The 67,455-nt window shown below is 46.3% G+C and overlaps 3 protein-coding genes across 3 annotated transcripts; 1 reads left to right on the plus strand and 2 right to left on the minus strand.

Moving 5' to 3' along the window:
- Positions 1-2,566: 2,566 nt before the first annotated feature.
- On the minus strand, positions 2,567-3,811 carry adrb3b (adrenoceptor beta 3b). The gene has a single exon (XM_030768110.1). The coding sequence runs from the start codon at positions 3,809-3,811 to the stop codon at positions 2,567-2,569; it is 1,245 nt and encodes a 414-aa protein (XP_030623970.1).
- Positions 3,812-8,647: 4,836 nt separating this feature from the next.
- anxa4 (annexin A4) lies at positions 8,648-19,106 on the minus strand. Its single transcript, XM_030770175.1, has 13 exons — positions 18,980-19,106; positions 16,931-16,981; positions 16,634-16,721; positions 15,689-15,783; positions 14,502-14,615; positions 13,707-13,797; positions 13,211-13,290; positions 12,977-13,033; positions 11,300-11,393; positions 10,752-10,847; positions 10,431-10,489; positions 10,134-10,256; positions 8,648-8,914 (listed from the first exon to the last, which is right to left on the minus strand). Exons 2-13 carry the CDS (start codon positions 16,937-16,939, stop codon positions 8,855-8,857), a joined length of 966 nt encoding a protein of 321 aa, XP_030626035.1. The 5' UTR covers positions 16,940-16,981; positions 18,980-19,106; the 3' UTR covers positions 8,648-8,854.
- Positions 19,107-23,131: 4,025 nt separating this feature from the next.
- Positions 23,132-59,239, plus strand: aak1b (AP2 associated kinase 1b). Its single transcript, XM_030770165.1, has 21 exons — positions 23,132-23,687; positions 30,606-30,724; positions 31,608-31,716; positions 34,211-34,353; positions 35,792-35,913; positions 36,485-36,566; positions 37,261-37,393; positions 37,778-37,881; positions 38,109-38,194; positions 38,390-38,556; positions 39,506-39,634; positions 40,257-40,501; positions 41,334-41,509; positions 41,659-41,888; positions 42,073-42,162; positions 43,007-43,084; positions 44,853-44,957; positions 46,188-46,289; positions 46,618-46,728; positions 47,285-47,389; positions 58,459-59,239. The coding sequence occupies exons 1-21, from the start codon at positions 23,525-23,527 to the stop codon at positions 59,178-59,180; spliced, it is 3,321 nt and encodes a 1,106-aa protein (XP_030626025.1). The 5' UTR covers positions 23,132-23,524; the 3' UTR covers positions 59,181-59,239.
- Positions 59,240-67,455: the final 8,216 nt, after the last annotated feature.

Genomic DNA, 67,455 nt, shown 5'->3' on the forward strand with positions numbered 1-67,455 from the left:
ATACCGGGGCACTGTGATCCCTTATCAAGCTTCTCTCGTCTTTTTACTCAGTAATAGCACTATTAGAGCACCGCTCGGGAGAGAAAGACACATTCCTGTTTACACATTAATTAAGCTCTGCATGAGGAAAGATTTGAGATCAGAGAGCTTACTGTGTAGGGGTTTTTTCCCCTTATGACACTGGCTGAAATAATACACCAATGCAATCCACAACATTTTATTTCATTTTCATGGTAACATTTTGATGTTATTACATGTCAATGCAGTACAGATTGTTCAGAAAAAAGGGGAAAAAAAAGCAGAAGCGGTTAAAAGAAACGTACATTCAGGTTCTGTTACAAAGATCACCTCCAAGAAAACACAGCAAAACGCGCCAGTTAACATCTGCTTTGATCAGTTTTCTCAGACAAAGCAGAGCTAAAAAAATACTTTGGTATTCTTTTCTCCAACTACAGCTCAATTAAAACAAAACAAAACAAAACAAAAACGCAAACCAGCGGACTCTGAGCATAACCCTGGTGCATGCGTCTGATTGGTCAAACCTTGCATGTTACCTGTGCGTGAGCACTGTGTCATTGCTTCATTGGGCTATGCCTGATTTACTTCTGGACCTTGTGGCTTCAGGTCTGTCTCCTGTATCCGCTCTTCCCATCAGTCAGAGAGTGTCACTGACTCCGTGTCCTCAGAGGCATGAGTGATGTCCCCTTCTGTGCGCCCGCTGCATCAGGCCTTCCCCTCCGACACCCTCAGAGGATTAAGGGCGCGGATGTCGTCCTCGGCCGGGTACGCCCATGGTCTGGACACGGGTACGCCGACATGTAATGTAATGCTTTTCATAAACATTCATATTGCTTCATTTGTGTACATGACTGTCTCCTTTTTTCCTGTTTAAAGCTTTGTGCTTTGCAAATAGGGTTAGTAAAAAAAAAAAACCCAGCCTGAATCAGGTTTGGTAGAGTTTAGGTCAGGATCAGTAGAGTTTAAGTGTGTGATGTGAAAATGTGCGTGTACGCTTCGATCCAAAGCTCTGCCGTGTTCCTGCAGGGCTGCACAGCTCTTTGCCAACTTAGATTTTTGTTGTCATTGAACACAAACCTTCAGTACAAACGATTTTAATGCAGATGTGTCTTACTCAAAGAATTTTTGAAAAATCATTTTTGACACACTCAGTATAACGTTACATAACAAGGGCAAAGAGCTTTCCTTCTCCCCATGAAGTTACGCTGGTGCTTGTGTTGCAAACAGTCTGACTTTGACCTGTTTTACACGATTAAGAGAGAGATACCCTGTTTTTCCTCTGGCGAGCTTCAGCAAACTAAACGCGTGTGGTTAGTGTGAGCCGTATCGCTTGAACGTCTGCCGAGCTACATCACGCTCGCTATCAAGTCATCGCTGCACCTGTTGCCACGGTCTCCAATTATTACTTCCTCTGAATCAGCTGTGTGAGTCTGGAGGAGCCTGGCAGGTCTGCAATCCGGCAGGTCGCCATCTGGTCCTCCCCACAAAACCAAAAACATGAAACATCTCTGTGTCAATTCAGCCTCTTCAGAATTTAGTGGGTGACTTTGTCTGCGGTTTGGCCATGATTACATAGAGACTTGTGGCGACAGCGTAAAGCAGAGCGTTTTTAGGGTCTGGAGTAAACAAAAACAAAATGCAAACAAACAAACACAACACATATTAATGCAATTAAAAAAAAATCTAAAAACAAACAGACTAACAGTAACGGAGAAAGGAGAGGAGGAATGATCCGAGAGATACTGAGCGTTTTCCGTCTGTTCTCTGCTGAAACAGAAAAAGATTTCAGTGATGCACCCACACAAACGGAATTAATTTCAGCTGTTCTTCTCTTATCACTCTATCTGTGGCTTCTTTTGATGTCCCACAGAGAAAGGATGTACAGAGGTCTTCTGTAGAATGTGGCAGACAGATATGAACAAACCTTTTGAACTCTGACCTTTCCACCCTTTTGAAGAGATAGTGCCTCTGCAATCCACTCATACATATGACGAAACACACACAGCCGTCGCCTTCTCATTCTTAAGAGTCAAGAACAAATCCACAAAACCAGCAAAGCAGAACTGATCAGCTGGATTTACTGTTTTAAACGGGGATGCTCTGTAACCCAGTGGATATCTAATACATGACAAGACGACAGCTTCCAGTTCCTCTTCCGCTACGTCAGGTCAAATGTTCTAGAGGAAACCTTGGTCTTTCAGTACATCGTGAACCGAAACTGCTCTGTTATCACCACGACGACCACATGCTCCACCCACATACAGATACCCTGCCGTGAGAATTGGCAGAGTGCGGTTTTCTCAGCTTGGCACCGCAGCATCAGCGGACCCACTCCCGTGATCGATTTATCGTGTCATCGATGAAAAAAAGGGACTTCATTCAGTTACAGCCTTGCCACGGTTATCTCAAAAAAAAAAAAAAACCCAACAAAACAATCAGTCAAGCTTGAAATCAGTTTTATCCTTCAGATAAGAAAATCCCCACCATGTGCTTGTCATGTTCTGAACGTAGGCAGTTCCTGCAGCAGGGTGAGCTTGCGTGCTGGCTTTTAATCCCTCTCTCCGGTATAACTGTGCGTCAGCTCCGAGCTGGAGAAGGTCTGTGGGGTTTGCTGGGGTAACTCTATCTCTGTGCAGCTGCTCCGAGGACAGACCTGCTCTCTCTCCACATCCTGCGCCGTCTTAGAGCCTTTGTGTTTTCCACTGACTGTGGCCCGGCCCAGAAAGCACGGGCATTGCGTGCGGAGATGTTTGTAAAGAGAGTTCAAACTCAGCGTCCGCGTTTGTGAGCAGGTCAGCAGGTTCTTGAAGGCTGTGCGGTACTCCGAGCTGTGGCAGTAGATGATGGGGTTGAGTCCGGAGTTCAGGTACCCCAGCCAGTTGAGCAGAAGGGAAACCTTCACCTGGACGTCACCTGAGAACTGCACGATGTTGATCACAAAGAAAGGCAGCCAGCACAGGGTGAAGGTCCCCATGATGATGCCCAGGGTCTTGAGAGCCCGGTGCTCTCTGATCATGTGCCCGACAGACCTGCGGCTCTGCACCCTCCTGGCTTCTCCCCCGCCGGGGCTTTCAAAGTCCTGTCTGTCCTGCTGCTGCGCGGTGTTGTTCGTCGCGCTGTCGCCATGGAAACGCAGCCGGTCTTTTCCGATGAGTTTCATCTGTCGCCTAGCTATGACGAACACTTTTCCGTACACGAAGATCATGATCAGCAGCGGCACGTAGAAAGACACCACGGAGGAGGTGATGGCGTAGACCTCGTTGGTGATGAAGTAACAGCACGTGTCGTTTTCGTAGCACTGGTCGGAATCGTTGTTGTTCCTCTGGCGTGAGATTTTGGTCATGATGGGCACAAAGGAGATGAGCCCAGATACAAACCAAACCATGAAGACAATGACCCAAGCCCTGCGTTTGCTGAGTAGAGCCTCATGCCTGAGGGGCCGCGTCACGGCTATGTAGCGATCCACGGCGATGGTGCACAGCGTCTCGATGCTGGCCGTGACACACATGACATCCACGGAGGTCCAGAGGTCACAGAGCTTGTTGCCAAAGACCCACTGCCCTGACAGCACCAAAGGGGAACCCATAGGCAGAACCACAAAGCCCACAAGAAGGTCAGCACAGGCCAGAGAGGTGATGAAGATGTTGGTGGTGGTCTGGAGGTGAGGCGTGCGGCTGATGGCAATGATGACCAGAAGGTTGCCGGTCACGGTGATGAAGATGACCAGCGCCAGGGGGAAGATAAGCCACGGCGAACCTCTATAGGAAAACAGTTCGTTTCCGTCCACGCTCATCCTTTGCGTCGGAAATCTCTACGAGAAACAAGAGAGGGAGATCTAAACCACTCTGTATCACACAACAACCCAAAAGAGAGGCCCTACCACCCATTTGCTCCGTCACTTACACGGCTCAGTCAAAACTGCAGGAAAGGAAAGCTCCAGGGGTGACTTTAAAAAGAGTCACTCGTGTTGTCTTCTCCTCACACAGGTCATCTGTGTGTGGTGAAACTCCAAAGCAGAGCTGAATTCCTTAACATTTCATCTACCTCAGTTAAAGTGACGCGTCAACAGCCTTGCCGATTTCATGGTTGCATGCTAACAAACAGCAAAAAAAAAAAAAAGAAAGAAAGAAAGAAAGAAAGAAAGAAAGAAAAAAACCCTGGCCTCATGGCCAAGCGCTCCGTGACTCAAAAGCATTTTTAAAAAAAGAAAAAAAAGATTTGTTTGAAACTTCAAATCCTCTGAAGTGAGAACAGAACCCGGTTTAGGCAGTTTGTGTGCGTATTCCTCTCTCTTTCTTTCTCTCTTTCTTTCGCTCTCTTTCTCTCTCAGTTCTCTCTTCTCAAAGGGGCTGACAGGTCTAGAAGAGGCTGGACTGCCTTTTGTAGCCCTGGGTTGGAGGAGGGGACTAGGAATGCAGGAGTCTACTCACCACAGTTCTCTAAGGTGAAGCAGACTCACTTGTACATCTAAACGAACTTTGCGCAAAAAAAACCCCCCAAAAAAAAGTTTCATGAAAATGGTTTATCCCATTTGAGGAAGCCAAAGCGAGAACTGACTTTTGATTTTAAAAAAAACAACAACAAAAAAAGCTGCTCCATGATAATAAATCAATCGATCAATATATAGACAGATAAATAAATCAATAAAAAGAGTCAACTATTAATGATTTACAACAATGGAACAAATGTATTAATTTTGGCAAATGCTCTGATAGACATCCTGTTTCATTTTGGATGTCATTAAAACTGGATGGTAACACAAACAACATGCTTCAGTAGTGCTTGAAATATAACAGGAATGACGCATACAGAGTTTAAACATTACGATGTTCACGGTAAAGTAAGACTAATGTTATTTAGACTAATGCTACAGCACAGCAAACTCACCACAAGAAGCTTCTTATTGTCGCTCTCATGCTTCAGCCAATTGTTGCTGCTGTTGTTGTCTTTAAAAAATGCACAAAAGTATAGTGTTGAGATGTCGTAATGGACAAAGAAGCATAACTCATCAGAACACTGCATGCGTGTGTGTGTGTGTGTGTGTGTGTTTCTGTGAGTGTGAAGCTGTTTATTTGAGAAAGCCCCAGCGCGACAACACTTTTCACAGGGTTCCGAATGCGTTCACAGTGAAGTGTTTGCTTTGTGCAATGGACAAGCGTGTGGTTTTTTTTTTTTCAGTAGGCAATGTTCACATTTCTCTAAAGATCACTTCCTGTGGTTTTTGACGAACACAGATCGGGGCTGTTTCACAGCAGTCTGGCACCGCAGAGGCAGAAGGTACACGATCAGGTCACTGAACAAAATAACAGTTGAAATTAAAATGTATAGTAGTCTTCACCCAAAATAACCCATATCAAACTATGGCATATGAACTTTTTTTCTTTTCTTCCTTTCTTTTTATTGTCTTTCTTTCTTTTCTTTTTCTTTTCTTTTTCTTTTTTTTTTTTTTGAAGAAAACCAGTAAAAAAGACGCATGAGTCGTGAGTGTGAAACAAATATATCAACGTGAAGTCAATACATACAAAAAAACCTGGATGAATTGTTTGAACTGTTTAACTTTCTGTTTGAATGAAAACTAAATGAGTGAAGGTGAAGGAATGACGTGCCTTTGAGGGGTTCACATACACTGTAACTGTGGCTGAGATGCTACTCATTTTTGAATGACACATAGCAGTGATCATGTCCAGTTCTCCCTCTGTTGTGTGTCACTCAGTTGATGCATGTGTTGTCTGAACTGATCGATCAGTTCACTGCCTGTGTCTCAAACATGACCCCCCCCCATCTGTCCGAGCCTGTGCAGACACGAGTGGCTGACCCAGGCTCTGTGTGAGATAGCATCTGTCAATCCCTGACTGAGGTAAATGCCTTCACTCGTCCACTGGAAACAACAGAAGACTTGGGGCTGGTTTTGCTGGAAATAGACTAACCCTAACCGTGGACTAAATACGCTTTTTTAATGGACAACAGCCATTAACAGCGAAATTTAACACACATCAACGCTTCTTTGACCTGAAATCTTTCGTGAGAGGATTTTTGAGATGAACATTAAACTTCCTCCTGGGCTAATGAGGGATTTTAATGGAGAAAAGCCATTAACTGTGAGATTTAGTGTACAGCAACACTTAATCTTCATCTGGAAAACCGTCCTCAAAGTTTTGAGGTCCAAATATGCATTCATGAAATGACTGTTGTATCCCACGGTATCTATATCCAGAATAAAGTGCTTAGAGTATTTTGACTTCCTGTGTGGAATGCAGTCCCATGTTACACCGCGGGTTCTTGATGAGACGTTACGGGTCATTGAGAGAATTGGCCAATTCTCCTAAATTGCCTCATGTTGTTTGCTAAGTATTATCCTCAAATGACACTCTTGCGCGAACATTGAATTCGCTTCGCTCGAAACATCATTTAAATGAACTCATCTGATGCACACTGGACATCCTGTGTTTTGTTACGCGCTTCGCTGCCAGCGAGGCGTTTGTGTGTTCGGGCCTTTTGCAGCACCTGGAGTTTTCGCTTAAAGCCGAACTATTTCTCACTTGTGCAATCGTTCTGAAAGAAGGCAGTGTTTGCTGTGGACAGGCATAATAATATCACACTGTGCGTGCGCCCTTAGGAAAAGTTGATTTCTCTCGAGACTCAGAGAGACCCATAAACGAACTGTAATGGAATTTCACACTGTCTCTGTGGCCGCGGCTTTGATGCAGGAACATACAGCACTGGCTGTCAGAAATGTTTTCTATGCAAAAATGACATAGTCAAGGACAAACGACACCACAAAACGTTTTCTTTCATGTTGAAATCGCCCCCCGCTGTGAGTAAGTCCCCCCCTGCTGCGTTCGGCAGTGCCGGCAGAGGATGGCGAACGATCATCTGTGTGGGTGCCGGCACAAGCCTTTTATGCAACAACGTCATCTTTAGATAACTCTGTATCTCTCCCTGTACCCTGCTAGCAAACCTCTGTGTAGTGAGATAACACGGTTCGTGAGTTACTACCGATAGGCTGTACATCAATGGGTTAACAAAAAACAAACAAACAAACTGTTTAATTTGAGCGTTTCTAAAACACCCGGCGTTAGCCAGAAGCCTGTTCCGTGAGGCCCCTCTTGCGATTCTACGATTCCATGACGCTTGTTCACTTTTACAGTTTTCTTACATCTGAGGGGTATTCTACAAAGCGGGTTTAGTGAAAACTAATCGTTAACTCAAAGTAGTAAAGCTCCTAGTAAAAGAGACCTATGGCTTCATTCTCCTAGCAAAATAAAGCCATAGGGCTCTTCTATTAGGAGGTTTACTACTTGCTCTGAGTTAACTAACCCTTTCACTAAGGGTACACTAAGTTTTCACTAAACGCCCCAGGTGAATGAGGTGCAGTTGTGCTGTACATCCTGACACACATTCTGACATTGCCATGTAAGTGTAAATGTCAGCATTTTCTCAACGATTCTGCTCTCCTGTGACCTCGTTTTGTGATTGTGGCTAAGATGCATCACAGAAATATGACCAAAAATTTTCCATCTTCGGTATTGACCATAAGAGGAGGATCAACTCACTTGTAAGCCTATGTTTTGAAAAAAACAAAACAAAACAAAACAAAAGAAACAAACACAACAGTATCAACAGAAAACAACAACAAAATGTGTTTTCTGTGATTTTGCTCATTATGTATTTTTTCCTGATATTATGTCACACACACATCACATATGTATGTATGTGTGTGTGTGTGTGTGTGTGTATATATATATATATGTGTGTGTGTATATATATATATATATATATATATATATATATATATATATATATATGTGTGTGTGTGTGTGTGTGTGTGTGTGTGTGTGTGTGTGTGTATGTGTGTGTGTGTGTGTATATATATATATATATATAAAATAAAAGTGTCATTTGCATGGCTTGGATTTGACCAGTTTTGCGGTCTGGACACAAATCCTTTGGAGAGAATTAAAGCATAGATGGTCCCACCAAAATCCAATGATCTCCCAGCTCTCAAGACACAGCAAATAGGACCCCAAGGCTCCTGAGGGGTTTGGCAACCCAAAATTTACGCTGTAATCCTTCCCCCATTATCTCATCACCAAACCCATGATTTGAGCATTGGAACCACGAACATAAAAATGGTTCAGAATGAATGGATGAAGCGCCACCTAGTGGTCATGCCGCATGCAGCTCACATCCATAGCCGGTGATATGGTATCATTATCATAGGGACCCGAGTTACAATATGAATATGCTACGTGCATCATGTAACACACGTCTAGACATAATTATAGAAAATGTGTTAGACATCTGGTATGTCCACAACGCTATGACGCATACTGTCGACCGAACATTTTACAGCTTTCCCAATCTGGCCAACAAGCTATTTACATAATTAAAGCCAGTAAATCTGAAAGTCAGATTTTAAAGATCGGATTCCGTATCCTGATTAATTAAGTAAATGGACATAAGTCAGGGAGCGCTGAGGAAACTCGAATCCGCCCAGGGGAGTTGGAGGAAAGCAAAGTCAATAGAGACCATTTGGTAAATTTGTGCTGTGCTGTGTGTGTGTGTGTGTGCTTAAACAGGTTCATGTTTTAGACAGGTCAGATCTGCATGATAAAGACACTCACACTTGTTAGAAATGTCACTCTGCTCAGGTTTAATTGGTATTAGAAAGTGTGAAAACAGGGTGAGGGTGAGGGTGAATGTGTGTGTGTGTGCGTGTGTGAGTGTGAGTGTGTGTGTGTGTGTGTGTAAATTAAAAGCCGTAGGGTGCGGTGAGAGAAGGCTTTTCCCGCTCTAATGAAAGGCACCTCCCCGGCAGAGTCAAACTGCGCCTCCTCTATTTCTCTCCTCCGCACAGCTCCAGCAGGATCTTACGATAATCACCCGACGTATCGCCCTGGCAACACAGCGCAAAACACAGGGCGAATTTCTGTGAGTCCGTCTGTAGTTAGTGTGTGCATTGTATTGTATCAGTTTGTTTACACTGTTCTTGGAGCAAATCTAATGTGTACCACTCTTTTTCTGTTTTACATTTAACCAGAATTTCATTCCACGACTTCAAATGTATGTATAGTAGAAAGCTTACAATTTCAAATGAATTTGAAATCTATTATTATTATTATTATTATTATTATTATTATTGTTGTTGTAGCGGTGTGTACACTATACACTGTGGGTGTGTGTAGCGGTGTGTGTAGCAGTGAGTACACTGTGGGGTGTGTGTAGCGGTGTGTGTAGCACTGTGTGTAGACTGTGGGGTGTGTGTAGCGGTGTGTACACTGTGGGGTGTGTGTAGCTGTGTGTAGCAGTGTGTACACTGTGGGGTGTGTGTAGCAGTGTGTGTAGCGGTGTGTACACTGTGGGGTGTGTGTAGCTGTGTGTAGCAGTGTGTACACTGTGGGGTGTGTGTAGCAGTGTGTGTAGCAGTGTGTACACTGTGGGGTGTGTGTAGCGGTGTGTGTAGCGGTGTGTACACTGTGGGGTGTGTGTAGCGGTGTGTAGCAGTGTGTACACTGTGGGGTGTGTGTAGCAGTGTGTGTAGCACTGTGTGTACACTGTGGGGTGTGTGTAGTGGTGTGTGTAGCAGTGTGTACACTGTGCACTGTGGGGTGTGTGAAGCGGTGTGTGTCGCACTGTGTGTACACTGTGGGGTGTGTGTAGCGGTGTGTGTAGCAGTGAGTACACTGTGGGGTGTGTGTAGCGGTGTGTGTACACTGCGGGGTGTGTGTAGCTGTGTGTAGCAGTGTGTGTACACTGTTGGGTGAGTGTAGCTGTGTGTAGCACTGTGTGTACACTGCGGGGTGTGTGTAGCTGTGTGTAGCAGTGAGTACACTGTGGGGTGTGTGTAGCTGTGTGTAGCAGTGTGTGTACACTGTTGGGTGAGTGTAGCTGTGTGTAGCACTGTGTGTACACTGCGGGGTGTGTGTAGCTGTGTGTAGCAGTGAGTACACTGTGGGGTGTGTGTAGTGGTGTGTGTAGCAGTGTGTGTACACTGTTGGGTGAGTGTAGCTGTGTGTAGCACTGTGTGTACACTGCGGGGTGTGTGTAGCTGTGTGTAGCAGTGAGTACACTGTGGGGTGTGTGTAGCGGTGTGTGTAGCGGTGTGTGTGTCTCACCTTAATGAACGAGTGGAGGGTTTTGCCGTACATCTTTAGAAACTCGGCTTTGATGTCCACCATGTCGATCTCGGCCCGGGCCACCATGATTCGGATCAGAACACTGTCAGTGGTACCAAGGCCCTGTGAGATAGTGGAAAACAAGCAGGCAGAGGCCAAAAAAGTGCTTTTGTAAGTCAAACACTCTCGTACTAGCACTCTTGTCTTCGTCAGCGTTACTTAAACACAATCAGTGATCACTGAGGCTTGAATAAATGAGTCAGTGTGAGTTGAAAAGCAGCAGGGAGAAAAACGTACCTTCATGGATTTGTATAACCTCTCAGCAAAGAATGCCTGTTTATTTTTGATGCATTTCACTGCATAACATAGAGAAAAAAAAAATTCTCCATAAAACTCCAATTCTCCAAAGTCACATTATAACACATGGGAAGTCTGAGATTATCTCTCCTATGAATCCTTACTGAGATAAATAAACTAAGCCAATATCTAGATGCAGTACTATCATGTTGTGAGTGCTGTTCTCTCCTGTGGGCTGGTCTAAACAGCAGAAAGAACCTCACGGCAGTCAAAGACAGTTATTGCTTATGGATCCACTAATAATTTGCATTCCTGACTAACCTATGGCCAGAAAGACATCCTCCAGACAGCCAGACATCTCTCTCTTTATGCTGTCTTCAATATCTCTCCCAGAGATCTTCTGGTACTCCTCAAACACTACAAGGACAGATAGGGAGACAGGCAGAGAGAGAGAGAGAGAGAGAGAGAGAGGGGGAGGGAGAGAGAGAGAGAGAGAGACAGAGAGGGAGAGAGGGAGAGGGAGGGAGGGAGAGAGAGAGAGAGAGAAAGAGAGAGAGAGAGATAGAGAGAGAGAGGGAGAGAGAGAAAGAGAGAGAGAGAGAGAGAGAGAGAGAGAAAGAAAAAGAGAGAGAGAGAGAGAGGGAGAGAAAGAGGGAGAGAGAGGGAGAGAGAGAGAGGGACAGTGACACAGCGCTCAAGAACATATGTTGCAGTAACTGCATGTCACCACTAGAGGAGCTCATGACATCACGGTGTAAACGGTTCCCACCCAAACATAATTAGTAACAGAGGTCTTGGCCCAAACAGTGCGTCAGAGGGTCTGCTATGAGTTAGCAGAAACTTAAAAACTGAAGCTTTGACACAGATACCTCTGAGCAAATGGTTCCTGTTCCTCACACAGAGCACCGTTAGAAACTTCACCTCATCTGTACCCCAGCGAGCTTCCCCGGCCTCATAGATTTCCTTACAGTAGAATAAAGAGAAAGAGAGAGAGAGAGAGAGATCTGTAAATAACTCTTTGAAACATTCATTTAACACTCCCTGTAACTTCAGGTATTATGTAACCTTCACCAGACACTCTTTGCCAATGATAAGTGTCCCTGTGACATGAGAGTGTGACTTGTTTGTACCGTGCACAAAATCAATGCGTGATCATATTTGTCTTCGGAAATCACAGTTCCACCTAACTGCATTCAGTCATCAAAATGTGTGTTCATGTGCCATTTCACAAAAGTCTTTTGTTATGTTTCTGTTCTGTGTAAATAGGGGGGTTGGGGGTAGGGATAAACAATAAACAGGGGTGACGATTGCATCTTTGTGACACATTTTTAATGACTGTCTTTAACAGTCTTTAAGTCATACTGTGGATCTGTAAACAGCTTTGGACCTTAGTGAATCACATGGATTCTGGGTGTTCTGCCCTCTAAGTTTGAGTGTAGCTGTTACAGAGTTGTTCATAATCATAATTGTAATCCAGGTTACAAAAAATACCCACCAAAAAATGGTTTAAAATGGCAAAAATTCTCACAGTGCAGCAAGGACATCCAATTATTCATATCTATATATATTTCATCCAAATATTCATATATATATATATATATATATATATATTCATATATATATATAAAATTCAATGTCTCCCTTAGGCAGCATTATCACTTAATGATATGACAAAAATGTGCAAAATCGGCCTTTTTTGTGAAGCTCATTCGTTGCATTTACGTTTACAGTTGTTTCAAACAGGGAAAACGCGTTAAGAGCGGTCTGACACGCTGTGGCCTGCAATTCTTTATGTTTCATTTGTGAAAAAAAAAAATTAGCCTACGCATCTTGGAAATCCTGTTTTGAACGACATTCAGTACATTTCAGTACAGATGTTCTTTGTGACCCAGCTATGAGATATGAACACTGAATAACTCCAAAAATATATATGCCAACACAACAAAACCTCTTCGCGTGAACAGTGGGTTTCTCGTGCATGCGGGTATCAGTTTTGACATGTCTCTCATGATCGCTTCGTAAAATGAAAGTTATCTGTTTATGGACAGGGCCTTTGCATAACAGATCATATATTCCCCAGGAATTTTTTTTTTGCACAAGTTTTCGTTCAAATGGATTGTAGCATAAAGATGATATCCCACAGGAACACCCCCCCCCCACCCACACACACACACACACAAATAACAAACAAACACAAAAATAATTCCTGTTTTCTCATTTCTGAGGCCTTGGAAATAAAGAGGTATTCCCTGTCATTTTGAAAAACTACAGTTGTCCAAAAAATTTGCCCCTTTTTAATTTTTCTTCTTTGACAATAACTTGGGCTGCATTAAAGGATCCTAAAAAGATGATAATATTGAGTCATACTATTAAAAAAAAGAGCATGTCTGTGTCTTATAGCTTGAGAAAGAGAAAGAGAGAGAGACAGAGAGAAATTGAGGGACAGAAAGAGATTATCAAACCCAAGTTGCAAAAAAAAACAACCGAACAAAAAAAGACCCCCCATCCCCAGACCCCATCTAATCCCCCCACCCCTGACCCCTAACCTTAGCGTCCTGCTTTGCCTGGGCTTCGTCCACACTGGTGCTCTCATCACGCCCAGCCTGAAAAAACAGCACACAGTTTAACTTAATCAACTCAATCCCTTATCTGGCCGTGAGGGATTACGGCGCGGCAGAGAGTCAGGGTTACCATGGCGCGTATGTTTATATGGGAAAATAACGAATGAGAATAGGGCTTTGCCGCAGTTCTCTCGTGAGTGGACAGGGACGGCGCCTCACCGTGAGTAAAGAGACCAGAACCCGCTGGAACATTCCAGAAGTATCACCACACACGTCCTCCTCCAGGCTCTTTCCATATTCTGTGGGAAGAATGTTGGGGGGGGGGCCAATATATTATTCCCAGTGCTGTTGCTGTTGCTTTTACATTATTGCAAAAGATGCAGAGACAATGCGTTGTGCAAAAGCCATCTTAACAGGCCTTGAATGATTTAGCACGGGTGTAAACCTCCTGCTTTGTGTCTCGCTGAAGAGAGAGCGAATGATGAAACGCAGCCTTCGGTTTACAGAGTCTTCCCTCAGAGAGACGGCCATGTATGATCGGCACACGTATATATCAAAAGTCTACAAACGAGCGTCGAGCCCTGTTCAGAAACGCTTTATACACCCATAGAGGAGCACATTAAAACAAGTGAACAGTCTTTGAGGGGAAAAGGAAGATTACACTCTTTTTAAAAAAAAAGAAGGAAACCCGGTAGTCTTTCGGCGAAGTACGTACCCTTGCTGTAGGTGGCTGCGATGGCCTTGACCTCCGCAGGGGTTCTGGAGGCCAGGATGTCAATAAGACAAGCCTCTTCCGTCCCTGCTCCCTAGTGTCCAAACAGTGAGATGCAAACTAATTACAAAAGCAGACCAAGACCCATTTCACAAATTTCAGCTTGTGAATTAATTACAAATGACAGTCCTCCTGTAAGGACGACAGTGGCTGGCTTTCTCCAGTTACAGACAGTGTGCCTCTCCTTTAGGACGTGGTGTTTGTTCATGTGTTTAATCATCGGAGTGAAGTAGTGGTTAATTAGACTTTTATTGTCAATACATATATTACTCTTTTACTCATCTACTCCCTCTGTGCGCCTTTAGGAATGATATTTTTTTCCTTGTTAACTTTAAAGTGAGTAGATAACCACTGTCCATAGCCCTCAGACGACAGGGGAGTTTTTACTCTTCTTTCAAATGCACTGGTCATTTTTTGAATATTTGTGTGAGTGTGTGTCAATTCTGTGAGCTTCCACAGGACACAAAGACCTTTGCCCTTAGTTGACTGTGACAGCTTTTTGTTGGATAATTGGAAATCATTAGGAAAAACAAACAGACAAAAAAAACCAAAATAAATAAAGAGCCCAATTTTTCCTAAACTCATCTGGATGTATCATTTTCAGACTACAACTTAAGCATCTGAAACCTCCCGCTTAGCCCAAAGACACACAGAGGAACCGTCAGAACAGAGAACGGTTTTGTTGTCTCTAAATCTGGTTCTTTATTTCAGACGGAGCGGCAGAACGGGGGGTCGGACCTTTATGGCATTCCTCAGCTCGTAGGCGTCGTAGACGGGAGCCGGCATCAGCAGACCAATCACGACCTTCTCAAAGTTTCCCGTCAGCTCCGACTTCAAATCGTCAGCCAGGTCCTGGTGAATGTTTAAACCAACTCACGGTCAATATCCTTCAGTGCACAGCTGAAATCTCTGTGTAATGTGTGTTTCATTCAGAGCAAGGAAAAGCGTTAAGGCAGTGTATCTTAGGTGGAAAAAGTGCATTTTTACAACAGCCACGCTGGCCATGCAAACACTTCTGTAAATTACTAAAGTAAGACTTTGAGTGAACTGTTCCATTCACAGAAAGGTTCTGCGGGTATGCTGCTCTGGCAGTAGGGTGTGGTAGCACTCTATGGATCTGACTGTAATTCACAGACATAGTCCCCCCCCCCCCCCCCCCTCTGAGCCTGGCGTCCACCTCGCTCATGACTCACAGTTTCTGACCAAACGTTACAGAGGGGGAAACACTGCCCTCTTCTGTCCTCTCCTCACACAACAGCAGGGTCTCACTCAGAACTGTACCGACCAGCCAATTCAAATAACACACAGGGCGAGGACAGGAGCACACACACTCTCCGTCTCACACCACAGATAAAACACACACAGTCACCACACAGAGGAAGTTCAGCGTTTTATGACCCCTCTCTTGTCAAAAATCAATCCCTCAACTGAGCTGTTGGTTCCCTGTTGCTGTGCAAATTAGTTCCCTGATTCCCCGTCTAATAAACGCCAAGACAATGAGGTTATCTCTGGGAAAAGTTCGTTGGCTGACAGTCGACTCAGTATGTCACATAATCGATGGATCTTCACAGGTGAGTTAATAATGAACCCCATTTACGACATGCGTTATCTCTAATACCTAAACATTTACAGCAGTGGTCTCCGCCCCTCCTATTCTCTTATCTCTCTGTAAACAAACCTCTTATGTAATCATTACAAGAAAAATACCATTCATCTACACTTCTCTATCTTTAAACAGAAATCTAACAAGCAAAGCTTTTTTTTTTTTTTTCTTTTTCCCCCCAACGCAGATGTGTGTGTGTGAGAGAGAGGATGTCAAACCTGTGTTGAAAATGGAATATGCCCGTGTAATGTATTTCCAGTTTTTTCAGTTAAAACAAAGACAGTCAAGTAAGAGATCGCCACTGCCGTGGCCTTCACTGTACCTTGCCGACGGCCTGCTTGTAAGCCTCCTTGATGCTCTGCCTTTGAGCAATCGTGCGGTGACTGAGGACCTCAATTATAGCTGCCTCATCCGTGCCTGTGAAAAAAAAAAAAAATCATCATTTTATACACATGACCACAGTGAAGGAACCGAACTACGAGCGACGGATTTTTACCCCTCCCTTTCACGGCGTCTAATTCAGCCCTGACTGTCACGACAGGGAGAGGTCAATTAGATCCTTTGTCCTGTCAGCCTGCAAAATGACCAAGCCATCAACCATCACACCATAGCTGTAGCCATGTGCTTTTCTCTTCCTCAGGTCAGCGTGTGTCTCCCGCTATTCCTGTTTCCCAGCGCTGGTGTGTAAGCTGTCTGTCGCTAATGCTTCTCACGCTGAGATCAGGTGAAACGCGTTACGTTTTGCTAACTTCATCAGCGTTCTCAGTGAGGTGCCAAGGAACGCATCAGAGAAAGGCAGTCTTTTTTTTTTTTTTTTTTTTTCTGAATGCTCCTTCTAAAACTCTGCTGAGCATCATCATTCGCTTTTACCGAACCTTCTCCCGAACTCGTGACGTACGCCTAAGTTCACTGTCAGAGTTCAATGTTCCATTGTGTCCTGTGGCGATTTGAATGTGAAGGCTTCTTTATAACTCAGGATGACATACAGGCCACCTTTAGGAAAATTAAGATCCAAAGTCAACCACAATATTTATACAATCACTTACCGGTCAAAAAAATCCCCCAAACTGACAGACAGAAATCCCGCAAACTGTGTTAGCCACAGAGGGATAAATGAGGCCAGATAAATGGGAACGTTATAACCAGGTCAGGTGACCGCAGCAGGACCACACACCGTGGTTGAAGATAACAGTGAGGGGACCAGAAAGAGGACAATTCAAGTTTTGAACGTTGAATATGCTTTTTCTCACACTCTGGAGATCCTCACCTGCACCCTTCATGGCACCTCTCAGTTTTTGGACGTCCTGTTCTGCACTGAAGCCTGTTGCCTCGGTAACAGTGCCACGTGAGCCCAGCTGCAATGGAACCACAAAATAAAAAAGAAGTTTAGAACAAACTGCCAGTTGCCCTAAACATCACTCACGCCATCAACTATATTTACTGCTGGTTATGGAAGAAAGGCATCAACAGCCAGAGAACTAAACAGTGTGTAATCACAGAAATGTTATAACTATGATTTTTCTATAATAAAAGTAACACGTTTGAAAACCGTAGGACGTCTTACCGCTGCCATTGTGCCAAAAGAAGAGTTTTGAGGCTGAGATGAATGGAAAAACTAAGGAAGGAAAAAAAAGTCTATGAAAAAAAACCCTAAAAATTAAACCATTTCGTTCAAACACTTACACAGACACAGACACTTTAAAAAAAGGAATAAATCTATTTTAATGACACTCGATCCTGTAATACTGCACATAATAGTTTCACCAAATTACTTCACCACCTGCCACGAATTAAATCGGAGATGTGATCAGAACAAAAAGGAAATAAAAATGGAATGGTGGGTAAGTGCTTTCAGGGTTCAAATCCGACGGTGGCTGAATATTCACGGGACCTAAATTTCCCCATGTACCCGTAGCTGGTGAAGGGACCTGTGCACCTCTCTCGCTCCCCGCTCATCAGAGGCATGACGGGCAGGTATGGAGGTGTGTGGGTGCACAGTTAAGCGGACAACCTTCTCTAATGAGAGAATCCAGCTCATCGTGTGGGAATAATGAGTGATTGTCCTCCCGTGTAACACAGGGCGAAGGCAAGACTTTGTTAGGAGTGACCTAGGCATTTCATAATTCCAATATAATTCCCAAACAAGGAATAATATATTTCTGAATTATGTATTATATAACTGTATATTATATTATTTTAGACAGATAGATAGATAGATTCATTTCAAAATTAAGAGGAAGAAGAGACCACAAAATGAGATATGATGTACTTGTATTCATAGAACAAACAGCCTCTTTGATGTTAATGACTATGTAAAATGCTAACCACCCAAAATTTTATATCTATCTTTATTTCAGTGAGATTCGAATCTGACACAGCTCAGCTGCTCCGAGTTATCCGTGGCCTATATTGTCCTGATTAAATGAATCAATTAGAGAACAGCTGTCACACCGCAGCGCACCTTCTCCTAAAGGGATTATTTTTCGTTAACCCCTTTGTCTTCATGACATGTTTGAGAGAGCTCCACTTTAACGAACCCCGACAGTATGAATAAATAATACACAACCGCTCGTCTACTCCCACGAGACACACTTCTCCTACAATAACCTCGTTAAATCGAGAGGTCAACCTGTAATTACAATACCCGGGTTTTACCACTCTCTTTATGATCATATTACCAACTTTAGTTACCACCACCCATCAACAAACCAATTAAAAGGAATTTTGGTTACAGTCTCAACATAGGTTTTCCATGTCCTAAAATGCTGTAATCCGGAGACGTGGAACTTTACACGGATAATTATTCGAGTAATACAACCGTACTTCTGCGGTTTTACCAATTCCTCACACTAAAATTCTTCTTACACTCATATCCTAACTTTCACTTTACAATCTGGGAGATTATCACTATCACTGAGCGCGCGAGACTCTGGAACCACACAACCCTAGCAACGATCTGTTTAATATTCTGTCGGAGAGTCGGATACATGTCTAAGTAATCTAAACTGTCGCAAAACAACGATGATGATGTTTTTTAATTGTTGCCTTTTTTTAACCTGGCGGAAGCATCACCAGAACGCGATGCAACTCCGCTAGCCTTATCCTACATGGTAGCAAACCAGTATTTTCCTTCCACAGTACATAGCAACCAAATACTGCGCTAAGTGTAGGACAGGGCATTGCTTCCCTCTTCCAGTAGAATTTCACGACATGAAAAAAATTGAGATTGCAGGTTATAGTTCGTTCTCAGAGAAAATGCTTTTAACGCGCGCGGCAACAGTATAGAGAAAATAACGGGGAAAGTTATGAAATGAAAGTGTGTGTGTTATCACGTGATGTGATGGGAGTTTACTTTCCGTGCCAGTTTTTGTTTTTGGTAGAGACTGACATTGAGCCAGGGACGGAAGGAAAGAGTTTTTCACACTTTTGTGTCTCATAATTGGTTTGTATATGGTTTCTGTTCGCAAAACGTCGTACTCTACTAACACAGTCGTGCCCAAAGAGCTACACAAACAGCAACAAAAACCGAACGAATCACAGTATCACATCTGCCTTTCATATAACAGAGTTACATTATAGACTCTTCACAGGTTAGATATCGATCATTCCTTACCTGAAACGTATGGACACTTTGCAGTTTGCCACTAAAAGGGTTCTAGAAACTGGAAGGCGGCGTTCTTTCCTCAAGCTGGCTTTTAGAGGCAGGAGTGAGGGTGTGGACGATCATTCAACTCGAGTTTCATTTCCTCAGTCGGAGCCACACCCCTGTAGGGGACCTGTGAATACTACAGTTTGACAGTGGGCAGAAATGCGATGAACGTTATTGGACAGTGGACATGAATGCGATGAAGACATTTGTCTAGCCACTCAGCCAGTGGTCAAGTCAGACTGCGCTTTTTTTCGCCTGCCCTCGTGACCTCATCTTCCTCCTGTCTCTCATTTTAGCGGTGAACTGATCTGAATGGTTATTTGCTTGGTTTTGTAGTCTTCCTGTCTTGGGAGTCGTTTTGGATAAAAAAAAAAAAAAAAACGTCTGCAAAATGTAAATGTAAATGCGAATGGCACCGATCGGGGTACAAACTCTAATGCTATCCCGATCACGGTATGTTAAATTATAGATCTGTTGTCCTTTTTTAAAACATTGTCTTATGAATCATACGTTGTGTCCAGAATAATATGTGTCTTAAATGGCAATAGTTTGGTGTGTGGAGTCCTTGGAAAGTCCAAATTCAGAAATTTGCTGTGGTGTTAGTCAAGATGTTTTGACTAATAGTGACTTTCTGAGAGCAGTTTGTAACCATAGTGATCGCCTTCACATGTGATGTGAGCACATCATTTTGTCTACTCACCAAAATATTACTAGTCCTGCCCTTTTAAGAGCGTTGCTAATCAAATGGTATTTCAACTGCCCAAAGGCCCGTTCCTCAGACTATCATCTTATCATCTTTAATCTGGATTATGAAACCATTGTGAGAGAAGACAAGAGGAACTGGGTTAAAAATTCAGACACTCCTATGCCAGTGCAACATAAAACGGCGTGTTAACGTGCTGGTGGAGAAGTGGATAAAAGGTGGATAAACCACACTGTTTAAGTCTGAGGGAATCATGTCAATCATGTGTTCACTGACCTAACCTCACAACACATATCAGTGTATTGACCGAATGAGTCCAGATATCGGCACCCATATGTGATCCTTCTGTAACTGTATACCTGAGGAATGAAATCCCCTTATGAGATCAATAACTCCAATACAACAGTATATCGCCCCAAAGTGTTTTGCGGTAATAACCTGAGAGTCACATATTTATGGACCACAAAAGATGAGTCGTTTCTGACTCTTTCCCTCTTTGTCCACATCCTGAATTTTGTCGGTAAATTACAGCCACAGGTGTCGGTACACCCACAGACTTAACAGGGATCAGTAGTAATGCCTTTGTTCTTTTCCCTGTCACTGTCTGGCAGCGAGCCGTGGTAGAAACACACCTGAGGCAGGCTCTTTACTGTCTGATCAAAGGGTGTGGTCACCTGCTCGCACTCTATGGCTTCAGATTCTGATGTATCACACTGACAGACCTGCCCCGTGTGCTGTGTCTGCATCCTGGCTGGCACTGCACTGTGTCAACGGTTTTTTGTTTTGTTTTTTTTACCTTCAAATAAGCATTTACTTTATCCTGGTGAAGATCTTATGCGTTTCAGTCACAGTATCTAGGTCATTGCAAAGGACTGTTCTGTGGTAAAGATGCCACTGCAAAACCCTTTTTTTTGGACATACTAACATTCTGCTTTATAACAGGAAATTCTGGAGCAAGGATGCATTTTGAAGTGTAATGAGTTCATGTATATTTTGATCTCTAGGAACCTGTGAAGATCCTCTGTATCAGGATGTAGAAAACGAAAAAGTATTAAGGATTTGACATTTTTAGTTCTTTTGTATTTCAAAATAAAAGTCATTGGATTTGAATAGTTCTGAAATCAAGGGTGGTGTATATGAATTCTGTGTGCACTGAGTAACTGTATGTATTCATCCACCAGTAGCCCACTGATGATGCTATCAAAAGGTCAAAAGGTCACTCATACTGAAAACAGCTGTGTATTTATTTTTATGATTACTGACAGAAAAATATTTTAACTAGTCACGGCTGGAGAAATAAGAAGATGATCCTCTTTTTCTGAAAGGTTTGATTTTAGTGACTTTACTGATGGAATGATACCATGTTTAGCAACAATAATATCTAAATAGCTGGCCAAAGACCCTAGTTTTTGATATTGCCAAATCCTGTCTTTGCTCGCAGCCTGGATTTGGGGTCGCCATGAATCCTTCCCTCAAAAGTTCTTCCATCTTTGAGGATGTGAAAACAATCTACACTTTATGTGATGCATTACCAAATGACTAAACGCACCTCTAAAAAAGTCTGTTGCATGCTCTGAAATTGTGCCAAGTTGAATCTCGACTTCATGTGAGAGTAAGAAAGGCTGAAACACACCCACACCTGGAGGTTGACTGAAGGCTGGTTGTAAATATCCTGTAAAATATCAATAATATGAGTTATTAACATTATTTGAACAATAATGTTACTTGGTTCATCTCTGTACATTACGCCAATGTTTCCAAAACTGCGTGCCGCGGCAAAAATCCAGTTTGTTTGTCGTAAAAGCTGCGCAGGTGTGCCGCAGGAAAAATTCATATTCAGGTTTTTTTGGCGGTAATAGTAATTTGAATGGTTGAAATTGTAGGCTATTTAAATCATATTTACGTCATTATTTCTAAACTTAACTGACTATTCTCATTTTTAAAAAAATGCATACTTGCACTTTCATCCACCTTGATACCGTCTTTATTGGTCAATCCCGATATTACACTGGCGCGCAACTAACAGCCAATCACACCTTGCACACAGCACGACAACGCAGCTGCATTCAAAAGTAGCAAATATAAGCCTACAGTTGTCCGCTAATAACTGCCACGTGGTATAGCCAAAAGACATAGAAAGAAAATGGACAAATACTTAAAAGGACGTCTGACCATGAACCTGACCCTTCCCCCTCTTGTAGCGCTGAACAGAAAAAGAAAATTCAGGTGGTGAGCAACAGACAATACAATGATCAATACTTTAGGCATGGGTTCACATTCACAAGAGATCCCTCTGCTCCGACCTCCGACTCTATTGCGGGGATGTTGTATGTGTAATGTCATGGTGGTGTGCCGTGAGATTTCTTCATAGTAAATAGAGTGCCGCGAAAGAAAAAAGTTTGCATTATGCAATAGCATTTTTACGTTTACTGATGGGGGCTGTGGGTAGGACTATTCATTTGAAAAGTAAACCCACAGATAACGGTAGTTAAGAAACCACCAGTGTTGCCAGCTTCATACTGCCTCCCCCCCTCCCCTCCACCCCTATCAAGATCAAGGTTACCGTTTCCTGTTAACGGGACAAGTATTTCCTGTTACGAAAAAATCGGTCCATCATCAGAAATCTGGCAAGATTTGCAGTGATGGCCTTGGGTTTACGCTGAAATTCTGATTCGCTAGATCAGGCACTCTGCAACAAAACAGATGCTCGGAGTAGATTACCCTTCGACGAGGTTTCGAAAGGATAACACGGACCAAATGGATCACATAGATGAAATAACATGGATTCCTTTCTGTTGACTTGGAGCTAGCAATAGCAATATTACTAGTTACAGCAACATAGTCAGCAGGATAGCAGTAGGTATATGTCGACGCTTTGCGACATATACATTCTTTGACGGTTTTAAATTAACAGCTTTTTTCCCGAAGGTAAAGCGTAAGATTTTAAATAACTTAACGCTGGTTTATGGATAAATGTGAACAACAGAGGCAGCATATCATTTTGCTCCTTATGCTCTCCATCTTCTTATTTTCACCGAGCAATTAACTCAGCTGGCTAGCTGGTTACCGTAAGCTAATGTTAGTTTGCTCATTTTAAATAGATAACCAGCAGGAAGCGGGTTAGCTATTAAACTGTTTTAATGGCAAACTTGCCACCCCTTTTTTAAATTACTGTACACTTGAAAAATGACATTTTCTCAGTGCTAGCGTTCACATTCTTTGACGTCCAGCCTGATAGAGTCGGTTAGATAGTCAGTCTTGTCAGACAGGTTATCTCTCAGTGATTTGAGGTGTTCCGCTGCATGCGAAATCTGCTTAAGGCCACGATGCCTAAATTAACTCGGAAAACACCCACGTTTTCTTACGGATCTGGTTTATGTGGTTAGTAGCATGTATTAAGCACCAGAATAATTTGTGCTTTCACTTTGGCACCCTTAACCAGCTGTCAGTGTTGGAAACCAGCTACTGGGCTAGCCTACTAGTATGCAGAAACCAAACCTGTTTTTTGGTTTGGGGCTGTGGTGACTATGGTGAGTGGTGCTTAGTCAATTTCAAATGATAAAGGATAGTAATCGAACACAGCTCAGGAAATTTGAGGTGGACTTCATGCTTATCTTGTTCCTGATTCGAAAAATTTAGTAACGTTATACTGTCCTCAACAAATAACGGACGCTGGTAATGTGTGAATACAGGTATTGAGGTGGAGTGCAGCTGAAGTCAATAGTTGGACCGGACCGGTCTCAGAAACGGTTCAGTAAGTTTGCTGATAAGACAGGAAGTGAAGAATCGTCTTATCATTTTGCACAATGAAAAAGTTCTTCGACTCGCGAAGGGAACTGGTCAGCTCTGGACCAGGTTCTGGAGGAGGCGGGGGAAGTAGTGGGTCCAGCAACGCCGGCGCCAATTTCATTGGACGGGCATTCACTATTGGACGGTATCAAGTTACAGTGGACGAAACCTTGGCGGAAGGTGAGTGATCACTAGTCTAATCATAACGTTACTCAGAATGTTCTGGTTGTACACACCTGCCTTTTCTAACGCATACCGTTTTCGTTTTAACTGGATTCTGAGAGCAAATCAGTCCAGATAAGCCCGCAGAGTCTCTGGAGTGTTTTAGACGACACGTCGCACGTTTTGCGGTGGGGAGTGTAGACTGAAGCCAAGGATGCTTAGGAAGAGCGGGTGAGGGCGGTCAGATGCCCGGATGTACCGTGAGGAAAAGCCTGGTCTTGTGACGGCTTTGACAACGTTGTCGTAACATCTGATAAATCCTCCAGCAGGAAATCTCCTTACAATCTGTAGCTCTGATTAAATGCTTTGAAGGATTGGTCCATGTGTGTTTCTAGAAAATTCTTATTTATTGATGTGCTGTGTTCCCCAGCAGTAGACAGAGACTAAAACCACACAGGTCGTGTGACGTGGGTGTTCTCTTGCTTTTGGCAGGTAGTTAACCCCGCATATTCCGTCTCAGCTCTGAACTCCAGATTTAGGTAACGACTGATTATTGCTCACCTGAGTTTACCTCCACTCAGTCTGAATGCCAAGAGGTGCATGTGTCTAGATCAGTGCTTCTGGTTTACAGTGAGGTCGCCCATGTTCAGTCCTGCAGGGTCAGACACCTGCTGGTTTACAGTGAGGTCGCCCATGTTCGGTCCTGCAGGGTCAAACACCTGCTGGTTGTCTTCCCCCTCTCACTCTCTAAGTATGGGCAGGTTTTTATTTTAGGAGCAGGTGCAGAGACTACAAATGGTTGTGCAGGTCGATGCAGAAACCGGCAGGACTGTGGTCCTCCAGGACCTGGATGTAGGGAGGTCCAGTGTAAGGCTTATGGATCGGAGGAATTCTCAGGTTTATTCAGAGTCTGGTTGTTGTTTCATCCTTTCTAACTGAACAGCGTGATCGATGTCAGTGGCTTTATTTTAGACACACGTGAACTAGCTGCTTATCGTGTGACGCAGAGGAAATGTAGGACAGTGTAAGAATGGCTGTGTTTTTTCTGCAGCCCTGCACATTCTAGCCCCCCCCCCCCCCCTCTCTGTCTCTCTCTCTCTCTCTCTGTCTCTCTCTCTCTCTGGCTCTCTCTCTCTCTGGCTCTCGCTACCTCTCTCACACACACACCTGACCTGACAAACACAGCAGCCAGATACCAAAGCACTGATTAGCAGGTCAGAGAGAGCAGTGGGCACCCAGGAGCAAACCTGGGAGGAGTTTGTGTTTGTATATGTGTGTGTGCGCGTGTCTGTATGTGTTAGTGTGCGCATGTGTGTGCATACGTGCGTGTATGTTTGTTTGTGTGCGCGTCTGTATGTGTTAGTGTGTGTGTGTGTGTTTGTGTGTGTGCGCACGTGCAGGCACATCTGTATGTGTTAATGTGCATGTGTGTGTGTGTATGTGAAGCTAAGCTGATAGGCTGCTGAGTGTTTGCCTCTTTATATGGAACACAGAGGTTTGGAGCAGTACTGTGAGACAGTCGTTTAACACTACCCTCTCCAGACCGGCATCACATGACACACACCACTTCAGATTCTGTCCAGTTCTCAGTCTCACACGGGACCTCTTTATGGTGTAACTTTCACATCATACACTGAGAGTGTGTTGGATGTCTGTGTTGCACGGATGGTTTTCTCACAGATTGCTGTCTGGCGCAGTGCTTTGAGTGGTCTCAGTGAAATGTGACCAGGAGCGCTGCGCTAGAAATCTTGCCGATGTCTGAAACGTCCGTGGCCTAATTTTACAGCTGCCCCCACACTCCACCCCACATACACAGCCCACGCCTTTAGACTGTCAGATCCACAGTCCACCCCACATACACAGCCGACGCCTTTAGACTGTCAGACCCACAGTCCACCCCACATACACAGCCGACGCCTTTAGACTGTCAGACCCACAGTCCACCCCACATACACAGCCCACACCTTTAGACTGTCAGACCCACAGTCCACCCCACATACACAGCCGACGCCTTTAGACTGTCAGACCCACAGTCCACCCCACATACACAGCCGACGCCTTTAGACTGTCAGACCCACAGTCCACCCCACATACACAGCCAACACCTTTAGACTGTCAGACCCACAGTCCACCCCACATACACAGCCAACACCTTTAGACTGTCAGACCCACAGTCCACCCCACATACACAGCCCACACCTTTAGACTGTCAGACCCACAGTCCACCCCACATACACAGCCCACACCTTTAGACTGTCAGACCCACAGTCCACCCCACATACACAGCCGACGCCTTTAGACTGTCAGATCCACAGTCCACCCCACATACACAGCCGACGCCTTTAGACTGTCAGACCCACAGTCCACCCCACATACACAGCCGACGCCTTTAGACTGTCAGACCCACAGTCCACCCCACATACACAGCCCACACCTTTAGACTGTCAGACCCACAGTCCACCCCACATACACAGCCGACGCCTTTAGACTGTCAGACCCACAGTCCACCCCACATACACAGCCGACGCCTTTAGACTGTCAGACCCACAGTCCACCCCACATACACAGCCAACACCTTTAGACTGTCAGACCCACAGTCCACCCCACATACACAGCCAACACCTTTAGACTGTCAGACCCACAGTCCACCCCACATACACAGCCCACACCTTTAGACTGTCAGACCCACAGTCCACCCCACATACACAGCCCACACCTTTAGACTGTCAGACCCACAGTCCACCCCACATACACAGCCGACACCTTTAGACTGTCAGACCCACAGTCCACCCCACATACACAGCCGACACCTTTAGACTGTCAGACCCACAGTCCACCCCACATACACAGCCGACACCTTTAGACTGTCAGACCCACAGTCCACCCCACATACACAGCCGACACCTTTAGACTGTCAGATCCACAGTCCACCCCACATACACAGCCGACGCCTTTAGACTGTCAGACCCACAGTCCACCCCACATACACAGCCCACACCTTTAGACTGTCAGACCCACAGTCCACCCCACATACACAGCCGACACCTTTAGACTGTCAGACCCACAGTCCACCCCACATACACAGCCGACGCCTTTAGACTGTCAGACCCACAGTCCACCCCACATACACAGCCGACACCTTTAGACTGTCAGACCCACAGTCCACCCCACATACACAGCCCACACCTTTAGACTGTCAGACCCACAGTCCACCCCACATACACAGCCGACACCTTTAGACTGTCAGACCCACAGTCCACCCCACATACACAGCCGACGCCTTTAGACTGTCAGACCCACAGTCCACCCCACATACACAGCCGACACCTTTAGACTGTCAGACCCACAGTCCACCCCACATACACAGCCAACACCTTTAGACTGTCAGACCCACAGTCCACCCCACATACACAGCCGACGCCTTTAGACTGTCAGACCCACAGTCCACCCCACATACACAGCCGACACCTTTAGACTGTCAGACCCACAGTCCACCCCACATACACAGCCGACGCCTTTAGACTGTCAGACCCACAGTCCACCCCACCTACACAGCCGACACCTTTAGACTGTCAGACCCACAGTCCACCCCACATACACAGCCGACGCCTTTAGACTGTCAGACCCACAGTCCACCCCACATACACAGCCGACACCTTTAGACTGTCAGACCCACAGTCCACCCCACATACACAGCCGACGCCTTTAGACTGTCAGACCCACAGTCCACCCCACATACACAGCCGACACCTTTAGACTGTCAGACCCACAGTCCACCCCACATACACAGCCAACACCTTTAGACTGTCAGACCCACAGTCCACCCCACATACACAGCCGACGCCTTTAGACTGTCAGACCCACAGTCCACCCCACATACACAGCCGACGCCTTTAGACTGTCAGACCCACAGTCCACCCCACATACACAGCCGACACCTTTAGACTGTCAGACCCACAGTCCACCCCACATACACAGCCGACACCTTTAGACTGTCAGACCCACAGTCCACCCCACATACACAGCCCACACCTTTAGACTGTCAGACCCACAGTCCACCCCACATACACAGCCCACACCTTTAGACTGTCAGACCCACAGTCCACCCCACATACACAGCCGACACCTTTAGACTGTCAGACCCACAGTCCACCCCACATACACAGCCCACACCTTTAGACTGTCAGACCCACAGTCCACCCCACATACACAGCCGACACCTTTAGACTGTCAGACCCACTGTCCACCCCACATACACAGCCGACACCTTTAGACTGTCAGACCCACAGTCCACCCCACATACACAGCCAACACCTTTAGACTGTCAGACCCACAGTCCACCCCACATACACAGCCAACACCTTTAGACTGTCAGACCCACAGCCCACCCCACATACACAGCCGACACCTTTAGACTGTCAGATCCACAGTCCACCCCACATACACAGCCAACACCTTTAGACTGTCAGACCCACAGTCCACCCCACATACACAGCCAACACCTTTAGACTGTCAGACCCACAGTCCAGCCCACATACACAGCCAACACCTTTAGACTGTCAGACCCACAGCCCACCCCACATACACAGCCGACACCTTTAGACTGTCAGATCCACAGTCCACCCCACATACACAGCCAACACCTTTAGACTGTCAGACCCACAGTCCACCCCACATACACAGCCCACACCTTTAGACTGTCAGACCCACTGTCCACCCCACATACACAGCCGACACCTTTAGACTGTCAGACCCACTGTCCACCCCACATACACAGCCGACACCTTTAGACTGTCAGACCCACAGTCCACCCCACATACACAGCCCACACCTTTAGACTGTCAGACCCACAGTCCACCCCACATACACAGCCCACACCTTTAGACTGTCAGACCCACAGTCCAGCCCACATACACAGCCGACACCTTTAGACTGTCAGACCCACTGTCCACCCCACATACACAGCCGACACCTTTAGACTGTCAGACCCACTGTCCACCCCACATACACAGCCCACACCTTTAGACTGTCAGACCCACAGTCCACCCCACATACACAGCCCACACCTTTAGACTGTCAGACCCACAGTCCACCCCACATACACAGCCGACACCTTTAGACTGTCAGATCCACAGTCCACCCCACATACACAGCCGACACCTTTAGACTGTCAGACCCACAGTCCACCCCACATACACAGCCGACACCTTTAGACTGTCAGACCCACTGTCCACCCCACATACACAGCCAACACCTTTACTGTCAGACCCACAGTCCACCCCACATACACAGCCGACACCTTTAGACTGTCAGACCCACAGTCCAGCCCACATACACAGCCAACACCTTTAGACTGTCAGACCCACTGTCCACCCCACATACACAGCCGACGCCTTTAGACTGTCAGACCCACAGTCCACCCCACATACACAGCCGACACCTTTAGACTGTCAGATCCACTGTCCACCCCACATACACAGCCAACACCTTTACTGTCAGACCCACAGTCCACCCCACATACACAGCCCACACCTTTAGACTGTCAGACCCACAGTCCACCCCACATACACAGCCAACACCTTTAGACTGTCAGACCCACAGTCCAGCCCACATACACAGCCAACACCTTTAGACTGTCAGACCCACAGTCCAGCCCACATACACAGCCAACACCTTTAGACTGTCAGACCCACAGTCTAACCCCACATACACAGCCGACACCTTTAGACTGTCAGACCCACAGTCCACCCCACATACACAGCCAACACCTTTAGACTGTCAGACCCACAGTCCAGCCCACATACACAGCCAACACCTTTAGACTGTCAGACCCACAGTCTAACCCCACATACACAGCCGACACCTTTAGACTGTCAGACCCACAGTCCACCCCACATACACAGCCAACACCTTTAGACTGTCAGACAGGAGCACTCTCGTCCAATGCTGTACAGACATTGGTCAGAAAAACGTCTCGCAAATGCATCTGGCTCACAATTTCTCACACGTCTCCAGCTGTGCTCCAGTGCGCGCGCGCACACACACACACACACACACACTCTCCCAGTCTGTTTTTCTGTTTCTGAGTGTCTCAGGTGGGAGGCTCTGTTTTAAACGGAGCTGTAGTAGGTTCACATCCTTTCCAGGTCTGTTCTCTGACTGAATGGTTAGAGAAACGGGCTTGTGACCAAAAGGTTGCTGGTTCGAGTCCCAGGGCCGGCAGGAAAACTGTCCATGGCACTTAACCCCCAGATGCCCCCCAGGTGCAGGTGTCCTGCGTCTAGTGGTTGTGTGTACTCGCTCGTTAACCCATCCTTACGCTACTGTGTAAGGATGGGTTAAATACTGAGGTCAAATTCACTGCTCACAGTGTGTGTGCAATAGTGGAAATTTAATCTTTAATCTGATTCAAGATCAGCAAGCACATCCCAGGATGGAGGGGAAAGATACTGTCAATTCACAGCACTGATTCAAGATCAGCATCAACAGACACATCCCTGAAACAATGCATCCTTCTCCAGTTCTCTGTGTTTCTGCCTAAGGCTGCAAACACCTCAGTGATCATGTGTAAACCTCGGTGTGTGAGCGTGTGCACATCTTTGTATCTATGTGTGTGCATGCATGTATGTGCATGTATCTGCGTCTGTTTATAGGTTCAGCTTTTCTAGTTTAGCCAGTTCCTTGTAATGTGTTTGTAGACAGGTGGGAACAGATTATTCAAAGACAGCCCGTATAAGGTCGCTAGTCCTCTCTCACATGTTTTTAATGCCTTTGAAGTGCAAATGAGTCAGTCAGATAGGATGTGACTGGGCTCTGTGTGTGAAGCGTTTGTGTTTGTGTCTGTGCACAGAATCGCAAATAGATGTGAAATTGGTTGATGCTGCAGACCAGGTCTATGTCAAACCTATTGTTTTGTATATGTGTGTGTTTCCTCAGGCGGTTTTGCGATTGTGTTCTTGGTCCGGACCCACCAGGGGGTGCGCTGCGCCCTGAAGAGGATGTACGTCAACAACGAACACGACCTGCAGGTCTGTAAGAGAGAGATCCAAATCATGGTGAGTACCTCCCCCCTGCGGCACGCCTCACGGACCTCTTATAAAAACCAGTCTGATATTCCACGCATTTCATCTGAGTTCTGACTGTGACTCATTCCCTCTCCATCTGTGTCCCTGCTCACAATCTTCAGCAGTCTCGAGTCTGTCAAACTCGTCCTGTAATCTGAAGTGTCTTCTGCAGTCTCGAGTCTGTCAAACTCGTCCTGTAATCTGAAGTGTCTTCTGCAGTCTCGAGTCTGTCAAACTCGTCCTGTAATCTGAAGTGTCTTCAGCAGTCTCGAGTTTGTCAAACGCGTCCAGTCTCGAGTTTGTCAAACGCGTCCTTTACTGCCGAGTTCAGACCCGATTTTGACGCGATTTTGTCGTCGCAGACAAACTTCCACCGCCGGACCCGAATATGAACGTCGGGAATGACGAACGGGCGTCTGTACCCCTTGTAGTGAGACGTAATCTAAGAACAGCGATGTGGCGTCTGGGACGCCCCACGATGAAACACGACACGAGACACAAAAAGCATGTCAGAATTGTTTGTATTTCCCTGCCTAGTCTGACATCTACAGCATGTTCCTTGACGTTGACCAATAGGATGAATGACAGTCGTCCTCCCCGACAGACAGTATACGATGATTGGTCAGGGTCATACTTGTAGTGTTGCCAGTCTCCTGCCCAAGACACGGCAAGAATTTATGGCACTATGATTGATTAGTCTGACATAGTGGCCATCGTGAAAGACAAAAATGTTGTGTACTCTGATCCCAGCATAATCTAAACTGTCCTCAGCAGTCTGAAGTCTGTCAAACTCGTCCTGTAATCTAAACTGTCTTCTGTGCGTACAGTGCTTGGTGTAGCTTCATGTCTCCTGTGTGTGTGCCCTGTTTTACAGCGGGATCTTGTTGGCCATAAGAACATAGTGGGCTATCTGGACTCCAGCATCTCAGCAGTGGGAGGAGGAGACGTCTGGGAGGTTCTGATTCTTATGGACTTCTGCCGAGGTGGGTCAGAATCAGTTTGAGTAAGGCGGGATCTTATTCACCATGAGGAAACACAGAATCGCACACATACCTGTGAGAGCAGATTTGACTTGTCACATTCCCCCACACTGTCAGTGAGAGCATGCACAGTGAGAGCCATGTCACGGCACAGTTCAACACAGAGTTTCTATTCAAAGTGTCATGGCACAGTTCAACACAGAGTGTCTATTCAAAGTGTCACAGCACAGTGGAGTTCAACACAGAGTTTCTATTCAAAGTGTCACAGCACAGTGGAGCCCAACACAGAGTTTCTATTCAAAGTGTCACAGCACAGTGGAGCCCAACACAGAGTTTCTATTCAAAGTGTCACAGCACAGTGGAGCCCAACACAGAGTTTCTATTCAAAGTGTCACAGCACAGCGGAGCCCAAGAGTTTCTAATCAAAATGCTCTGTTGTTTGTGGTCATTGTGCTGGTAATGAGGATCATGCTTTGTCTTTCCAGTGTCAAACTGTGTAAGAGAGCATATATACACACCCTTATAAAATATGACATACAATATACAGTTACAATATATAACATACGTACTCCGTTGTAATATATAACATGTACACAAAGTTGCAGTGAGTTAGATTATGGGTGGACAACCTCACGCGGAGAGTGTGTTTGTGAGTTCAGAAAAAGCAGAGCATTGCAGGATATCTAGACCTTCTGTTTCCTTCATTTAAGCCTCTTACTTGCCGTTTGACATCTGTATGGATGGTCATTAATTAAAGACATTGAAGGGGTTTTTTTTTGTTTGTTTGTTTTTTTTTGTTTTGTTTTGGCTTTTCCCATTTTGTTAATTGCTCTTTAATTAGTTCTGTGCTGTCACTGAAAGTGGTCGTATTCTCAGTTCGGTGGAAGAGACTTTGGGCAGTTTGAGGCGTAGTTGCAGTTTTTAGTTCCGAGCCCGGAGAAAACAGAGTGCAGAGTACACTGTTAAAAGAATTATCAGAGCTTTCTGTTTTTTCCCCTTGCGTTTAGCGGCATATGGAAAATGTGAGACCAGCTTTCTGCCCTGTTAGGGAATGCTTCAAAATCTCTTTAAATTCTCTATTAATCTGTCTGTCGCGTCGTCTGTCCAATAATGGCTTCTGGAAACACAGGCACCGTTTGTCCACATGAGGGCGCTCATCCCATGAGGACAGATTTGACTTCACAGGGCGATTTCACAACAGACCAGCTGCTCTGTGTTTTCTCTGTCCTCAGCGCTGCTGTCTGCTGTGGCACATTCACTGTCCAGCCTTCTCTTTCTCTTTTTCTTTTCTTTCGTTTCTTTTTTTTCTTTCTTTTTGTGAGCGAGGATGTGATGCATCTCAGGCTTTCATTTAATTTAATCTTTCAGTACATCCATGACTCCCGTATGGAGTTTTTTGCCCCTGTGTGTGTGTGTGTGTGTGTGTGTATTTGTGTCTGTGTCTGTGTCTGTGTGTGTGTCTGTGTGTGTGTCTGTGTGTGTGTCTGTGTGTGTGTGTGTGTGTGTGTGTGTGTGTGTATGTGAGAGTCTTTCATAGCTTTCCCTCAGAAATACACACACACACAGGGAGAATGAGGTGGTCTGTGTGTGTGTGTGTGTGTGTGTGTGTGTGTGAGAGTCTTTCATAGCTTTCCGTCAGACACACACGCACACACACACACACACACACAGGGAGAATGAGGTGGTCTGTGTGAGTGTTGACAGTGGGGGGAGAGTGTTGAGTCGTCTCTAAAGCTCTCGTCTTTGTCTCGTCACGGCGGGTCTGTCCTCGCCTGCTGTTTGACTCGAGACCAAGGATCGTGACTACGCATCGGTTTTCAGCCTTAGCAGAGTGTGCATTTTTTCTCATATCATATTCTTGTTTCCCTCTAAGCTTTATCTGTTTTTAAAGGCAGCGGGGTTCCTCACTCATACAGCTGCCTGCAGTCTCGTGTTCGACCTGCAGTCTGGCGTTGAGAATGCACTGAATGCCGTAGCTTTTCACGTGAAAAGACTTCTAATGTCAGTCACATGGTTCCTTTCTCTATGGCATCCAAACAATGGGCCATAAACAGTGAACAAAAGAGCTTGACACAGGTGCAGTCAGAGTGGTTTTTTTCTGTGGAAATCATGTACAGTCTCTCTGCTGAATCTGTCGGTTTGGCCTTTTGATCTGGGATGCCTCGTAGATCTAAACCCATTCTGAGTAGACGCTGTTGTGCTTTTAAAAAGGCGACCTGAATCTGGCACGTTCACTACATCCTCACATTTCTCTCTTTGTTCTGCATGTTTGCGACAGTCTTTTTACTGCTCAGTCGCTCTAATTACTGTCACTTCTTAGTGCTGGTACCCTGTCAGAAGCTAATTGTAGACTGCCTGTGTGTTTCTTGTGTGTCTCTTCATCCGTTTTTGTGTGTGTGTGTGTGTGTGTGTGTGTGCGCGTGTTGTGTGTGCGCGTGTGTGTGCGCGTGTGTGTGCGCGTGTGTGTGCGCGTGTGTGTGCGCGTGTGTCTGCGCAGGCGGTCAGGTGGTGAATCTGATGAACCAGCGTCTGCAGACGGGTTTCACTGAGGCTGAGGTGCTGCAGATCTTCTGTGACACCTGTGAGGCTGTGGCCCAACTGCACCAGTGCAAGACCCCCATCATCCACCGGGATCTGAAGGTAACAACCCCCCCCCCAACCTGTCTCTTCTCACTGATGTCAGTCGTGTCTCTGTAGCACTTTCATTAAAACTTAGCCAGTCTAAGGCTTCAGAGTCACGGAAAACCACTTTTCACACCTGTATCTGTTTTACAGCATATACGAATGTGTTCAAAGTGATTTTTTTTTAATTTTTTTTTTTAATTTTTATTTTTTTATTTGAACATTTTTTTCTCCAGCTCTTTGGGAATTTCTCTGCCTCTCTCTTGTTGCACAAGCTGCTTATGGCTGTGGTCATGTAACTGCATCAGTAAAACTCAGACATCTCAAATTTAGTTAAGATGCGCTTTTATTTCTTTGAAAGCAGAGGATGAAGTGTGTGAGAGGTTTGGAGATGGTGAGATCTGACAGACTTTTTGAGTTGCATCACTCTCCCGTGTCTGAGTGTGAGGACTCCGACATGGTGTCAGAGAGAGTTGGCAGAGCTCATTTTAACGGCGCAGGGACACTGCTAACACCTCCAGCGTGTGTGTTAATCACCAGTGTCACATTTTCAAGAGCTGGAACCCCCAGTGTTTCTGACAGTGCGGGGGCAGAATTTTGCTGATGTGAGTTTGTGGTGGTGCACAGAGGAATTTTTGTGAAACCTGAAGTGCGGCCCACGCCGACACCGTGGAATGAAGAGACATCGGTTCATTCTGCGTTCGCGCTGACCTCAGGATTTCTACTGAGCTCCAGCAGAATTGGCTAATTAGTGAAGTAATTTAACAGAGAGAGAGAGAGAGAGAGTCATTTAATGAGATGTCAGGTGAAATCAGGGATCATGGTAAATGGCATTTCATATGACGCTTCAGACAAGTCAGAGTGTGTCTCCTTTCTGACTGCCCCCCCCGCCCCCACCCCAGCAGGAGACTACTGGAGTCACTGGTCAGTGTGACTGTGTGTCTGGTTCAGACATGTCAGCTGGGTGTTTGAGAGGCATTTACACTTTCTTTTGCTCAACGAAACACCAGCCACTGCAGTTTTTCAGGCCGTGCATCGCGTGGGGCGTTGCAAACTTGAGGCAGGGCTCTAGTCTCACACTCTGCCGTCTCTGTATCACTCTGCATCACGCTCACGTCAGCCAGCCACACGCAGGGGAACGAGTCTAGCGGACCTGTTCGGTTCTGTTCCCACACAGTAAACATTGTCCCGGCTGGGATTTGAACCCTGAACTTTAAGCAGGCAAACCGCTCCGTGATATGCAGGACTGTGGACTTTCTATGAATATTCCATAGGACTTCATAACATTCAAAACAAAACAGGACAAACAAGCAAAAAAATAATATGAGGAGGGGAGCACTGAGAGAATGTAGTGGTTATGATTCTGGTGATTTCCACATGTTTCTCCTGCCTGCCCCTGTGACTGATCAACCTTGTTGGTGCGTCTCCGTGTCTGTATTTCTTCGTGTCTCTGTAGGTGGAGAACATCCTGCTCCATGACCGAGGTCATTACGTGTTGTGTGACTTTGGCAGCGCCGCCAACAAGTTCCAGAACCCACAGACCGAAGGAGTATCTGTGGTGGAGGAGGAGATCAAAAAGTACAGTTCTGCTTTTAACCTCTGATTTCTCTGTCTCTCTCTCTCTCTCTCTCTCTCTCTCTCTCTCTCTCTCTCTCTCTGTCTCTCTCCTCTCTCTTTCTCTTTCTCTTTTTCTCCTCTCTCTCTCTCCTCTCTCTCTTTCTCTTTCTCTCTCTTTTTCTCCTCTCTCTCTCTCCTCTCTCTCTTTCTCTTTCTCTCTCTTTCTCTTTCTCTCTCTCTTCTCTCTCTCTTCTCTCTCTCTTCTCTCTCTCTGTCTCTTTCTGTCTCTCTCTCTCTTCTCTCTCTCTCGCTCTCTCTCTCTCTCTGTCTCTCTTGCTTTCACTCACTGTTCCCTCTCTCTCTCACTCACTCACTCACTCACTCCCTTTTGTTCCCTGTCTCACTCACTCAACTTGCCACTTGTTAGATTAATTAACTGAGGTTTATAGCTCTGACACACGTTACTGTCAAACTTTAATGAGCATCTTCTTGTGAGTCTCAGCAAGTTGTGCAAACTTCTAAAAACCTTCCTGTTTTTTGTTTTTTTGGTGGTTCTTTCTATCTTTTTTTTCCTTTTCTTTCGTTGGTGTAGGTACACCACTCTATCCTACCGTGCCCCTGAGATGGTTAATCTGTATAACGGCAAGATCATCACCACCAAAGCGGATATCTGGGTAGGTACCAAAGCGGATATCTGGGTAGGTACCAAAGCGGATATCTGGGTAGGTACCAAAGCGGATCTCTGGGTAGGTACCAAAGCGGATATCTGGGTAGGTATCAAAGCGGATATCTGGGTAGGTACCAAAGCGGATATCTGGGTAGGTGTTGCATGGGCAGAGTGAACAGTGTCCCTGGCTGACAGAGGTAGAGTGGTAGTGAGGGTGAGGTGGGAGATGGTAGTGAGGGTGGGAGGTGGGATGGTGGGGTGGGAGTGAGGGTGGGAGGTGGGATGGTGGGGTGGTAGTGAGGGTGGGAGGTGGGAGGTGGTAGTGAGGGTGGGAGGTGGTAGTGAGGTGGGTAAGCAGAAATCAGCCCATTTTCTCACCTCTGCTTAGAGTGCAGAACTGTCCAATTATCTCGTTTACAGCACATCAGTGGGCGTGGGACTTTTCCCTCTTTTTTTATCCTTAAGACCTGCTTGCAAATGAGTAAGGTGTCTATGTGTGTCTGTGTGTGTGTGTGTGCGCATGTGTCTGCTTGTGTGCGTGTGAATGTCTGTGTGTGCGTGTGTATGTCTGTGTGTGTGTGTGTGCGTGTGCATGCGTGCGTGCGTGTGTGCCTGTGTGTGTGTGTGCCTGTGTGTGTCTGTGTGTGCGTGTGTATGTCTGTGCGTGCGCGTGTGTGTGTGTGTGTTTTCGTTCGTTCCAGGCCATGGGCTGCCTGCTCTATAAGCTCTGTTTCTTCACCCTGCCGTTTGGCGAGAGCCAGGTGGCCATCTGTGATGGCAACTTCACCATTCCAGACAATTCCCGTTATTCCCAGGACATGCACTGCCTCATCCGTGAGTAATTCATATGCTCTGCACATGCCTGGTCCGTCAGCCTGTGCTACGCTACTACAAACCGTCTGTAACAGCCTCAGGTTCTCACACCTGTGGCTTTGGCTCTTAGTCTGACTTACCTTAACTCTCTCTCTTTCTCTCTCTCTTTCTCTCTCTCTCTCTGTCATATACGTTCCCTCTCTCTTTCTCTCTCTCTCTCTGTCATATACTTTCCCTCTCTCTCTCTCTCTCTCTCTCTTTCTCTCTCTCTCTCTGTCATATACGTTCCCTCTCTCTTTCTCTCTCTCTCTCTCTCCGTCATATACTTTCCCTTTCTCTCTCTCTCTCTCTCTCTCTTATATACCTTCCTTCTCTCTCTCTCTCTCTGTGATTGGATGTTGTTAGGCTATATGTTGGAGCCTGATCCTGATAGGAGACCAGATATCTATCAGGTGTCATACTTTGCTTTCAAACTGGCCCAGCGGGACTGCCCTGTCCAGAACCTTAAGGTTAGTCCACCCCCAACCCCCCCTTCGCCAAGATTTCTCTCTCGATCAGTATTTGTGTCTGTCTGGCTGTGCAGGTGTTGGGGGTGAGGTCTGTCTGTGGTGTGAGTCTTGCCTTGTCTTCACCTGTTTCACAACACTGTACACATTTCTCATAAGTATGTTATACCCAACGATTCACTGATCCTGTTAACTCTCTGTGTATCTGGTTTTCTCTCTGTCACTCACAGAACTCACCCATTCCGGCAAAGCTCCCTGAGCCAATCAGAGCCAGTGAGGCGGCGGCCAAGAAGAGCCAGAGTCAAAGCAAGGCCAGGTCTGTGTGTTTGCTCAGACAGGCCTGTGCCTGTGTGTCTTTACGGTCACATAAACACTGCCCCAGTCTGTCTGCCACAGTCACAAGTCCATCCTCACCTGCTGCTGACGTGAGGCAACGTCTGTGAGAGACGTGTGTTCTTTGTGTTTTATTTTGGTTTTCTTGGGTTTTGTTTTTTTTTCGCTTTACCCACAGGCTGACTGACCCGATCCCCACCACTGAGACCTCCATCACCCCACGCCAAAGACCCAAAGCCGGCCAGTCCCAGCCCCAGCCTATAGGGGGCATTCTACCCATCCAGCCTGTGGCCCTGACTCCACGCAAACGAGCCAATCTGCCTGCTGGAGCCACACAACCTGCAGGTACCAACTCCATCCACACCAGGGTTACCCTTTTTTTTTTTTTTTTTCCATCCACAGGAACAGCTTTAAATTCTCTGAAATCTCCTTTTTTAGCCTTAGACAACAGTTAGTACCACAATTAAATCAATTTAATAAAGCATAGTGTTCCAAATGCCTGTTCCTGAAGTGGTCTGGTCCTGACCTTGACTTTTGTGGCCAGATGATGTCATCTCATTATCTGAGCTTCTTTACCTCAGTGCCTCTGGAATCCTTGTGTCCAATCACAGAGCTTTATGCAAATTCATACAACACTTTATGCAAATTCACGGATCCAGTTGCATTAGACAGGGAAGATTTATGAAACTGTCTCCTGCAAAATGCACTTCCTGTCTTTTGAAGCTGCGTTTCCTCCACAGTGAAATGACTGTTGGCGATTTAGAGTAGCCTGCTAACACACTTTCATATCACTTATACTCCAGTTCCGTTACCTGAAAGCGTTTTCATGTTGTATACATTTACAGTCTTTTCTCCAATTCTGGAAGTTAAAGCAAAATGCACATCTGTGTTCACCAGCCATTTGTGAGGTGGTGGTTTTTTGAAAATCTCATCTCAGTCTGCAGTCCTGTCCTCAGGGCAGTGGTCTGAAAATATCCTTTTCAGGGGGTCTAACAGCTGATGTTACAAAGCCAAAACCACTGAGACTTTACACACAGCAGCATTCCTGCCGTCTGAGCCTCCCACAGTAGACGATACAAGTTTGACCGCTCTGAACTGAGATACTGAAGTATGGTCTTAGATAACCGGCCTTTGCAGTGAGGTTTGCTGAGGATGTCGGGCTTGTGTGGAGTGGACTTGTTTTCCTTTTATGGAAATGTGGTAAAAGACTACACATGTGCTGTGGGCCTTGTGTTGCTGTGTTTCTGACTGACTGACTGACTGACTGACTGCCTGCCTGTCCGTGTCTCCACAGCAGTGGGCGTGAATCTGGCCCAGCCTGCCGCAGCCCTGCAGTCCCAGAAAGCACAGCCTGCCCGGACAGCCACGGCTCCCAGTCAGCCGCAACAGAAACCGGTAAGCCAGTCAGTCCCAGCACCCCAGAGTCACCCTCTACACCCCCCCCCCCCCCCCCCCCCCCCAGTCCGCTCTCCTATCACAGTCCACACCTCTCGGGGGAGTTGGGTAATGAGAACTGAGTTCTCCACAGGGTTCCCCCCCAGAGGGCTCTCAGTTCAAAAACGATGTGTTTCACTGAACTGTGGCCAGGGCTGAGATTTAACAGTCATAAAGCTGAGAGAACGCTCAGATGATTCCAGCTCGTGTCTCAAGACACTGGTTAAACTGGTTTACAACAGCTTCGTCCATAAAAAAAAAAAAAACCATTGTTTTGGCTTCTAGCCTGTGTCGTAGCGTAGAGCTAAAAGAATTTTTAAGATGGAAAATCTGATATCTTTTACGTTTAAGTAACTGAGGAGCACAGGAAGAGGGCGGGGCTTGTACAGGAGGAGTTTGGCGTGCGTCAGGACTGCTTTAGTGGCGCAGAGGGAATGGCTTTGGAGACGTGATGAAGGGGGGAAAACGGGGGGGGGGTGGACCCAGTGCCCCTGTGGTGGAGCGTGGTGTGTGTGGCAGTGTTGTAGTGCTGTGGTGTGGTATGTTTGTGTAACAGCTTGTGCAGCCAATCCAAGCCTCAGCCTCAGCAGCAGCAGCAGCAGCAGTAGCAGTGGGAGCAGGGGGCGGAGCTACACCAGCTCCTCCTACAGCCGTCAGCAGCCCCGCCCCTCAAAAAGCTGTAATTCAACCGCAGTCCAGTCCGGCCCCTCCCACCGCCCCGGCACGCAGCGCCCGGCGCAAACAGCAGCCGCAGCCCCAGCCCTCGGCCGCTCAGGCCGGAACCGGCGCCCAACCGGCTGCGGCTCCGGCCCCGGCAGCGCAGCCGGTGGCTCAACAGACGCCTGCGCAGGCGACGGCCCCGCCGGCAGCCGCGGCTCCGCAGCCCGCAGCAGTTTCCCAGCAGGCCGCGGGGCAGCCGGCCGCCATCCGAGACGAAGCAGCGGAGACGGTAACAGTCGCCCCTCCCCCCCCCCCCCCCCCCCCCCCCCCCGCCTGTGTTTGCACACTGAGCCATCACAGCAAAACCGTCACTCAACACAGTCAACGCACTGAATCCTCCTTAACACGTCCAACCAAAAGTCCTCATCACTTCATTGTGTTTCAAACCTTTGTTTTGTTTTGTTTGTTTTTTTTTTTTCCTTTGTTTGTGTTTATCCCTCTTTCACCTGGTACTAATATGTACAGATCATTGTAACGCTTTCCCTCCACGTTGTAAAATAACAAATAATAATCATAATGAACGTGATTTTGTTTCTTGTGTTTTAATGTATTATGTTCCTATTTGTTTGTTTTGGGACAAAATAATGAATAAAAAGTGTATTATTTACAAAAAGATGAGCTGTAAAAATGAATACATGGATGCTTGAGAAAGCTTATGCTGGAATTGTTGTAACTTTTGTGACTGTACAGTCTCTTAGCAGTTCCTTTGTTGTTGCTGTGGGGTTTTTTGTTTTTTTTTGGTCATCCTTTGATCTTTTGTAATGCCTCCCATCAAAATCACGAACAATGTCTTCATCCTTTTTTTCTTTCTTTTTTTTCTTTCAGTGTGTTTCCCTCCATCTCATCCTGTTTGTTTGATGTCTTTCTATTCAGTCATTTTCACTCATTCATACCTGCATTCAAATGTGCTATTCCATCTCATGCGCTCTCTCTCTCTCTCTCTCTCTTTTTTTCCTCTACCCCTCCAGCCTTCTGCTCCGGGCATTTCCCAGACCCCGCCCTCCTCTCCGAAGGCATGCCAGCGCGGCGGGCACCGGCGGATCCAGAGCGATGTGACTCACAGTGCTGTGTTTGGAGTGCCCGTCAGCCAGTCCAACCAGCAGCTGCAGGCGGCCTCGGCCCAAGCCGGACTCAACAAGTCCAAGTACGGTTCCCCGGTTCTCCTCATTACCTCATCAGAACACCACTTCCTTAGAACCGAGAGGAGCCGCCCTTTGGTTGGTGGAAGCGAGCAGAGCTGCTGATCTGGCTCCGTGCGCTGAGAAATCTCTGGTCTGGTTTTGTCTGTCTTAGGTCGGCCAGTGCCACGCCTTCCAGCTCGCCCCAGTGTTCCCAGCAGAGCGTGTACCTGCCGTCTCCTGGCAGCAGCTCCGGCGCCTCCGCGGCCCCCTCCGCTGCTCTCTCAGCCGTCAGTCTCCAAAGCCCCTCAGGCCAGGCCTCCTGGAACCCCTTTGGAGATGACAACTTCTCCAAGCTAACCGCTGAAGAGCTGCTGAACAAAGACTTTGCCAAACTAAGCGATGGTGACTTTTCGTCTTTTTTCACTGCTATTGAACAAATTCAAGTTAAAAAAAAATGCTGTGTTCTGTGTGTGTGTGTGTGTGTGTGTGTGTGTGTGTGTGTGTGTGTGCGTGCGTGCGCGTGTTTGTGATCACAGTCTAAGTTGGTGAGGTGAGGTGAGATGAGTGTATTTCTGTCCTTTGACAGACTCTGCTGAGATGCTCAGTGACTCCACAGAGAATCTCATCCCAGGGTTACAGTCTGCTCCCCCTACTGACGCCACCCCCCAGCCAGCCGGTAGGAACAGGGAGTCTCAATCCCTCTCTCTCTCTCTCTTTCTCTCTCTCTCTCTGTCTCTCTACCTCTCTCTCTCTCTCTCTCCCTCCCTCTCTCTTTCTCTCTCTCTCTCTACCTCTCCCTCTCTCTCTCTTTCTCTCTCCCTCTCTCTACCTCTCCCTCTCTCTCTCTCTACCTCTCTCCCTCTCTCTCTCTTTCTCTCTCTCTCTCTACCTCTCCCTCTCTCTCTCTTTCTCTCTCTCTCTCTCTCTCTCTCTCTCTCCCTCTCTCTCTCTACCTCTCTCCCTTTCCCTCTCTCTCTCTTTCTCTCTACCTCTCCCTCTCTCTCTTTCTCTCTCCCTCTCTCTCTCTACCTCTCCCTCTCTCTCTCTCTCTCTCTCTCTCTCTCCTGTTTTCACATGCTCATTACTGCAGTTTTAAACTGTATGTTTGCATGTTCTTCTCGTCAGAAGTGTGATGATAATCTTAATAGCTGTTCTTAGTACTTCTGCGTTTCCTTATTCCTTCACCTCACTCTGAATGTCAGCTCACGCCCCCGCCGAGCTACCATCCCACTCTCTTCTGATAATTAAGCCTGTGTAGCACTCTGTGCATGCGTGTGTGTGTGCGCATGTGCGTTTGTGTGCGCGTGTGTGTGCGCGTGTGTGTGCGTGTGTATGAGGGCCAACATTTTAGACCTCATAATGCATTTCACATTCACAGAGCTAGTTACTGTGCTGTTCTCGGAGTGCTGCACTCAAATGAAAATGCATGTTCCTTTTCTTCAGGTACAGAATGGTTTTTGTGCCTGATCTTTGACTGCTCTTAACTGGCATCTTGTTTTCTCTTACTCATTCTTTTTCAGTAGAGAGACCTGTCGATATTCTCGGTTTGGATTCAGGCACTGGGTTACTGACTGTCCCAGATCCTTTCAATGCTCCAGGTAATCAAATTTCTACCCTATCTTTCCTGTGCCCTAACCTTAATCTAATCCCTTACTTAACCATAATCTAACCCTAACCCAACCTTAGTCTAGCCTTTGCCGCTGCAATCTAACCACTACCCCTTCCCTAATCTATCATGCACCCTAACCCTACTCTATCCTCTGTCCTCTCACTAATCTAACCTCTGTTTTAACTGTAATCTGTCCTCTCCCCAATCCTAATCTATCTTCTACCCTAATCCTAATCTAACCTCTGTCTGATCCCTAGTCTAACCTCACTCCTAACTCTAATCTGTCCTTTTCCCAACCCTAATATATCCTCTGTCCTATCCCTAGTCTAACCTCTACCCTAATCCTAATCCTAATCTGTCCTCCAATAACCAGCCCTGAGATATTCATTGTTCTAACCCTAATCTAACCTCCGTCCAAACCTAGGTCTGTGTCTCTTAGCTCACGTCGTCCTCAGTCTAACACATGTGGTCTCAGTTCACTGCCAGCTCTAGCAGGAGCAGCGTCTTTCACTTACCCTTTTTTCAGTTCTCTCTCTCTCTGTTGTATCCTAGCAACAGAGAGTCCAAACGCACGCATACGAAGAGCATCTCAAGGATCTCATCTACTGATGTACTTTTGGAAATGCTCTCTAATTGCGATTGTTCTCATTCATTGGGTTCAGTTTGCTCCCTATACTTAAGCATCAGGCCCCAGCAGAGATCATTCATACCTCTTTTCCACCAAACAGGGAACGGGTTATTGAACCAGTTCCGTTCAGGATTCTTTGAACCTTGGTGACTTTTAGCGAACCAGCCCATGTTTCTGCCAGTTTGAGCGGAGCCATTGTAATCAAAGATGCGTCACCAACGGAGGACGTCGCACAATGCCCGACGGCAGTCAAGAACAGTTCGTGTTTTTGTTCGAAATTCTCTGAAGGGTTCAAAATTTGGTCGCACGAACCTGAACGAAACCCGCCCGCTGTTGGTGGACAAGGGGTTTCAGGTATTCTGCCTTGTTAGCACAGGTCTGCTTTTAAAAGTAGGGAAGCCATCGCGTTTAGACAATTTACAATTTTTACAATTTAGTTATTTGGCAGACGCTTTTTACCAAAGCGACTTACAATTGGTGCATCAGTCGGATTTCTAATACCTTCAACAGAGATCATAATAAGACTGAGCGTCAAATTGCCCTTTCGCATTGCGCCCCTGGAATACTTTTACAAACAGAAATACAAGACAAAGGTTTTTTTTTTTTTTGGTTTTTTTGGGAATGGCCACGTAACTGGCCAGCTGGAGAATGGTTCAAACGCACTTCAGTGAGTACACGCATTTATGTGAGTGGAACTCGTACCGGGGTTGTACCAGGAACTGTGTGGTAAGCATGAGGGCTTTCAGGTGCCGTTGGGAAGAGTGATAAAACAGTAGGATGGCCTGGGTCTCTTTTTGCTGTGGAGTACATTATGTGAGACCCACATGCTGGTGCACATGTGTCTCCAGTGCTGTCCCCTCAACCATTACACGCAATCGTCTCATGCACTTGACTGGTTTCCTTTCATCTGCTTTGAACCCTTGTTCATTCATCAGCTCTTGAAATGACCCCCCCCCCCCCCCCCCCCCCCTCAATGTTCTAGCCACTTTGCTCCTCTTAAACTCTACCTGTAACAGTGTAACAATTTTCTCTCGCTCTCTCTCTCTGTCTCTCTCTCTCTCTCTTTCTCTCCCTCTCTCTCTCTTTCTGCACTCCTTTCTAATGGCTGCTTTCCATGGCTGACTCTCAGAGAAGTTGATAGAGGGGTTGAAGTCTCCAGAGACCTCTCTGATGCTGACTGATCTGCTGTCCATGGCAGACCCTTTTGACAGCTCTTTGGAGGATGCCAGAGACGGTAACGGCCAGTGTGTCTGTGTGCTGTCTCCCAAACCCCTACCCTCACCCCTACCCTCACCATTACCCCTACCCTCACCATTACCCTACTCTCACCATTACCCTACCCTCACTGTGACGTTTCACAGTTACAAGTCGACAGTGTGTCTGTGTGCTGTCTCCCAAACCTCTACCCTCACCATTACCGTACCCTCACTGTGATGTTTCACAGTTACAAGTCGATGGTGTGTCTGTGTGCTGTTTCCCAAACTGCATCAACCCCTACCCTCACCTTTACCGTACCCTCACAGTGACGTGTCACAGTTACAAAAGAAAGTGCTGTGCTCACAGAGACGGTTTTCACAGAAGGGAAGTGTGCAAGTCGGATTTTCCATGTTTGACCAATAGTTGACTGGTATGAACAAATGATTAACTATAAGTGGCGTAAGCGTGACAAGCACAAAGACCTTGATTGATCAGAAGACCATATGTTCCGTTTGAAACTAGTTGTACATGTGACAATGATTGATTTCTGGATTCTTTCAGTGAGTGTCTGCGTGTGTGTGTGTGTGTCGGTCTGTATGTGTGTGTGTGTCGGTCTGTATGTGTGTGTGTGTCGGTCTGTGTGTGTGTGTGTGTCGGTCTGTGTGTGTGTGTGTGTCGGTCTGTGTGTGTGTGTGTGTCGGTCTGTGTGTGTGTGCGTGTCAGTCTGTGTGTGTGTGTGTGTGTTTGTTTGCGTCTGTGTGTGTGCGTGCACACTCTTCTTAAATGCCATTCTCTGTCTCTTTGCGAGACAGATGCAGGTAGTTTTTCCAGTTACCATCTGACTCCAACATGTTAAAAAAATTCAGAGTGCATAAACCCTGTGTCGTGCTCTGCACATTACGTGTCATCAGGTACAGTGATCTAAGGGTTGTCTATCGTTTTTCTCAGACTGAATCAGGTGTGTCTGATTGATTGCTCATTCCTCATTCTCTCTTGCTCTCTCTCTCCCCCTCTCTTTCTCTTTGTCTCTCTCTATCTTGCTCTCTTCCCTTCTCTCTTGGTCTTGTACTCTCTCTCTCTCTCTCTCTCTCTCTCTCTCTCTCTCTCTCTCTCGCTCTCTCTCTCTCGCTCTCTCTCTTGCTCGCTCTCTCTCTCTTCCTCTCGCTCTCTCTCTCTCTCTCTCTCTCTTCTTCTCGCTCTCTCTCTCTCTCTCTCACCCTCTCCCTCTCTCTCTCTGTCCCCCCCCCCCTCTCTTTCTCTCCTCCAGGTAAGGCAGAGCTGGTTGTGGACTCTCTGATCCCTGGTTTGGAGGCTCCTCAGACACAGTTCCAGCCAACCCAACCCGACACAGGCCCTGCCAGCCTTCCTGGTGAGTCTTCCCCGTCCACACTCACGCCTTTCAGCTTCAGCCCAGCACCAATCTGTCTGTCCCTGAGCTTGCCAAACTTCAGCTAAGGAAAACCGGCCGTGTTTTTCATATCAAGGACACTTGGTTTTATGACGAGCAGACGGTTCTTGGAGATCCTGTAGTTCTGGAACCGTTTCTAGGACTTTTCGTTCTTTGTTCTCACATTTCCGTTCCTTCATGGAATGTCACACCTGAAGGTGAAGCATGCTGTCGTCGTTCTGTGTTGACCCGTGTCCTCCCTGACCTCACACCACTCTCAGCCCATGATCCTCTTCTCTCTCTTCTCCAGACTCTCTGGGCGGGAACGCCGCGTTGCTGGCCTGCCCACTACCCACTGGCCCCGCCCCCTGCGTGGACGAGCTCGCTCCGGTCTCCGGTGGTCCGGCCCAGAGCGTGCCGGGTAAGATCAGTCACCGTCTGACACACACACACACACACACACACACACACACACAGAGTCTAGTCAGATATCCCAGTGGAGCAAACAACGTTTCCTCTCTTGGCTCCTCCCTGTTTAGAGATTTCGTCTCTCTGCGGTTATTTCATTTTGATTTTGATTCTAAACTGTGGCAGCAATGTGTTTGTTTGTTTGTCTGTCTGTTTATTAATTGATTGAATGATTGATTTAGCATGTCGTACGTGCTTTCAGTTAGAGGTCTCCTTACTTCAGTCAGAGGTCTCCTTACTTCAGTCAGAGGTCTCCTTACTTCAGTCAGAGGTCTCCTTACTTCAGTCAGAGGTCTCCTTACTTCAGTTAGAGGTCTCCTTACTTCAGTTAGAGGTCTCCTTACTTCAGTGTCAAGCCTGCGTCTCTGGATTTCTCATCCACTAAATCTGATTTAGTCTCTGGAATCAGAATGTCCTAATCACCAGCGACTTCTGTCTTTTCCCTTCTCAACCTGTTCCCTCAACCTCCTTTTCTCCTCCTCCTCTAACCCCTGTCCTCCCCATCACAGACTCCTCTTGTCTCATCTCAGGCTTTGAGCCTCCTCCCGGTAAAGAGAAGACTACTGAGGAGGAGTTTGACCCCATCCCAGTGCTGGTCTCGAAAAACTCTCAAGGTGAGGCCACACACCCACAGAGCAGAGAAAGGGAGAGAGAGAGAGAGAGAGAGGAGGAGGTGGCAGATCACTCCATCCCTCTCTCCCTCCATCTCCTGATCTCTGCTCCTGGTCATTGCCTGATAGGGCTAAGGAGGAGCTCTCTGCGTTCTTGACTCTGGAGCTCCTACGGTGAAGGGTGTGTGTGTGTGTGTGTGTGTTTAGTGCTGGTACGTCCTGTTCAGAGGAAATGTTTCATCAGATGCATGCCTGTGCCTGTGCCTGTGGTCTTATTGCAAGAGATCATGGAAAAAGCTCTACTTATCCTCTCTCTCTCTCTTTCTCTCTCTCTCCCTCTTTCTCTTTCTTGCTTTCTTGCCCTCTCTGTCTCTCTCCCTCCCTTCCTTCTGCGTTTCTTTTATCTTGGGCTACCCCCCCACCCCCAATTCCTTCCTGTCCTCTAACCTGCCTGCTGGTCTGGTCTGGTCTGGTCTGGTCTGGTTCAGGAGGCCACTCACGCAGTAGCAGTGGCAACTCAGAGTCCAGCCTGCCCAGTCTGGCCCGCTCCTTACTGCTGGTGGATCAGCTCATCGACCTGTAATACCGCTCACCTCTTCTGCCTCCAGAGCCGGAGTCCACTGCAGCATCAGTCCGCTGGCATTCAGTCTGCTTTTCTCTCACTGCTCACGCTCCATGGCCTTTATCGCCTTCATCAGCTTCATCTTCCTCTCCCTGCCACCATCGCTCTGACCGCTCTCTCCACCCCCCACCCCCCCCTTTCTTCTCCGATTCAGTCTTCAGACATTCCATCTTTAGTTTTCCTTCTCTGAGTGCTTCATTCTTTTTTTTTTTTTCCCGTTGTTCTTTTCTTCTCCTTATCTCTGTCATTCTTCTCATACGTACGAGAAGCGTTCTCCCCCTAAACCTTGCCGTTGGATAAACCGCTCCGTAGTTTTCTGGACTAAGAGTGCCACTGTAAGACTACACGGCCGGTCCTGACCCACTTCTGTTGGTTTTGTGCTTTGTAACTATGCTTTTAAAATTCCTCCGTCACACGCGCTAGGCAGGAGCTGAGTCTAACCCAGTGCGTTTTACTGATAACCGTGGTTGTATCTTACTGATAACCGTGGTTGTCTTAGCTTTAAAAGCACCCCGCTCTTTTTCTCTTGGTCGGAGTTAGTTGGTGTTGACTTTATGATCTCAGCCCGGTGCCGTCCAGTGCTGCAAATTGCACTTTCCGTAAGAGCCGGCCGTGGTCTCGGTCCAGACAGGAGCCGTTTTCCTGAGGTCGAGGCTTTGGCGGTGATTTACAGCGGTTCACTTCCTGTGGCTGCTCTGTGAAGCGCGTCGTCTTGCGACCTGAATTCCCAGTACTGAAAAAGACAGATTCAGCACCGAGGAGGAGTCGCTCCTCAAACAGGCTGGGTTTTTTTTTTTTTTTTTTTTTCCTGCTTCAGCTATGTGAGAAACACCACTGAATAATTAAACACAGAAGAAAAATCCATTTAAAAAACCCTAACCAAACATTAGACGAGCTTCTTTTTCACTCTGGTCTGTAAGTTTATCAGGCAGGGAGACTGCTTTTACCACCTCACACAATAACCCTCCATCACCCCCATTCTTCATCAGCCACTTCACTGCACTGTAAATAAATTCTCCCCACCCTCTATGTTCACCCCCCCCCCCCCCCCCCCCTTCCCGAAATCCTGTAAATTGTTGCACATCTGCAATATTTGACTCCAGTCTGATCCATTAGTGCTATGATCCTGTGTAAAAAAACAAACAAACAAAAAAAAATCAGATGTTTCTTGTTTTCTCCCATAGTAGACATTATGAAGATTATTTTGAAGTATATTTCATATACATACATATACATATATATATAATATATATATATATAGTTAAGGTTCTATGTGAGTATGAGTAGCGTGTCAGAGAATGAATGTATGAATTGAGTCTCGACATACAGATAGAGATAAATGTATTTTATTCTTATGGTAATGTTAAGAAAAATCTGGAACCGCCATGTTCTGTGTGTGGAACTGTGTTTGCGAATGTAAAGTAACCTTTCTTCAGTCTTTGGGTTTTTTTCCTTCTTCTTTTCCTCCAAATGTACACATGTTGATATATTAATTCAGTCAAACAGTGGAGAGAGGACAATCCTAAAACTGATCTCTGCAGGCTTCCGTAGAGCCCGCCCTCATGTTGTCAGATCTGATCGCAAGTGAATTATTCACTTTTTTATTTGCTGTTGTTGTTGTTGTTGATGTTGCCGTTGTTGTTGTTTTGAAGTTTCCTTCCTTCAGTGGACAGGCAGATGTTGACATGATTGCACATGCATACAATCCTGTCTGTTTTTAGGGACTACATTACCCATTCTGCCCAGCTAAACAAACACCGCTGATGCTTTTGATGGATTATACAGCCAAGCTTTCTGCGCAGGTCTCCTGCAAACAACAGACACATATGGAAGCATGACTGTGTTTCTCTATAGGATCTTATGATGTGTTTGTGATCAGTGTTATGATCGGTACTGTCTGTCCGTGTGCGTGCGTGTGTGTGTGTGTGTGTGTGTGTGTGTGTGTGCGTGCGTGTGTGGCTGTAAGGTTAATTAATAAGTAGTCGTAGTTGTTGGAAGTGGTGTGGTTGATGTGTCTTTGACTTGGCCAACAGCTGCTTGGACTGAAACGACAGAGCAGCTCTGATCTGAGAAGCACAGGTTTCCTTCTGTCACAGTCACATTGCGTTGTGTGAAAGACATGCTTATGTAGGGATCTGACTGATCCTGAAACAGTCTGGTCACATAGGAACACGGTGTTCGCCTGGTGTTTGTGTGGAAGACATGCTTGTGTAGGGATCTGACTGATCCTGAAACACCTGGTCACGTAGGAACACAGTGTTCTACTGGTGTTTGCGTTCACCTTAAAGGGGAAGATGTCTCTTTTGACATGTGGGTTCACTCTGTATAAAGAAAAAAAACCCTTACCTCGCCATCTCCTGTTACATCCGTTTTTATTATTATTTATATTGTTTATTTATTTATTTGTTGTGTATCTTTGACCAAAAACACGTTCATTTTTTTCCGTTATGACTTAAAATATACTCAAAGCCACATCCATTGGCTGTACCATTAACAGTGTGTTCTGTGTCAATAATGAATTTCCAGATTTCCAATTTGTCAAATGAGTTTAAAAGAGAGAAAAAAAATGAGGTTGGTAGTGGGGGGGGGGGGGGGTTTCTGAGTACTGTGTAGCCGTGTTGATACTGTTCCCCCTCATTCTCACAGGACACAGGACAGACAGGCATGTTTTACTCATGATCCCTCAGACAGGACCACAGCACGGTGGTGTACACAGTTAAAAACCCAAAAACAAGCTGACAGAAGATATGACAGAGATCATTTTAGCGGCTTAAGTAAAAGGACGCAGTTGTCAGAACGGGCCCGTATATCAGTGCTGTGTCTCAGTGGTCGACTACCATCAGGCCCACATCCTGCATCCTCGACCCCCGTGTACGTCTGTACCGTGTAGACCGGTTTTGAGAAAATCAAACGTTGTTTTTAGGCGAGAGTGAAGCGTGCGAGTGAGTGGACAGCGTCGTGCTCTGACTGACATGTCATCCCTGTTTAAAGCTGCGTCCTGCTCTGACTGACATGTCATCCCTGTTAAAGCTGCGTCCTGCTCTGACTGACATGTCATCCCTGTTAAAGCGGCGTCCTGCTCTGACTGACATGTCATCCCTGTTAAAGCTGCGTCCTGCTCTGACTGACATGTCATCCCTGTTAAAGCTGCGTCCTGCTCTGACTGACATGTCATCCCTGTTAAAGCTGCGTCGTACGCTGACTGACATGTCATCCCTGTTAAAGCTGCGTCCTGCTCTGACTGACATGTCATCCCTGTTTAAAGCTGCGTCCTGCTCTGACTGACATGTCATCCCTGTTAAAGCTGCGTCCTGCTCTGACTGACATGTCATCCCTGTTAAAGCTGCGTCCTGCTGTGGGACCACGCGTTCTCGTCAGCCCTGTTCCGTTTCGTGCTTCTCCACGTTCTCGTGCTAACCTATGCAATCCTGTCGTTATCATCTCCTCCCACACAGCACCAACAACCACACCTGCCATTCCTGCTACAGCACCAACAACCACACCTGCCATTCTTGCGACAGGTCTCGCCTCGTGGCTCCAGCCGCAGTGTTGGGAAAATCAAAGAGTTTTTGTGTGCTGGGGTTGTGTTTTGTTTTTGTTTTCGTTTTTATTTTCGTTTTTGTTTTTGTTTTTGTTTTTCTCCAGAGATAATGATATTTGTGTACCTGGTCCTCCTGAAGGTTTGAAAACTCGTTGGTCTCTGTAGCAGACACCCAAACCTGTGTTAAATAAGTGATTCAATGTGCACCTTCAATTTTTGCGGAGGAAAAAAAAAAAGAGAATGAGAAGAGAAGAGAAAAGGGGGTGTTGAATAAATATGTAAATGTGAAAGAAAAAAAAAACATGTCCACTTCATTTCTTGGTTTGAGTGAACATCCCTTCCTCGCCCATTCAGACACAGTAATTACGCTGTTGCCAATGTGAGCTGAATATATTTAAAGACAGCGGTTCTCAGAAGCAGACCGGCCTTGGGCATTGTGACGTTGAGCTCAGCGTGGCTCAGTGGAGGTGTTGGTGTCGACGGCCAGTGATGTGTGTTATCTGATCAGAGTATTCAGATCTTAAACTTAAACTTAAAAACGTAATCTGTTTAAGGCAGTAGGTCAGTTTCCCCTGATGTGTTCAGTCTGAGGATGAGACAGACACTACACAGGCCTGATGTGTTCAGTCTGAGGATGAGACAGACACTACACAGGCCTGATGTGTTCAGTCTGAGGATGAGACAGACACTACACAGGCCTGATGTGTTCAGCGTTGGGCTGAGACAGACACTACACAGGCCTGATGTGTTCAGCGTTGGGCTGAGACAGACACTACACAGGCCTGATGTGTTCAGCGTGGGGATGAGACAGACACTACACAGGCCTGATGTGTTCAGTCTGGGGATGAGACAGACACTACACAGGCCTGATGTGTTCAGCGTGGGGCTGAGACAGACACTACACAGGCCTGATGTGTTCAGCGTTGGGCTGAGACAGACACTACACAGGCCTGATGTGTTCAGCGTTGGGCTGAGACAGACACTACACAGGCCTGATGTGTTCAGCGTTGGGCTGAGACAGACACTACACAGGCCTGATGTGTTCAGCGTTGGGCTGAGACAGACACTACACAGGCCTGATGTGTTCAGCGTTGGGCTGAGACAGACACTACACAGGCCTGATGTGTTCAGCGTTGGGCTGAGACAGACACTACACAGGCCTGATGTGTTCAGCGTTGGGCTGAGACAGACACTACACAGGCCTGATGTGTTCAGCGTTGGGCTGAGACAGACATTACACAGGCCTGATGTGTTCAGCGTGGGGATGAGACAGACACTACACAGGCCTGATGTGTTCAGCGTGGGGATGAGACAGACACTACACAGGCCTGATGTGTTCAGCGTGGGGCTGAGACAGACGTTACACAGGCCTGATGTGTTCAGCGTGGGGATGAGACAGACACTACACAGGCCTGATGTGTTCAGTCTGGGGATGAGACAGACACTACACAGGCCTGATGTGTTCAGCGTTGGGCTGAGACAGACACTACACAGGCCTGATGTGTTCAGCGTTGGGCTGAGACAGACACTACACAGGCCTGATGTGTTCAGCGTTGGGCTGAGACAGACACTACACAGGCCTGATGTGTTCAGTCTGGGGATGAGACAGACACTACACAGGCCTGATGTGTTCAGTCTGGGAATGAGACAGACACTACACAGGCCTGATGTGTTCAGCGTTGGGATGAGACAGACACTACACAGGCCTGATGTGTTCAGTCGGGGGATGAGACAGACACTACACAGGCCTGATGTGTTCAGCGTTGGGCTGAGACAGACACTACACAGGCCTTAGGCAGAGAGGAAATGTAGGGAATGATGACATGAAAGACACAATCACTGATATTATAGACCTTCCCTCTGAATTCAACAAGAAGTCTCAGTCTTTTTAAATAGCTTTGCATTGCTCTATGCCTTGACAAAATAAGACGTGTGTGTGTGTGTGTGTGTGTGTACACACACACACACACATACATATGTGTATAACACATATCAGGGTTTCGCCTAGGATTTTTTTTCTTGCTGGTCCAGTGTCTGGAAAGAATTTATTTTACCAGACAAATTGGAAACTTACTGGTCATGTTTCAATAACAGTCTATGTTACAAGCGCAAATATAATTCACACATAGGTGTATATTACGAAAGTATGACAACGACCTCAAATCAGTTTGACTATTGAATGAACTAGTAATGCTTAAGCAAAGCAAACAGTAGCCTAACAACCGAGCAAAACCTCAACAGTAGCCGCTAAAATGTAGGCTGTTACGAAACATTTGTAACCGGTAACATCTGTAGTCCGTTCAAAAAATAGGCTGGGCCTACATGGCATCAAATGTAACCTGTAGGCTGTCAGGTAGCATTTTATGTTCTCCATTTTTTCATTGCGGCAAAGTCCTCTGCATCCAACTCTAAATCAAATGTGTCCAGTTTGTCTTTGCAGCTTGCAATTTGCATAAGCTGCGTCCCTCTCTCCTACTCCAGACAGCTTCACAGCGGCATCTTAGTCCGATTCTGCAGGGAGAAACCTGTAGGCTGTTAATAGGCTGTTTCACACACGTCCTGTTTCGGAAGAGCCTTTGCTATGGCTACTTTTTTATGAGCATTATTGCCGGATATTTTGAGCGGCAAGTTTTTAATTGATCTGTTTTTTATAAATTTTGCCGGTAAAAAAAAATGGTAATTACCGGCTAACGGAAAACCTAATATTAATGTGTATATATACATGTACACGCACACACACACACAGCATGTATATAGACTATATATATATATATATATATATATTTATACATAGACGGGTGACAAATTAAAGGAATAATCTGAATAAAAGGAATGCAGGTGCTTCCACACAGGTGTACTGCATGGAACAAGTGAGCCATTAACATCCAGTCATGTTCTATGGTATATATAAAAATCCTGAGGACCAGGTGATCAAGATGGCAAGAGGAGAAGATCTAAGTGACTTTGAAAGAGGGTTCGTTGTTAGGGCACGGTTGGCAGGAACTTCAGTCACAAAGACTGCTCAGCTGGCTAGTGTCTCAGTAGGAACAGTGACTAGAGTGACCTCTGCATTTAGATCTATGGGAAAGACCTGAGTAAACAGGGCGGGAATTGTGATGGACAGCGCACATCTGATGACGGTGATACTCATGCTCGTTAGTGTGATATGTAGGGAAAAAACAGAAGGGCAGCTCTCCCTCAGGTGGCTGAGAACGTCATCGCAGGACGTGATCAGACTGTGTTAGTATGGACAGTCCGTCCATAGTTACACAGAGAGGGATATTACAGCAGGGCTGCAATGCATTAACCCCTCATTACAAAGATGAATGCACATTTGAGAGTTCGGTGGTGTGAAAACCATAGGCACTGGTCTACAGAGATGTGGGAAAAAAAAGTGATGTGGCCATATGAGTCATCCTTCACCATATTCTCAACATGTGGGCCAGTGCATGTGTGGCATACACCTAGAGAACAGTGCAGGCCTGAATGCTTGGCCCCCACAGTGAGGGTGACTCTGTTATACTGTGGGGGGGCATTGTGCTGGCATGGTTTGGGTTCACTTGTTCCCTCAGAGGGAAGGGTCACTGCAAATCAGTACAAAGTTGTTCTGAGTGGTCACCTTTATGCCATGCCGAAACATTTTTATCCTGATGGGAGTGGTCTCCTCCAGGATCACAGTGACCACATCCATAGGGCACGAGGGGTCACTGACTGGTTTGTTGAGTATGAAAATGATGTGAATCATATGCCATGGACTTCGCGGTCACCAGATATCCACCCAATCGAACACCTATGGGAGGTTTTGGACCGATGTGTCAGACAGCGCTCTCCACCACCATCATCACAACACCAAATGAGGGAATGTCTTTCGGAAGAATGTGGGTCCATCCCTCCAGTAGAATTCCAGAGACTTGTAGAATCTATGCCAAGGCACGTTGAAGCTGTTCTGATGGCACATGGTGGCCCAACACCTTACTAAGACACTTTGTGTTGGCTTTTCCTTTAATTTGTCACCCGTGTGTGTGTGCGAGTGTATGTGTGTATATATATATATATATATATGTCGGCGTATAACTCAATGGAAACACATTGGCTCTCATGAACAGTCAGAGGAACAGCTGTTCGGAGCTGGCTCTCATGAACAGTCAGAGGAACAGCTGTTCGGAGCTGACACTCATGAACAGTCAGAGGAACAGCTGTTCGGAGCTGACACTCATGAACAGTCAGAGGAACAGCTGTGTGGAGCTGACGCTCGTGAACAGTCAGAGGAACCGCTGTGTGGAGCTGACGCTCGTGAACAGTCAGAGGAACAGCTGTGTGGAGCTGACACTCGTGAACAGTCAGAGGAACAGCTGTGTGGAGCTGACACTCGTGAACAGTCAGAGGAACAGCTGTGTGCAGCTGACACTCGTGAACAGTCAGAGGAACAGCTGTGTGCAGCTGACACTCGTGAACAGTCAGAGGAACAGCTGTGTGGAGCTGACGCTCGTGAACAGTCAGAGGAACAGCTGTGTGGAGCTGACACTCGTGAACAGTCAGAGGAACAGCTGTGTGGAAGCTCAGGTGCTCTGTTACAGAGCTAACACCACAGACCTTTTTTTGGTCATAATGTTGAAAATCCATTATAAAATGAACTATTTAACTCTCAAATGGAGGTTATTTTATCTGGCTTTAGAACATGAAGTGAGCGTGAACAGTCTAGGGAAGGTTTTTAATTAAGTGAATAACGGTAATGGTGATTTATTGGTTTAATAATAGTGTGTGAGCGTAAGCAGTTAGACCAGGCAGGAAGGAAAGAATGTTTACTAACACAGAATGTGAGAAATGAACTCGTGCCCCAGGGCTGGAAATTCTTTTATCTCCCGCTGTTGGTATTATTATTCAAAAAACATCGTTAAAAAGAAAAGAAAAAACCCTCAAACAAACAAAAACACACACACACACACACAAACAGATCTCTGTTATTTGTGTTTACTTCAGTTTCACAACCTCTCTCTATGCATGGATTGCTTGCACATGGAGTTAGACAAAGTTTATGTTAATGTAACGTATGCCTTGAGACACGGTTTGAACGCTGTCTCCACTCTCTGACTGCTCTGACTCACTCTGATTAACTGCTAACTCTAAATCACACTCTCCTGGGGCGGCTTACCAACACAACTTTACTCTCTCTCTCTCACTCCAGGTAAGGCCTGTACACTCCGTCTCTCAGTTCTCTGTTGTCTCACTGTGCAGTGTTCTGTCATTCACCCCTCTCTCTCTCTCTCTCTCTCTCTCTCTCTCCCCCCCCCTCTCCCTCCCTCTCCCTCCCTCCCTCCCTCTCCCCCCCCTTCTCTCTCTCTCTCCCTCCCTCCCCCTCTCTCTCCCTCTCTCTCTCTCTCCCCCTCCCTCCCTCCCTCTCCCCCCCCCCCCCCCCCCCCCTCTCTCTCTCTCTCTCTCTCTCTCTCTGACCATCTGCATTCCATCTTTTGGCTCATGCTCTTATCTGAGGGGGCTTAGAGTTTTTAACTTTCTGTGTCAGAGGTCACACACTCCTCATTCAGTCAGCACCCTGTCATGCCCAGGGTTCGAATCTAAAGGTGCCTGGTCACTGAGCCACCAACCCCTAGCGCCACCTAGTGGCCCACTGTATTCCTGTTTAATTACTGGGAGCACCATTCAGGTGTAGGCTGAACTGAAAAGCCTGGCGTGGTGTGTGTGTGTGTGTGTGTGTGTCGTGGCCGTATCAGAGAGATTGAGGAGAGATTTGTTGAGGCTGTGATGAAGTTTGGATGGTGGTGTCATGGCTGCAGGAGTGTTTTGGGCTCCAGCTGCTACTTTAGACTTTAGACCCTCTGATACGAGAAAGGCCCTTCAACAGACCTCCCTCCCTTTCAATCATTCTCCATCATCCTGTCTCTTTTATTTTCATTTTCAAAGTGCGTCTTTCTGAGTTACGCGATTCTGTGCCATTGAGTATTCCATACCATACTCTTTGTCTCATCCTGAATTCATATTCCATGAGAAGTAGAGCATGTGTTTTTTTTGGTTTTGGGGTTTTTTTTTTTTCCTTTTCTCACGTCACATTTGCCCCTGATTTGACTCATGGTTAGTGAATTTCTAATGAATGAATTTGACGGTCAGTGAATTTCTAATGAATGAATTTGACGGTCAGTGAATTTCTAATGAATGAATTTGACGGTCAGTGAATTTCTAACAAATGAATTTGATGGTTAGCGAATTTCTAATGAATGAATTTGATTTGACGGTCAGTGAATTTCTAACGAATGAATGACGGTCAGTGAATTACTAACGAATGAATTTGACGGTCAGTGAATTACTAACGAATGAATTTGACAGTCAGTGAATTTCTAATGAATGAATTTGACAGTCAGTGAATTTCTAACGAATGAATTTGACAGTCAGTGAATTTCTAACGAATGAAATTTGACAGTCAGTGAATTTCTAACGAATGAAATTTGACAGTCAGTGAATTTCTAACGAATGAATTTGACAGTCAGTGAATTTCTAATGAATGAATTTGACGGTCAGTGAATTACTAACGAATGAATTTGACGGTCAGTGAATTACTAACGAATGAATTTGACGGTCAGTGAATTACTAACGAATGAATTTGACGGTCAGTGAATTTCTAACGAATGAATTTGACAGTCAGTGAATTTCTAACGAATGAATTTGACAGTCAGTGAATTTCTAACGAATGAATTTGACAGTCAGTGAATTTCTAACGAATGAAATTTGACAGTCAGTGAATTTCTAACGAATGAATTTGACAGTCAGTGAATTTCTAATGAATGAATTTGACAGTCAGTGAATTTCTAATGAATGAATTTGACAGTCAGTGAATTTCTAACGAATGAATTTGACAGTCAGTGAATTTCTAAGCAGCCTTTCCTCTGCTCTGTGCAGATGAGTTGCTGGGAGTGAACGGCTACGACCCGGCGTCAGGTGGGAGCGGTGGCCATGGCTCTCTCCAAACACCCGGGGAAGACGGGAGGAGCCACGGAAAACACGGCGAGGACGCGACCCGTCGCCCCTGCGGCGACCCCAGGCCGCTCCCGCTCGGCTCCGAGGTGACGAACTCAGTGACCCTCGTAGGTTCCAACGGAGCCTCTCAAGCCCCGCCCACAGCCCGAGATCACCCCTCCCCGCTGGACGTGTTCTCCAGCGCTCCCTTCTCCGTCGGCGGGGGGGGCAGGCAGGACGTGTTCAGCACCGCCCCGTTCCCGCCGTCCCAGCCGACGGCCCTGAAGCCCGACGTCTTCCTTCAGGCGCCGTTTGGAAGGAGGAGAGAGACGGCGGCGGCAGGCGGTCATCCGCTCCATCACCCAGCCCAGGCCCCTCTTCAAATGATGGCGCCCCCCAGTGGCCAAGAGCAGGACATCACGGCCGGTCCCGTCAGCCAGCCCATCGGTCTGCACGCGCAGGCGAAGTTTCCCCGCTGTGTCGACGCCCCTCTGCCCCAGCAGCCAATCGCAGCCCACCGTGTGGTGTCCAGCGTAGGCCAGCAGGCGGCCGTCGGCTCGGTCCCCGTCGGCCCGCTGCACTCCTGGACCGTCGGGGTGCGAGCGGTGATGGACCCTTTTTTGGCCGCGCCCTTTCAGCCCAGATGTCCGCAGGGGAAACCGTAAGGGCTCTCTGCCGCCTCCTGGGGAGCAGTGAAAAAAAACCAAGCTCCAATCACAGACCCCACCCACACAGTGACACAGACCCCACCCACACAGCAACAGACCCCACCCACACAGCCACACAGACCACACCCACACAGTGACACAGACCCCACCCACACAACCACACAGACCCCACCCACACAGCCACACAGACCACACCCACACAGCAACACAGACCCCACCCACACAACCACACAGACCCCACCCACACAGACCCCACCCACACAGCGACAGACCCCACCCACACAGCGCCAGCAGGACAGTCGACGAGAGCACTTTTCATCCTGGTCCTTTGGTCGCCCTCCCTGCCCTGAGCCCATTACAGACATGCCCCTGTTCTGCATCTAGACCATGTGATTCAAAGGATCCACCGCTGGAAGACGACTCCACACACCCTCTCAGACTAACACAGGGGCTGTCCGTAGTCCAGGGAATTGGCATATCCAAAGTAGGAGAAAGGGAATTTTTTTTTTTCTTTTTTTTTTTCAAAGATTCGGTGCTTAATAATTAGCTGATTGGTTGATTGAATTAGGCATGCTTGTTCAGAGCAGAAAGACAGATGCGTTAGGCAGTGGAGCGTGGACTTGGATTGAGACTCACTGCTCTATGGGACGGTTGTTTAAATTTTCGCCTACCTCAGCTCTCTGACTCCAGTCAGGTTGTAGCGTTAGCGCATTCACTGCACTTTATCTCAAGTTCCCTGCCGCCTGTACTCCATTCTATAAAATGACAACACGGTATTAAAAATATAGGTCACCATCATCTAATTTTCTTTTTTTCTTTTTACTCTTCTTTCTTTTCTTTTCTTTTTTTTTTTTTGGACATAGCTCTCAATGTATACCATTTTTGTATCATTTTGTTAAATTAATATTATTTGACCATTATAACCATTGCAGTATTATTTTACATATTACCAAAAATAAAACTCGGGAAGAGGACATTTTTATGTGAAAAGGTCTTGACTTGACTGTGTGGTGTTGACTCGTATCATTCTCATCAGAACTTGCTGTTTAATTCAGGTCCCGATCCTGGAGGTGTCACAGCCCGGCTCGTTTTAGCTCTGTCCCTGATGTGAGACACCTGTTTCAGCTCTAACGGGGGGGCTTGAGAATTAGCCTGATGAGTTGAGGCAGGGAGGGGGTCACGCTGTGGACCTCATGGAGCTGCGCTGGGAAGCGCTGAGTCACACCCTCTGCTAATCACTGCCGCAGCTGAGCTCTTCTAATTGGCTGTGAAAGTGAAAAAAAAAACCAACCTCAAAAACCACATTAGAAGTTAACATTTGTTACTTGTCAGTGTTAAAGAGGGAGGCTTTGTGTGCTTCTCAGAGCACAGGCCGCTGACCTTACTGTCAGAATAGACCTTACATTTCCATCAATACTACGCTTAGCTACTGTGGCCTTCTCTATACTGAATAATGAGTTTACAGCCATGAGAGGCTGTTTTAGCACGACTGTCCGACTCTCGAACACAAGGCACTGAAGACTTCTTCAGTAAGGACACGCTCAAAGTACGCTGGACCGCTTCACCAAGAACACATTCAAGGTAACGTAGAGTTTCTTCATTCAGGCAGGAGTGAGCGCAGTGTTAGTCACACACCGTCGTCTGGGCTGGTTCACAACGTCAGGCCCCTACGCATTGTGATGTTTCCTGTTTAAATTTTCATTTTCATCGCCTTTTATTGAACAGCAATAGGGCCGTAGAGAATGTCGTTTTTTTTTTTTTTTGAGGCCTCCGTGTCAGAGCGAGGCTTCGAAAAGACAGGTCGCGTTACGCAACAAGACTGGAACAGTTTGGTCATAGACAGATTTACAGCAGCAAGAAGAAGGTCACAGATGTTCAAACCAGCAGCTGTCCAGCACTTAGAGGCGATCTCGAAGTGTGCCGTCTGTGATTTGAACCCTCGACCCTCTGGTTCACGTTGTGGAGCCCCTAAGCTGTATGTATTAGTTTGAGTTCACTGGTTTTGTAAGGTGTGTTAGAGACAACCCAAATTCATCTCCCCTAAGAACCCTTCAGTTCTGTTAGAAAGGACTGTGTGTTTCTGTGTTACACAATATACTCTCTATCCATTCTGTGTGTTCCATTTAAACTGTAGGTTTATGTCTCCTCAAAACCAGCCCCTACCACTGAGAGAGACCTTTGGACCGAAGCGAGAATTTTTCGGAATGGAGACTCATTTTTAGATTTATTTCAGATGAAAACAACCCATGATTGATCTGCACACACACACGACAGAGTTGTCAGGCTGTAGCCTGTGGAAGTGTAGAAACAGTCTAAACACTGACGCACATAATAAATGGGAGGGAAAAAAAAAATCCCTGGTTATTACTAATAGAGAAGTTTTACCATCTCCAGAGCCTTTTACCTAAAGCCTGGCCCACGCGTGACTGGGCAGTCCGACTCCTGGCCCGGTCTCTGGTGAGTACACACTGGTTCTTGGGGACGAGGAGGCTCCTGTACCAGCCGGATTAATCCTGAAGTCCCCCGTGTTCTTACGGTGTGCCGCGCAAGAAAGCCAACGCAAACGGGTGACTGTCGGAATGATGAATTACACCTCAGTGACTCTGGAGTTGCCAGTACAAAGAGTCGTACATCTTCATCATTCTCTTTGTTTTGGTTTGTGTTTTTTTTTTTTTTTTTTTATGTTTGATGATTTTTCCAAATGTACCTTGATTTGTTTCAGCGACGGTATCGGGAGACTGTTGGACAAGTCGTCCAAAGTACGTGAATGAGCCAGGCTGTTTTAGTACGTGATTGACAGTTGACACTGTGTTCAGGTCGTTATTAATATCAAGAAAAAAAAACTGAAACTTGAGAACTCACCTTTGTGATTGAAAGAAAGTCACCATGACAACGGGTGATATTTCCCTCAGGTCACTCAGAGCAGAGAACCTAGAGGCTAAAATAAGCTTCACACATTTCAAATATGAGTAATATCATTCCCAAGTTGTATGAAACAAACCAACAAAAAATAAATTTTACGCTGCAGAGATCAGTGATTCGATTACGTCAGTAATTACTCCACTCATATATATGAATACATATATGCGGTATTGTTTCAAAATGATCTCACTAGAATACAAGAGTGAGGCAGTTACTGACATAATCTAGTCGTTGATCTCGGCCATATAAAATGTAATTTTTTTTGTTTGTTTGTTTCATATGACTGTCCTCAGAGGAACCACGGAACTGGCTGTGCCTGGTAAGTGCTGAATAATCACCAGACAAAGGATGAAAAATAAGATGAATGGATGTGGGATGGATAGTCAGACCTAAAAACCAGTCCCTCGTGTTCTTTTGCCTAGTGGCTAATGGAACATGTGATCTCCTGTAAGACCTACTGAAGAACAGACTAAGATTATAGGGAGGGAATCAGCAATCACTGAACTCATCGTCCAATCGGTGGTGCTCCACAAAACCCTGTTGCACTGAGACCTACAACTCTCCTCCCCGGTACTGGCCGCGCTCGCGTTGGCACGGTGACCATCAATGGCCAGCGCCCGGACGAATCAAGAGCTAGGCCCAACCTCTGAGAGAATCCTCTGCCAGCGTCGGCAGAAAAAAAAATTGTGATGGGCGTGGTTTGTATAAAGATGTCTCCATTAGCATTATAACTCAGCCTGACTTCAGTAACTGCCCTTTTCACTCACGTTGGCTTGGTTAGGGTTTGGTGACGGTGCATGCTGGACATAAATATTGACTTTGCCAAGGGGTTTTTGTTTTACAAATGAAACTTCTCTGAGTTTGTGTCTGTTAAGAAGATGCCATTCTTTTTCTCATGGTCTCATTATTCCGTCAAACGAACTCTCAGACGTCACTGAGTTGAAATCTAAATTATTCTGAAATCATTATGAACACTTCCTCTGGTCTCATTTTTCACGATGAATAAGTAATTAGTACAAGATTGTGACTGTATTGAGAGGTAATTATGGACTAGAAGTTTGAGGAAGGTACAGGATCCATACAGAAAAGGGTGCTTGGGGCACATTTCATTAAAATCCAGCATAAAAGTCTCATCTGACCTCTGTGCGTCGTGATGTGTGTGACATATGACCTAAAATCCAGATGGGACATATGGGTCTTTGATTGGTTTGGGAGCTTGTGTCTGTGTGTGTGTGTGACTGAAACGTTTGAGGTCAGTGTTCTGCTTCATGCTGTGTTCTGTATAAAGTTATTTACGATATATGCCCTGTAGTCAAAGCTGTATGGATTAAGTGAGAGGAGTCTTGTTTTCTTCCACTGATTGGTGGAATTGATTAAGGTCTTTCCAAACACATGTAGATCCGAGCAGTAAGGACGAACTTTTCGAACTCCAGTCGGAACACTCAAAAGTAATTAATGTCGTAATCGTCATTATGATGATATAATTGGCTGAATAATGTATTATTCATGGTTAGAATGTTAATGAAGCCATTCAGAAATTATTGAGTGTTATTGCTTCAAGCTACAACTGTAGGATCTTTTTGTAATATACCCAGTAAAGCTTCAGTGTTACATTAATCAAACCAAAATGTCAGTCTTTCTTCAAATCTGTGGTGTTGTGTCCTTTTTGCAAGCAGGCGGGGTTTTTTTTGTTTTCTAGCCCCATCAGGTCTCTGTAGTTCGGCTGGCAGGAGAGAAAGTGGTCCCAGTGACAAATGGCATTTCTTCGGTTTGACTCAATAGTTCATTGCTGTTTCTCACAGTGAATTACTCTTGCATTCAAAACATGGTTCCTGTGCTGTCTTCATGCATTTCTCCCTCAGATCAAGCTTTGACTGGGGACAAAAGAATACCAGAGTGAGAACAGGCTGGAAAACTGGACTGGGTAATAAGTATTGAGCTCTTTCGCTGCAGTGAAAAGACATTTTCTATGTCCACGTATCAGTTCCTGTCCTTGGTTTCAGGGAATGAATGCTTTCTCACTTATGCTCTCAAGAGTTACTGAAATGAGTTTTCTTTTCCACAGGAATTTTCTGTTTTGAGTTCCAGCGTTCGGCCGGCTTGCAGTGCCACAGCCGACCTTCAGACTGCCAGTGCGCTATGCCATCATAGTTGGCCGCAGTTTTTACTGCCTTTAATGCTGCGCCTCAGTGTTGTCTCATTGGCTCTCTTCAGCACCACAGCCATGTGTCCCTGACATCACTCCCCACCGAATTACAGATCTGTCTTTCCTCACAGCGTCAGTTTGCATCAGGAGGAGAAGAAAAATCCCTAACAAACAAAGCCTCCAACGAGAAATAAAGTTTAAAGAGCAGTTTGCTTAATGCTTGATAGAATTAAGAGTGGACAAAAGAAAGAAAGAAAGAAAGACAGAAAGACAGAAAGATGAAGGCTGACATTGTTTAAATTTGCCTTTCTTTAATTCTGCAGTGTAGATATTTAGGTGGGATGGGCAGTTGCACCTGGTTCAAAAAAAAGAGGTCAAAGGTAAAAAAAAAAAAAAAAATGTTTTGTTCACTGATTATTTTCAGAACCGTTAGGGGTGCTTCATGTTTTGAGTAGGATTGAGTTAGGGTCCTGTAAGACTGTCCTCTGAGCCTTCGACAGATCATTCAAATTTTGACCTTATTTGACATGGACACCTTTTCATTATTTTTTTTTCAAGCATCTTGAAAAGATTTATAACAATCCGTTAAAATATTATGATGATACCATGAGTAACACGTTAAATATGTACCAGCACCTAGAAGAAGGCCGAGGAGCCAGTAAGAACTGGGAAGGATCCTGGAAACACTTTTTAAGGCTTTTGAAAAAAAACCTCCGAGTACTGTTGGTGCATTGTGAAAGACCAAAAGGACGTGGCCAGGATGAGAAACTCTGACGTGAATTCTCACCAGAGTCTCATGATTAGCCCAGATGTCAGAATCAGGCTTCGGGTTGGACTTAGAGCCGAGACCTGTCTCACTCTTCTTCACCGTGGCAGGGCAATGCTTTAGCATGTACATACCATCTTCACAAGCCTACACCTACCTCAGGTTTGTTATAACAATAGACCACATAGACAACACGTGACCTGGGATGTAACTGCAAGCCCAAGCAAAGCCTGTGCTTACCCAGTTCCAACGCATTACAGCAGGTCTCATTTGGTGATGGGACAACCGTCAATGTGTTAATCTCAACAGCTCCGACATTCTCTCCAAAACTCAGTCTCACTTACCGTCAGTTTCTCCGAACAAACAGCTGTCTGTTGATGCACTTGATGAGGTTCGGTCATATAGCAGAAAATCTTTCAGCCGTGCTGACCTCTCGGCTGTGGAGTTAGCCATTGTTTGCATTTTGACACACAGGTTCCTAAGTCACTGTTCTGTTGAGGCAACTGATGCTACATTGGAAAAGAAGACTATGGCTAATGCTAAGGGAAATAGGAGGCACAGGTTTTTAATCAATATGGAAGACCGCATCTTCGGAGTCGACACATGTTAGGAAGATGGACATTTTTTTTCCCTGTTATGAGGGGAGTTCTCCTCTTCTTGGAGCAGCCCATGGGTATGTAAGCAACTCTCAGCTTTGCAGGCATGGCCATGCTGTTCTGTCTACCGCTGCATCAGGGACACACAGTTTTGGGAGCAGCTGAGCCCTATGGACACTAATGCCCAATCAGGCTCCAGGGCTGATTCTGGGAATCTCCAGGGTATCGGTGTAACCCTCTGCTGAGTTTACCAGTGAGTTTTTTGGTGAGTCACCGCCCTAGTCATTACTTTACATGTGGTCTTGTCACGGACAGGATGGGCCAACCCCCCGGGCACCTGGCACTATCGTCCGAACTCTGTAGGCCACTGTGCGGGTACTTTTATCGGGGCCTTGGGTCAAACGTAAATGTGCAGGGGTCACTGTGCTGCAGCTTGAGTGAGTGCATCTACGTCAGCCACAGATCAACACACCGTTTGTCACATGACCCAGGTGGATGCGTGTGTAGTTTCCTGACTCTGGGCTTTGTTCACCCGTATTGAGGGCCCACAGCTCCCAGTGGAGGTGGACAGGCGATCGTTCTTCACATTATATGGCACAGCAGCACGCGCAGTACGCGTTGACCGCACCCTGTACCTTCCGATGAGCGCACCCAACCAACCCTTTTTCAGGGGGCTCTTTGGACCCATTCTCCAAGCTCTTGCCAGAATGTTGATGTTAGTTTGATTTATAAGAGCTTTCCCAGTTCTCTGGTTCTTCACATCCTTATCATTTATGGCTCTGTTGTTCCGTCTCCCCCGATGGCCGTGGGCATGACCATTTTGCTGTAGCTCAACAGCTCTCTGGTTCAAACCCCTTTATTTCAGAGGCGCCTGCCCCCCGGGTGATGATGTCAGCGGGCACGGACCTAACTGCCAGTTTCGCTGGGAGCCCCTTGTTCACCCTGCTGGTTCACAGCGTTCCTTTACCTCATTAGCTCCACAACTCCACCTCGGTAAAACGTGGAGTCACTCCCTGATGACTGACTGCGACTCACGCCCCGCCCTCAAACGCGCTTCATTGGATGATACGCTGCCTACAAGTAAATGCTGGTTACGATTGAATCCGGAAGACCTTTGTAGATGTTCGTCTGTGAGAAGATTCCGGAAGACCTCACCTCGTTGGGTAATGCCAGCACTCACGCCTTTCTACTGGATCAGATGTCACGATGTGAACTTTTGGTGTAAAAACTGTGTGAGATGTCTAGAACAGCTCTCTCTGGCAGAGACTGCAGAGGCCTGGTGACATTTGTAAAGCAGCATTCGGTATTCGTAACATTAATGACTACTTCAGAGACTTCACATTTCTCATCAGGAATTCACAATATGGGATGTTAATTTGAAATGTTTTTTGAAAACAAAATTTTTATCGTGTTTTACAAAACATCCCATTTTTCTTCTCAGACAAGAGCTAGACTTGCTCTTGAAATAAGTTATATTTGATTGGTTGGTAGAGTTTCTCCATTCAAGATGAAGGTTTCTTTGGAAAACAGCCCAAGGTTTTTTGCGTAATTCTTGGTCATCATTGTAACTGGATTGCTCTCCCGGAACGTATACGTTTCCATGAAATCGTTTTTTTTTTTTTTTTTCAACATCATGGGCACAGACAATCTTCTGTGTTGCATAAATTGAGCACTTCTTGAGTGCTGTCAATCCATGTCTCTATTTTCCTCCTGTGATGCACGGCTCCTGTGATGCACGGCTCCTGTGATGCACGGCCCCTGTGATGCACGGCTCCTGTGATGCACGGCTCCTGTGATGTACGGCTCCTGTGATGCACGGCTCCTGTGATGTACGGCTCCTGT

This window comes from Chanos chanos, chromosome 3 (genome assembly GCF_902362185.1).
Source record: "Chanos chanos chromosome 3, fChaCha1.1, whole genome shotgun sequence".
Classification (NCBI taxonomy): Eukaryota; Metazoa; Chordata; class Actinopteri; order Gonorynchiformes; family Chanidae; genus Chanos; species Chanos chanos.

Bases quoted from the DNA above. Each gene is read 5' to 3' on its own strand.
- adrb3b (XM_030768110.1), bottom strand. From the start codon at position 3,811: ATGAGCGTGGACGGAAACGAACTGTTTTCCTATAGAGGTTCGCCGTGG.
- anxa4 (XM_030770175.1), bottom strand. The intron at 15,784-16,633 runs GTGAGGATCTCC...TTTTTTTCACAG, and splicing joins AGGTGCCATGAAGGGTGCAG to GCACGGATGAGGCAGCTATA. The intron at 11,394-12,976 runs GTTAGGGGTCAG...TTCTACTGTAAG, and splicing joins AGGCAAAGCAGGACGCTAAG to GAAATCTATGAGGCCGGGGA.
- aak1b (XM_030770165.1), top strand. From the start codon at position 23,525: ATGAAAAAGTTCTTCGACTCGCGAAGGGAACTGGTCAGCTCTGGACCA. The intron at 38,195-38,389 runs GTCTGTGTGTTT...CTTTACCCACAG, and splicing joins CAGAGTCAAAGCAAGGCCAG to GCTGACTGACCCGATCCCCA. The intron at 41,889-42,072 runs GTGACTTTTCGT...GTCCTTTGACAG, and splicing joins CTTTGCCAAACTAAGCGATG to ACTCTGCTGAGATGCTCAGT.